This window comes from Zingiber officinale, chromosome 4B (genome assembly GCF_018446385.1).
Source record: "Zingiber officinale cultivar Zhangliang chromosome 4B, Zo_v1.1, whole genome shotgun sequence".
NCBI lineage: Eukaryota > Viridiplantae > Streptophyta > Magnoliopsida > Zingiberales > Zingiberaceae > Zingiber > Zingiber officinale.
In genome coordinates this window covers 108,552,568-108,624,656 of record NC_055993.1, presented here as the reverse complement: position 1 = coordinate 108,624,656, position 72,089 = coordinate 108,552,568, and the positions used below count along the sequence as shown (strand labels likewise).

The window sequence follows — 72,089 nt, the reverse complement described above, 5'->3', positions numbered from 1 at the left end:
ATATGTTAATGGTGATAAAATTATAATCAATTAGGGTTTAATTTGTGTTAGCCGGTAGATTTTTTGCTTACAACATGTCTATGATGCTAAGCTTCATTTTCATATTTTTGTTCTCTAAGTTGAATAATGTCACGGATTTCTCATAAGACCATTGACCATTAGCATATATATATATATATATATATATATATGATTTTTTTTCTTTTGAAATCCTTCTGTTTATATATTTAAAATTTTATATTTAGGAATTATATTATATATATATGTTTGTTGAATTCTTTGAAATTTTATCTATGAAGTTTCTTTAATTTTGATAAATCTTGCTTCAATGTGTAAACTTTTATAAATTATTGAACAACATCAAATTATGCAGAAGCAATGGATGGCTGCACCACATGACAGTCTTGAGTATCGGGTGAGATTCCTATATTTTTTACATTATGCATTTGGTGATGCGACTCCAGAAGTCACGAGACCATGTCCTTGTTGCAAATGCATAAACTCATTGAGTCATGATCGTGAGACAATACACGAACATCTGATGATAAATGGTATCTTACAAGATTATCGCATCTGGAATTTTCATGGAGAAAAACTAATTGTACAAGATCATGATACAAAGAACTTCATGATTCGGTGCAACAAGTTTCTGAGGTAACTAGCATGAACCCATGGTACAAGAAATATTACATGATGCATTTAGAATGTATGAAGGATCTACAAGTAATGAAAATTACATTGGAGCATCAACGAGTCATACACCGATGGAATCTAATGTGAAAGATTTCTATCGACTAATAGAGGAAGGGAAACAACATCTATATATCGGATGCACAGAGTTTTCTAAACTGTCATTCCTTGTTGAGTTATTTCAATTGAAAGTGAATGGAAAATAGAGTGAAAGATCATTTACAGCATTGTGGACTTCCTTCGTCAAGTCCTTCCATCTGAAGCTCAAGTGCCTAAGTCATTTTATGAAGCAAAGAAATTAATTTCTAGTTTAGGACTTCATTATGAAAAAATACACGTTTATTCAAATAATTGCATGATTTATTGGGGGAAAAATGAAAATGAACAGGTTTTAGAGTGTGTAAACCTTCCAAGATGAAAAAATTTGTAGAAATCATGATGGAGATCATATAAAGGTGGAAAAAATGTCTCGAGGTTAAAATTCCAGCCAAAGTCTTTTGGTATTTTTCGTTAAAACCAGGATTGCAACGGTTATTCATGTCATCCAAGACGTCTAAAAATATGAAGTGGTAGATTAGCTTCTCCCTCAATCTCTATTCCTACCTGATTTTCTGATCCAACCCTTCAACTGATTCTGACTCTGAAATATAAGTTGGAAAGGTGCATAAGGCAGTATTAGAACTTTCATGAGCTGAAATTGTTGCCCCTTTGTCTCCATCTGCTGGTGTATTAACTTGCAATGGGGTATCTGGCCTTAAGGCAGGCGGGATATCAGACACAACAGTGGACAAAACTGAGCTTGAAATCAATGGAACAAGAACTGTCTCTGAAACTGAATTTGGTGCAGCTGTGATAGATTAAGCTTGGTTTCTTCACTCTCCCGAATTATCTTGAGATTGTGCTTGTGTAGCTAACTGATCAGCAGCTTCCAGCTGTTTATCTCAGACATTTCCTTGTATTGGTATTGAAACTGATACAACTCCAGAAGTTGTTGAAATCGTACCAACTCGTGGTATCTCGTGAGAATTGAGCCTCTCCGGCTATTTTCTTCGTAATGTGTTTTAGTCTAATGATCAAGGGTATATATTTTCTTAAGTTTCAGAATATGCATGTTTATTGTAACTGATGTTTTCTACTAATACACAACAATATTTGTCACATAGCAATATTTGAAGTTGTTTCTAAGCATAATTGGAATTCAACTTCCAATTATCTCAATGCTATAATTGGAATTCAACTTCCAATTATCTAAATGCTAAATGAGAGTTATTGACTAGTTGACATCTTTATAATTCAAGTTGAAAAATGTTATTGTTATTAATAAGTTCAATTTTTTATTGTTATTTTTTTTATTTAATTTTCTTTTTTTTAAAAAAAAAATAGTATTTAATATTAAAATTTATAGTTTATAATATTAATATTTTTTATATTTATAAAAAAAAAATAAATTAAAATTGGTTAAATAATATTTTAATAGAATCCACATCCAATTTTATAACTTAACACTTTTCTCCATATTTCAAAATTTTAATCAAAATTTTCATTACCTTAACATAATTTGCATTCCCAATTTTTTAAAAATTATTTTATTAGATTAAAATTAAATAAATAATAACATTAATAATACAAATGAGTATTAATATTAATTTCCCTTCCTCACACGCCACCCAAAATTTCACATTCCCGCTATTCATCTCCCTCCCCTCCACTCCCCGCTATTTCTCGATTCTGCGATGAAGTGCGAGCAAGTGTTGTATCGTCGCTTCCGACTTTCGACCTCCACCTCCTTCCAGTTACACAGCCAGGAGAACGTCCGTCCCCTCCCAAGTACGCAACTAGCATAACCTTCTCCTCCTCCTCCTCCTTCAAGCTATTTGACCTAGTTATTGTCGTCGATTCCTTCCTCCGACCTCCACCTTTGACCTTTGACCTTCGCCTCCTTCCAGTTACACGGCCAGGAGAACCTCCGTCCCCTCCCAGATACGCAGCTAGTATAACCTCCTCATCCTTCAAGCTATTTTACCTAGCTATCGTCGCCAATTCCTTCCGTCACTATTTCCAAATTTTTATTTATTTTGTTGTTTATTGATTTTGGAAGTTTTCTACGGAGGATTTGACTTATTTCCAATTCCAATCTGCCGTTAAGAGCATCTACAATTGCAATCCTGACAAGCTCCAAGTGGTACTTGTGGCATTTTATCATAACTAAGTTATTTTTGTAACTAATTCATATTTGTAGTCAAATCCATGCTTGTGCGTGTACTTTAAACCTCGTGCATCATGTTAAAATTTCAAATTCTTGATCTTTTGTAGATTGTTGCATTTTTAGGCTTTAGTTATATTGTTTTTGCTCATTTATGGAAAATTTTGGTTCTTCAATTTTTATTTTCTTGAGTTTTGTAATTCCATTGAAGCAAGGCATTGTTTGGTAGAGTAATTCTATCATGACCTACTTAGCTGAAAGAATTGATCCATAAATAACGGTCACTTTTACCATTCAATAAGCACTCTACAGAATATCTACCTATCTCTCTAATTGTTATTATAACATGGATCTTCTTGCCTATAAACATGTATTCATTCTAATTAAATCTATAAAGTTTAATTATTGTTCAACTGGGTGAATGCTTAGGAATGAGTCACAAACAACCCCTTCATCATTTCACCGAGAATTATTGTTCAAGTTAGTGTATTAGGAAATAATTATTATAAGTAAATAGTTATTTATTTTCTAAATATTAGGGAATAATCATTATTAGAAAATAGTTATTTATTTTCTAGTTATTAGAGAATAATTATTATTAGGAAATACTTATTGTTTCCTAATTTATGTATTTTTTTATTTTCACTCGTAATAGTATTTATATATATCATATGCTATTATTAATAATACGTGTGAATTCTATAGTCAATATGGCATCAAAGCGATAAGCTTAACAACAATCTTTTTTTCTTTTTTTTTTTTCCTTTCTTTTTCTCCTCTCTTCCATGTTTCCTTTTCTCACGGATTTGCCGCTATCGCGTCTTTTCTACTGTTCACTTGTTGTTGCGGCAAGAGGAGACGTCGTCATCCAAAGGTAGCCCACCATCGGCCTTATCGCTGTCCAAAAAAAAGTTCTTGTTGTCCCTCCTTCGCCGACGTCCTTGTATCACCAACCCCGTTCTCTGTAAATTTAGCGACTCCAACGCTTCCTTTGCTTTCTCCTTCACAGGTTCAAGTCAATCCTGTGACACCTCCTTCATCGGTGTCGCCTTTTCTCGGGCTTTCTGTTCGGCTGCTTCTATGATCTCTTTAGCTTTCTTAGAATCTTCTTTCTCCCCTATTTTCCTTTCTTATGTTTTTTTTGTCCTAAAAAAATTCTCTTTTCTAACTTCCTCTTTTCCACCGTATAATAATTTTGTTTTCTTCTTTTAAAAGGTCCATTAATACCGAGGTTCAATTCCTCCTCTTTTTTCTTTCTCTTCTTGTTTTTTCTCATAGCAAGAGCAATATTATTATCTTTTTTCTTAAATTTAAAGACATCAAATTTCATCATTCTCTTCCTCCTCTCCTTTGTTTGTTTGTTTTTTTAAAGCAGTAGTCGCATTATAACGATCTTTCCTTCATGAGTATTGTTTTAGCCATCTTCTGATAGACCAAATAGCAAGTTTTTTTTTTCTAAGTTTTGTTCAATAGCAGATTTTCTATATCTACTCCAGCATATGCAGCCACCAAAATGCAGCCTTCTCTCTTGTTGCTCTTATTTCGATGACAAGTCCGATTCCATCCTTCAAACAACAACACCTCGTCTCCTTCTAGTTATTGTCTTCTTTCATCAAAGGCAAAGTTCAACAAATCGTCGTTTCATTGATCGCACTTGTGGATTTTTCTCTAAAAGAATATCCATCGGTCGTCTTCTACAATGGTTGTCGCTGACAACATCACTCGCCGGCTCTCCCTCACAAATATTCTTGATTCATCTTCCAAATAATGCACGGTTGCGTGCTCTTCGACTGAGGCTGAATATCGCATCATTGCCTCTGCGACATCTGAGATCCAATGAATTAAGTCGCTTTTGACATATCTACTTCTTCCGATTACCACGCTTGCTGTGCTTTTCACTGATAATTTGGGCCTCCGAACTACGAGTTACTCATATTTCTGCTGAGGATCAATTGGATGATGCACTTACCAAGTCGCTTTCTCGACCTCGGCTGTTTGCTATTTGTAACAAAATTGGTATCATTTCTCGGACATCATCTTGAGAGGACGTATTAGGAAATAATTATTATAAGTAAATAGTTATTTATTTCCTATTTATTAGGGAATAATTATTATTAGAAAATAGTTATTTGTTTTCTAATTATTAGAGAATAATTATTATTAGGAAATTCTTATTGTTTTTCTAATTTATGTATTTTTCTATTTTCATTTGTAATAATATTTATATATACCATATGTTATTATTAATAATATGTGTAAATTATATTGCCAATATGGTGTACGTCTTCTTGGTGGGTTAATGACACTAGGCTATAGCATTGCAGCTATTTTAAAAAGAAACAGCCATGTATTCTTTAATGATCAAGTAGTTGTAAAGCTTGATTGGTTAGAACCATTAAATCATTGCTATATACAGATAACTCTATTTCTTATTTCATGAAATCATCATTTCCACTATTACATCATACATTGCCTTGGATTTATTGGAAGATGCATTTGTTATGTACGTATGTATCTTTAGATAAATATTCTAATTGGCAACTTTAGTTAAGATGAGATTCATGTTAAAAAATTTTATTCTTATTTGTTTTTTTTAAGCAAAAAGTGATGGATAAAATGTGATTATTATGCTTATACATTCTATAACAGTTTTAGATTTTCCACTTCAAAGTTCATTCATATTTCTATATTATATTTTGTAGGTAATTTTCGAAAATGACAAATAAAAAAATACGAAAGCTAATCCAAAGTAATCAAAGATGATCTAAGAGAGAAGAATCAACAAACAAAGGAGTTGATGATGAAAATGAATCACAATATACAAAATCTCATTCACCATTGGAGATACAAAATGAGGACGTTAATGAGCAAGGTGAAAAATATTTTTGGATATGAACAGTAAATTATTTTTGTAACACTAAGTGCAAATTACTTTTTTTTTAGTTGAAAATGAGGTCATGTCTTCATCCCAAAGTCAGCAAAAAAAACATGACAAGACTATTATGAGAAATATTCATGCATTACATCTCGATCATGTGCTCGTAATGGAATTCAATGAAAGGGGATAATCTTACGGTGATCTACAACCGACGCTTACAAATTTTATTGGCACTATTGCACAGAATGGACTTGTGTTGCCCCTACACTTTTTAGATTAGAGAAAAATGCCCACAAATAGCTTGAATGATGCATGGAAACTTGTTACCGTAAGTTTACAAGTGTTTAGCTTCCATTTTAAATTTAAAGCGTGAACATATTTCATTTTATGGATACAGGCATGTTTTTATATCCCCAATCACCATAGAAAAGTTATAATGTAAATGATGGGGACCGCATGGAGACGGTGAAGGACTGAAGTGAAAGCTATATCTTATAATTCAAATACTCCACTAGAAGAGTTTGTTGCAATAAAACTCATTCCTCATGGATTGACACCTCAAACTTGGGAAATTTTATGTAACTATTGGAAGTCTACTGAGGTATAACTATTATGAATTATTTTTAACATATATTTATAAATGTTATAATTTCATTATAAATTTTTGTGTGAGAGAACTTCAAAAATCAATAGAGAAAATGCAAACAAAAGGAAAGAGACTCATGCGTAGGGATGCACTAATACTCTGTCATTGGAATATAAATTTGTAAGAGTCAAAATTATTTCTTTTCTTCCTTATAGTTAGTTTCTCACTGTTTATTTATTGTTTTACACTTTAATGCTCTTATCCTTGAAGTTCCAAGGTTTTATGAGATTCTAAATATTGATTACAAGCAATGTAATGTATATTAGTTAGCTTTTGATGGAATGTTCAAATTAGTAATATAAATTGTTGTACATATAGAATAATTTATATTATTAATATTTGATGTTAAATGTGGATTTCTTATCTTGTTAGTCTCAAGAGAATGGTAGAAAATCAAGTCGTATTGAAATACAACAATTGAGTCAGAGAAGTAGAAAGAAAGGAGGTGCTGCTATTGACGATGAGGTAATACGAATTAAGGTAATAATATTTTACTTTTTAAGTTAACTTTTAAATATTTTTTTATTATATTAACAATTTATTTCCTTATTAGAATTTACTTAAAGTGGCTGTAGATCGTCTCCTCCAAGATAAACATGAAGGAACACAACCACTGGAAGTCCATGAGGAGGAACACCTTTTGTCGCTTGAAGCAAATGTCTTTTGTCCCTTGAAGCAAATGTCTTTTGTCATTTGGAGCACATGCCTTTTGTCATTTGAAGCATATGTCTTTTGATACTTTTTTTGTGGAGAAAACTTATTATTAAAAACTTGTGTATATTTTGGAGATTGAAAAAAGTATTGTGTTAATATTATAGCATGGAGTTAATGTTATGTGTTATGAATATTTTGAAATGAATTATAAATATTATGTGTTGATTTTGTAATCCAATTTATATTTATGTATTATGAAAATAAATTAGATTTGTGAAATGAAATATAAATATTGTCAATTGATTTAATTTGAGCATTTGATTTGAAATTCTACATGTACAATAGGAAATAAGATCTTTTTTAAAATTAATAATTCAATAATAGGAGCGGTTTAAACCGCTCCTATAACTAGACTTTTAGAAGCGGTTAAAACCGCTTCTAAAGATCAATTTTTTGAGTTGGAAAAATCTATAGAGCCGGTCATGACTGCTTCTAAAAAGTATCCATTTGCATCGGTTATTAACCGCTTCTATAGGTATATATTAGAATCGATTAATAACCACTTCTATAGGTATCCATTAGAATCAGCTCTAAGTCATGAACCACCGGTTAGCTTTACTGCTTCGGTTGGCTTTAGCGTCACCAACATCTGCAACAGTTTTTATCTGGTGCAATAAGTATAGCAGCAGGTGAAAACCGTTGCTATAGGTATCTTTAAATCGCTTCTAAACCCCCTTTTTTTTGTAGTGAGTCTGCGTTGCAAAGCGGCAAATTGGCTGAGCAGCAGGTCTGCATTGTAGAGTGGCAGAGCAGCATGTCTGGATTGCAAAGTTGCAGTGCGGTAGATTGGCTAAGCAACAAGTCTGCGTTGCAGAGCAGTTGATTGGCTGAGCAGCAGGTCTGCGTTGCAGACTGGCAGATCGATCGAGACCTGCGAGAGTCGCAGTTTCCTTGAAACATATTTGCCTCACATCCGGTTGTGTTTCGAGGCTTACTAGGGTCGTCTGTTTCCCAGGATACAACGGTTGACCGTGATTCCCACCAAGCACTGGTGGTCACGGCAAAATGACTGGCACCTGATTGCTATCACGGGCACTCTGCCGAGTAGGTATGTAAACCTATGATCGCAGCCTCCTAATATAGGAGCTTAGATCTGTAAGACCGTTGAATTCGATAGAGGGGGGGGGGGGGAATATCGATTCGAAAATCTCGAGTTAAAACGCAGCGGAAAAGTAAAGAAGTAAATAGATGAACACTGTTGATTTTTACTTCGTTCGGAGCCTCCTAAGGTCCGTACTCCTTGAGTGCTTGCGTTGGGCAATTCACTAGCAATTCGGATAATTACAATTTACGCAAATATTGCTAATGAAAAGAAAGAACAAAGCTGCACCGAATCGAGTCGTCGGAGCTTTGTGAGCGCCGAGCGAGTGATTGGACTCGAGTTCTCGGCGATATCTTGAAGCTCGCCGGGCTTCTTTCACGCCGATCCCTTCCGCCGCCGCCGTCACAGGATAAAACTTGCCTCGGGCGACCCCTCTTCTCAGAAAGTCCTTCTCCTGCCAGAAGTTTTATAGATTAGCAAAGTATGACTTAGAGTCCGTCTTTCTTCGACGGCCCATTTGCCGACCCTATGGTCGCCACCGTCGACCGTCGACCGTCGGACTTCGACCAGTCGGCCGTCGACACATTCGACTTCTGTCGATCAACAACACACAATCTCCTATTTGTCATTCATCAAACCGGTTAGACCGTTAGTGCCACCCGCACCAACAATCTCCCTTTGATGGAATGACAAACAGATTTGGTGCGGTAGCACTAACGGCCCAACCCGTGTGTTTCATGAATGACAAACAGGTTAAGTTAGTTGTGTTGTTGTCCGACACTTTGATCGAGTGTGAGAAGTCCAGCAGTCGACGGCCGACCGATGTCCGGCACGAAGTCCACCAGGTCGACGGTCGACCGGATAGTCAGAAGTCCAAGCGGTCGACGGGCCGACCGGACGCTGGCAGAAGTCCAACAGGCCGACGGCTGACCGGATAGCCGGCGAGAAGTCCAAGCGGTCGACGGGCCGACCGGACGCTGGCAAGAAGTCCAGACGGCCGACGGGCCGACCGGACGTCCGGCAAGAGGTAAGTCACCGGAGGGGAGTGACCGTGAGGACGCTGCCCCGGAAGGACATTAGGCGCCGATCCGCTTAGATCCATTTCGGATGTCTAAGTCGAGATCGCCGGTCTCGGAAAGACGGAATCTAAGTCATACTTTGCTTATCTATAAAACTGCTAACAATCTGCAGGTACATTTGCCTGACTAACCTTTTCGCAGGAGAAGGACTTCTCGAGAAGAGGGGTCCCGCCCGAGGCAAGTTTTATCCCTGTGACGGCGCTGACACTGGAGCATGCGTCACATTCGTGCGCCTAAGGGATCCAGCGCCCGAGCAAAGATATAAAAGAAGGTGCAGGAGCTTTAAGATATCGCCTTCCGAGAACTCGAGTCCAATCACTGCCGCTCAAGGCCCAACAACGCTCACAAAGGTCCGACGACTCACCCTACTTTTTAATTCATTGTTTGTCGGTTAGCTTTGTTTTCTTTCTTTTTCATTAGCAATATTTGTACGTAAATTGTAATTATCCGAATTGCTAGTGAATTGTCCAACGAAAGTACTCAAGGAGTACGGGCCTTCGAGTAGGAGTCGTCACAGGCTCCGAACGAAGTAAAAATCAACAGTGTTCATCTATTTACTTTTCCGCTGCGTTTTAACTCGAGATTTTCGAATCGATATTCACCACCCCCCTCTATCGAATTCAACGGTCTTACAAGTGGTATCAGAGCAGGTACCGCTCTGATTTGGTGCAACCACCAATCAGACAGGGGGTGAAATAATTTTTTTTATAACAATTCCAAACTGATATTATTATCTTTTTTGGAAGATTTTTTCTCGTTGCATTTAAAATCTAAATTGGTACAACACCAACTTAGAGTTTCTATTTCTCCCGCACTGCTAATCCAAGACGAAGTCTTGGGATTTTTTTCCAGTTAATTTAGTGTGTGCAGGATAAGATGTCTCAACAAGAAGGCTTCAGCACAGTACGTCCTCCCCTATTCAACGGGGATGACTTTTCGGGTAGCACTAACGGTCTAACCCAGGATAAAAAAATTTCACAATTTTAAACAAGTTGTTTTTAAATTTTGATTTTCAAAATTAAGTTTAAAATTTAATTTGAAAAACTAAAGTAGTTTTATTTCTCCTCCTGAATTTGATACTTAACTCTTACCAGCTGTCTAACCAATTTGGTACTAACTAACTATCAGAAGATAGTAGCTTTCACTTGGTTAGTCAGATTAAGTTAATTATGATCAGTCAGTGTTTGACTTGACTGATGAACTTTAATCTGATTAATATCTGAATTGTATTTAATGTCCAGACTTATGTTGATGCACTGAAATAAGCATCTTAAGTCCAGACAGTTGGCCTATGCATCTCACCCCTTTCTATGTTTATCAAACACAAGCAAGGTAAACCTAAGATGTTGGTGAGATGCTCAAGAACTAAACCTATGGGTACATGCTTTCTAAGGATTCAAAACTAGTCTAAGGCCAAAACTGTTTTCGAAAGTCTAAAAAATGGAAAGTTTGAAAACAAACAAGTTTAGCCTATAAGTTGGTGAAATCAATTTTGAAAGTATTTTTGAGATTTCCTAGTCTATTGAGCACATCCCTAATTGTCGTCGTAAGTTGCTAAATTCACTTTCAGGGAGTGGTTTTGTAAAAATGTCAGCTAAATTTGATTTAGACTCAACGTACTTGAGTTCAATATCACCTTTAGTAACATGATCCCTGATGAAGTGGTGCCTAATTTCAATATGTTTGGTTCTTGAATGATGCACAGGATTCTTGGTTAAGTTAATTGAACTTATATTGTCAATTAATACTTTTACATTTGTGATATTTAAGTTGAAATCTTTTAGAGTATGCATCATCCATAATAACTGTGCAACACATTCGCCTATAGCTATGTATTCTGACTCAGTTGTAGATAGTGCAACACAGTGTTGCTTTCTACTAAACCAGCTGACAAGGGATGGACCAAGTAGTTGGCATCCACCACTTGTGCTTTTTCGGTCTAATTTGCATCCGGCATAATCTGAGTCAGAATATCCTATTAATTCAAAGTTGTTGGTTCTAGGATACCAAATTCCTACATTTGTGGTTCCCTTGAGGTATCTAAAGATTCTTTTGACTTGAGTCAAATGAGATTCTTTAGCAGAAGTTTAGTATCGAGCACACATACTAACTGCAAATAAAATGTCGGGTCAATGCAGTTAAGTAAAGTAGGCTACCTATCACGCTCATAATGTTTTAAGTCTACAGATTTCCCATTAGGATCATCATCTAGGATTGTGTTTACGGCCATAGGTGTTTTTATTTCTTTAGTATTTTCCATTCCAAATTTTCTAAGTAACTCCTTAGTATATTTTTGTTGATAAATATAATTTCCTTCATTTGTTTGTTTGACTTGTAACCCTAGAAAATAAGTTAATTTTCCTACCAGACTCATTTCGAATTCGTGTTCCATTAGATTTGTAAATTCGTTTAAAAACTCTGAGTTTGTTGAACCAAAGATGATATCATCTACATAAATTTGAGCTATAAAAATATCTTCTTTTATTGATTTCACAAATAGTGTTGGGTCAACTTGACCTTGGTTGAACCCTTTAGAGATTAAGTAAGAAGTTAGTCTTTCATACCATGCCCTAGGTACCTGTTTAAGTCCATATAATGCCTTTTTTAATTTGTAGACATAATCAGGGTGTTCTAGGCTTTCAAAACCAGGTGGCTGACCTACATAAACTTCTTCTTTTATTAATCCATTAAGAAAGGCAGACTTGACATCCATTTGGTATAGTTTGAATCCTTTATGGGCTGCATAGCTTAGTAACATTCTAATGGACTCTAGTCTAGCTACCGGGGCATAAGTTTCATCATAGTCAAGTCCTTCAACTTGACTGAACCCTTTGGCAACTAACCTGGCCTTGTTTCTAGTAATTTCTCCAGTTTCACTTAACTTGTTTCTAAATACCCATTTGGTTTCTATTATTTTCTTATCGTTAGGTGGAGGTACTAGGTCCCAAACTTCATTGCGCTCAAATTGAGCTAATTCTTCTTGCATAGCTATGACCCAGTCTGGGATTCAGCTACAGTTTTGGGTTCAATATTTGAGATTAACGAGATTTGACTTAGGTTTCTGAAAGATGACTTAGTTTGGACCCTAAGGTCTGGGTCACCAATTATTTGATCAGTAGGATGGTTTGGGTTGACTCTTATGATTCTAGAAGGTTGACTTTCTTGTAGTTGTTCTTCTTCTTCATGATTTTGGGTTTGGTTTGTTCCTTCAGAATTGATAGGTTCATGAACAGGGTCAACTGGTTGAGGTTGGGCTTGTTCTAGGTTTTGATTGGATTCTTTGAATTTTACATTGGTGGTTTCCTCAATTCTTAAGGTAACTTTATTATAAATTCTGTAGCCTCTGCTATTCAGAGAGTACCCTAGAAAAATTCCATTTTCTATTTTGGAAGTGAATTTGCCTAAGTGTTCTCTAGTATTTAGGATAAAGGTTGGGCAACCAAATACCTTAAAGTGTTTTATATTAGGTTGTTTGTTGTAAAATATTTCAAAAAATGTTTTATTGTGTTTTTTGTTTAGTGTTGTTCGGTTTTGTACATAGCAGGCTGTACTAACAGCTTCTGCCCAAAAATATTTAGGTAAGTTGTATTCGTTTAGCATAGTTCTAGATGCTTCAAGTAAAGTTCTATTTTTCCTTTCTACAATTCCATTTTGTTGGGGAGTTTTAGGGCAAGAAAATTCATGATGATAGCCATTTTCAAGGCAAAATTTATCAAAATTATGATTTTTAAATTCTCCTCCATTATCACTTCTGATTCTTTTGATTTTTATGTCTTTTTCATTTTCAATTTGTTTGCAGAAATTTGTAAAAATTTCAAAGGTTTCATCTTTATTTTTTAAGAATTTGACCCAAGTGAACCTAGAATAGTCGTCTATTATAACTAAACAGTATAGACTTCCATTTATTGATTTAACTCCATGGGAGTCAAATAGGTCTAAGTGTAAAAGTTCTAGGACTGAGTTGGTTTGGGATTCATTAATTGGTTTGTGGGTAGATTTTGTTTGTTTGCCTTGTTGACAAGCATTACATATCGTTAAATCTAAGTTAGGTAATTTTGGTAAGCCTCTAACTAGACCATTTAATTTAGTTATGTTTCTGAAATGTGTGTGTGACATTCTTCTATGCCATAACCAGGTTTCTTCTTTTTGTGTTAAATAACACTTGACTGAAGAAGTGGTTAAGTTAATAGCATAAATATTGTCTTTTCTAAAGCCTTTTAGGCTTATAGTTGGATTATCTAGATGTTTGATCAAACATTCTGTAGATAGAAATTTTACCTTATATCTAGTGTCACATAATTGACTTATGCTCAGAAGATTGTATTTAAAATTTTCAGCAAGTAGAACATTTGTAATTATGAAATCTATTTTTAATTCAATATTACCTATACCAATTACCTTGAGTTTACCGTTGTTTCCAAAGGCAACTGTTCCTAGGCTTTTGTAGGTTAATTGAGTGAACTTGGTGTGATCTCCAGTCATATGTTTGGAGCAACCACTGTCCAAAATCCACTTGGTTTCCTACAACAAGTAGGATTTTTATCTTAGTCTTAGTTTATCAATTTTTAATCAATCATTAAAAAAAATCTTAATTTTGAAATTAATTTAAGTTAAAACTAAAATTTTGAAATTAATTTTTAAGTTAAAATTAAAATTTTTGAAATTAATTTTTAAGTTAAAATTAAAATTTTGAAATTAATTTTTAAGTTAAAATTAAAATTTTGAAATTAATTTTTAAGTTAGAATTAAAGTTAAAATTAAAATTTTGAAATTAATTTTTAAGTTAAAATTTTGAAATTAATTTTTAAGTTAAAATTAAAATTTTGAAATTAATTTTTAAGTTAAAATTTTGAAAATAATTTTTAAGTTAAAATTAAAATTTTGAAAATAATTTTTAAGTTAAACTTTTGAAAATAATTTTTAAGTTTAAAATTTTGAAATTTTGAAAATAATTTTTAAGTTAAAATTTTGAAAATAATTCTTAAGTTTAAAATTTTGAAAATTTGAAATTAATTTTTAAGTTAAAATTTTGAAAATAATTTTTAAGTTTAAAATTTTGAAATTAATTTTTAAGTTAAAATTTTGAAAATAATTTTTAAGTTAAAATTTTGAAAATAATTTTTAAGTTTAAAATTAAAATTTTGAAAATAATTTTTAAGTTAAAATTTTGAAAATAATTTTTAAGTTTAAAATTAAAATTTTGAAAATAATTTTTAAGTTTAAAATTAAAATTTTGAAAATAAATTTTAAGTTTAAAATTTTGAAATTTTGAAATTAATTTTTAAGTTAAAATTTTGAAAATAATTTTTAAGTTAAAAAATTAAAATTTTGAAAATAATTTTTAAGTTAAAATTTTGAAACTAATTTTAAAGTTAAAATTTTGAAAATAATTTTTAAGTTTAAAATTAAAATTTTGAAAATAATTTTTAAGTTAAAAAATTAAAATTTTGAAAATAATTTTTAAGTTAAAATTTTGAAACTAATTTTAAAGTTAAAATTTTGAAAATAATTTTTAAGTTTAAAATTAAAATTTTGAAAATAATTTTTAAGTTAAAAAATTAAAATTTTGAAAATAATTTTTAAGTTAAAATTTTGAAACTAATTTTAAAGTTAAAATTTTGAAAATAATTTTTAAGTTTAAAATTAAAATTTTGAAAATAATTTTTAAGTTTAAAATTTTGAAATTTTGAAATTAATTTTTAAGTTAAAATTTTGAAAATAATTTTTAAGTTTAAAATTTTGAAAATAATTTTTAAGTTAAAATTTTGAAATTTTGAAATTTTGAAATTAATTTTTAAGCCTTATTCATCTCACCCGATCTATATTATCAATCAGGGAATCCTATGATTTTGTGAGATGAAATTAGATTTTTAATTATGGAGTTTTGGTTTAACGTGTGTTAGATTCAGATTTAGTTTTGGTTTCCACAAATAGGCATTTTTCGGATAAATTTCTAAGCTTGGTGAGTCACATGGACATCATTAGAAGTAACCAACCTTTCGAAGTTTTCCGAATAGTCCTATCCACGGAACTTAGTACTAAATCTTGGTCTAACTGGTTAGGATTCGTTTAAGGGTAGCTTCGGTCAGTTCCACTTGGCCAAATGCACCAGATCGAAGCCATATCTTTCTAGACATGCGATGCCCAAGCTTCCCTAACGTACTATCATCCAAAAACTTCACCAGTACCATGATTCAAGTTAAACTTGGTCTCTTTTTAACTAATCCTAATTACCCTGCCGAGTTAGTTTATTTTGGAGGTGCCAGCTATTCTGGAGCCTTCCCCTAAATATTGCCCTGAATTATTGGCCATTAATTTAGATTTTGGGTTTGTGTCGATTCTTTTTATAGTTATAATCAACTTGGTGATAATCTAAATTTTGTTGAGTTTTGAATTTTAATTTTAATTTAGATTTATATTTTAGTTTTTGATCTGATTTATTCAAGTTTATATAATGTATTTTATCTTTAGGTATATAGAATTGATTAAGTCCTACTTGCGTGGTTAAGCACGCTTTCGGGACCCAAGCTTGTTTAGTTGCTTTGTGTTGGGTTAATAATGATTTAAAGATTTTGTTTGAGTTTGACTTATATCCAAGTCCGGTTTTATTATAGCATGCCTTTTGGTTATTTAGAATTAAATCTAAATTTTTAGATCTTGTTGTGAATTTTTCCAACAATTCTTTTAACTTATCAATTTCATTTTTTAATGATAAATTCTCTTCTTCAAGTGTTCGATCTTGAGTTGGATTCGAATTTTTTAATTGTTCCTTGAGGTTTTGATTTTCCTCAAGAAGCGATTTATTTTTATTTTCCAATTTAACTAATTTTTTATTTAAACACGAGATAATTCTAAAGAATTTACGATTTAAGTTTAGGTATACCTCTTCGGAACCTTCGGAAACGAGTGCGGGCTCGATTCGGGTTCGGACCCGTCTTCCGATTCCTCTGATTCGTCTTCCGTTTCAGCTTCGCGAGCCATCAGCGCGAGGTGACTTTGGTGCTTTTGCCTTTCTCCCTCCGATTCGTCTGAGGAGGAATCGTCCCATGTTGCTTTGAGGGCTTTCTTCTTTGTTGACTTTGGTTTGTCAAGTTTCAATCTTGGGCATTCGTTCTTGTAGTGCCCCTTTTTGTTACATCCGAAACATGTGACATTTCTTGAGTCGGCTGGCGAACTGATCTTCTGAAGATCCTGTTTGCTGAAGCTTCTCTTTTTCCTGGTGAACATTTTCCTTACCAGGTTCACTAGGTGTTCTTCGTCTTCAGAGTCTTGATCGGAATCTTCTTCAGATTCGGGCTTGTTCTTCTTTTCTTTAGAGCAACCTGCAAATAAGGCTACACCTTTCTCGACCCCGGCGTTAGTTTGCTCATGAAGTTCTAATTCACAAAAGAGTTCATCCAATTTTAATTTAGATAAATTTTTTGAAATTTTGTAGGCATCTACGATTGATGCCCACAAATTGTTTCGCGGAAAAGCATTTAACGCGTACCTGATTAAGTCTCGGTTCTCCATTTGGTGGCCTATCGCGTGGAGACCGTTGAGGATATTTTTGACCCTCGCGTGGAGCTGACTTGCCGTTTCTCCTTCCTGCATTTTTATATTAAAAATTTTATTTAACAGCAAATCTCTTTTTGTTACCTTCGCGTCGCTTGTTCCTTCGTGCAGCTCGATTAGTTTATCCCAAAGTTCCTTAGCGTTTTGATGCGGTCGACCCGGTTCAGTTCTTCTCGTGTTAGTCCGCAGTGTAGAGTATTGATGGCTTTGTTTTCAATTGATGCCTTTTTCTTTATATCATTTGTCCAGTCTTCAGGGTCTACTATGTTCCCGGAGTTGTCTACTGGAATTTTGTAAGCCCTTGTGACGCTCATCCATTGGTCGTAGTCTGTCTTCATGTAGACCTCCATTCTCCTCTTCCAGTACGAAAAGTCATCCCCGTTGAATAGGGGAGGACGTACTGTGCTGAAGCCTTCTTGTTGAGACATCTTATCCTGCACACACTAAATTAACTGGAAAAAAATCCCAAGACTTCGTCTTGGATTAGCAGTGCGGGAGAAATAGAAACTCTAAGTTGGTGTTGTACCAATTTAGATTTTAAATGCAACGAGAAAAAAATCTTCCAAAAAGATAATAATATCAGTTTGGAATTGTTAAAAAAAAATGATTTCACCCCCTGTCTGATTGGTGGTTGCACCAAATCAGAGCGGTACCACTTGTAAGACCGTTGAATTCGATAGAGGGGTGGTGAATATCGAAAATCTCGAGTTAAAACGCAGCGGAAAAGTAAAGAAGTAAATAGATGAACACTGTTGATTTTTACTTCGTTCGGAGCCTGTGACGACTCCTACTCGAAGGCCCGTACTCCTTGAGTACTTTCGTTGGGCAATTCACTAGCAATTCGGATAATTACAATTTACGTACAAATATTGCTAATGAAAAAGAAAGAAAACAAAGCTAACCGACAAACAATGAATTAAAAAGAGAGCCGGAGTGAGTCGTCGGAGCTTTGTGAACGTTGTTGGAGCGCAGAGCAGCAGAGTGATTGGACTCAGAGTTCTCAGAAGACTTGTATATTGAAGCTCCTGCCTGGGGCTTCTTTTATATGCTGCTCCGGGCGCCTGGATCCCTTCCGGGCGCCTGGAATGTGATGAAACCTGCCTTCCAGGCGCCCGGATCCCCTCCGGGCGCCCGGACCCCTCTTCTCCAGAAAGTCCTTCTCCTGCAAGAAAAGGTTAGTCCGAGGCAAATGTACCCTGCAGCAAAGATTGTTAGCACAGTTTTATAGATAAGCAAAGTATGACTTAGATTCCGTCTTTCCGAGACCGGAATCTAGTCACGATCTCGACTTAGACATCCGAAATGGATCTAAGCCGGATCGACGCCTAATGTCCCCTTCCCGGGAACGCGTCCTCACAGTCACTCCCCTCCAGTGACTTACCTCACTTACCTGCCAGACGTCCGGTCAGCCCGTCGACCCGCTTGGACTTCTCGCCAGCTATCCGGTCAGCCCGTCGACCTAGCTGGACTTCTCGCCAAGCGTCCGGTCAGCCCGTCGACCCGCTTGGACTTCTCGCCAGCTATCCGGTCAGCCCGTCGACCTAGCTGGACTTCGTGCCAGACATCTGGTCAGCCCGTCGACCTGTCTGGACTTCTCCTGCACACTCGATCAAAGTGTCAGACAACAACACAACTAACTTAACCTATTTGTCATTCATCAAAATTTGGGTTAGACCGTTAGTGCTACCCGCACCAACAAGATCAACGACAGCGTTAATGGTCGATTAATGACCATTACTCACCGAGCAGTGAAACGCCCATCGTTTCACTCGTTATCAATCGATTATTTCGATTCTACATAAATCTCGAATTTAATACATCCGTCCGTTACACAGCAGCAAAATGTTTATGTGGCAAAATGTTGGTTGTTCCACTTGGGCAAATTTTGTCTCGATCGGTCGGCATTCGACGCGCATAGGACATGCCCGCACACAAGTAAACATGGTTCAGTGCAATCCGAGCCCTGCATTTACACCCCCCCTGTGCACCCACGCGTGAGAGAGAGTCTCTTCCTATGCATTTGTTCATATCATTAATGCATGTAAATCAATATAAACCAACTAATATACCAAGAAACTCCCAATGTGAGACTAAAATCTCATTCACAATAGAGCTTCTATCCTCTTCCACCTCTTCTCCATTCACACATATTCAACAATCCCCCACATAAATGGAGATAGGGTATGTGATAGCATTCAGCAGTTGAGTCAAGTATAGGATAGATATGTTTTACCCTTTGAACATTCCCTTGTGAAAATTTGGTTGCTTACTGACTGATAGTAGGCACGATGTCCTTGAACCTGTCGTCTGTGTAAGTAGTAACAAATCTCACCCAAAACTCTCCCTGATACAACTTAGTTCTTATGAGTGTATTCATTCTTGGACATGAACACGCCTAGTTCTATGAGAAACTCTAAGAATTGTGTCTCTAATTCTCTTCGAAGCGACCTCACTTCTTTCTCACATAGGTGATCCCTCAAGAATTGTCATATACTCTTCTTGATCATTAAAAGCTCATCAGTTTACCCTGGTCTAGTCACTGTTTCATTGGGCTATCTCCCATAGTGTGTCTAGTCAGTACAGATTAATTGTCCCTTTAAACCTAATTCTTGAGATCTCCAGTCAGCATAGGTTGGGTATCCTCTGCACTGATTGCTGACAACGGCATCAAGCTCATTCCTTTGACTTCACATAGTCAATTGTGATAACTCCCGTTAAGAGTAGTTGTCTAATGGTATTATGTCTACGACGTATATGCCTAGACTTACCATTATACAGATGACTCTGTGCCCGACTGATTGCAGATAGACTATCACAATATATGCAAATTGCCGACACCAGTTTTGGCTATCTCGGAACATCTTCTAAGAATTGCCGTAGTCATTCAACCTCTTCACCAAATTTGTTAAGAGCTACAAACTCAGACTCCATCGTGGATCTAATTATTATGATTTGCTTAGAAGATTTTCAGGAAATGACTGCACCTTCTAGAGTGAATACATATCCACTCGTAGATTTAGAATCTGTTATATCAGATATCCAACTCGCATCGCTGTATCCTTCGATCACAGCAGAATATCTCGTATAGTGCAGTTCATATTCACGAGTATACTTTAAGTACCTTAGTACTCTTATTATCCCTCTAGTACTCAACACTGGGATTGCTCATGGATTTACTCAGCTTACTTACTGTGTATGTCAAGTCTGGCTGTGTATAACTCATCAAATATATCAGACTTCCAATCACTTGAGAGTACTCTATCTGAGAGATACTTTCACCTCGATTTTTCGATAGATGTTGGCTCATATCTATCGGTGTTTGTGCTAACACAGCATCACCCTTGGTGGATTTCTCAAGAATCTTGTCCACGTAATGAGACTAACTAAGAATAAGTACTTCTGTTGTTCTAAGAATTTTGATTCTTAGAATCACATCAGCTAGGCTCATGTCTTTCATGTCAAATCTTGAGTTCAACATATCCTTAATAGATTTGATTATCTTATCATTACTCCTAATGATAAGTATGTCATCTATATATAGGCACAAGATGACATAGTCATTCTCTATGATTTTCATATAGACATATTTATTACATTCATTAATCTTGAATCCACATTCCTTCATAACATTATCAAATTTTTCATGTCATTGCTTTGGTGCTTGTTTCAAGTTATCTAATGACTTTACCAATCTACATACCTTATTTTTCTGTCCTGACACTGAAAACCCCTCAGGTTGCTCCATGTAGATTTCCTCTTCTAAACCCCCGTTTAGAAAGACAGTCTTTACATCTATCTGATGTATTTCAAGATTCCATAGAGCGGCAATAGCCAACAATACACTAATGAAAGTTATTCTTGACATCAGAGAGTATGTATCAAAGTAATCGAGACATTCTCGTTGTCGGTATCCTTTGATTATCAATCTGGCCTTATACTTATCAATCTTGCCATCTGACTTCATTTTCTTCTTGAAGATCCACTTGCAACCTAGTGGTTTACTTCCAGGAGAAAGATCCACAAGTTCCCAAGTGTGATTTTGCAAGATAGAGTGTATCTCAGATGCAATTGTCTCTCTTCAGTGAAGTCCATCAGGCGAGCTTACTGCTTCTGAGTAACTCCAAGGCTCACTTTCCAACATGAAAGTGATAAAATCCGATCCGTAGGTTTTTTCTACTTGAGCTCTTTTGCTCCATCTAAGCTCAACCTCCACTGGTTCCTCATCATCATCTTCACCTTGTGTTTCATATGCCCGCTTTGAGAAGCTAACATCCTCTCAGGTCTTATACGGAAACACATGCTCGAAGAACGAGATATTTCTCGATTCTATTATCGAGTTCTTATATATTTTCAGTATTTGTGATTCATACACAACAAATTGATACACACTGCTGTTCTGTGCATATCTAATAAATATGCAATCAACAGTCTTTGGTCCTATCTTAATCATTTTCAGATTAGGCACCAAAACTTTGACAAGACACCCACACATTTGTAAATATTTGTAGGGTGGTTGTCTTCTATTCCACAACTCATAAGGGTTCTTATCTATTTTTTTCCAAGGCACATCATTTAAAAGATAATTAATTGTTAACACAGCTTCCCCCCACATGAATTCTGACAATCCAGAGTTCAATAGAAGAGCATTTATCATCTCTTTTAGAGTTCGATTCTTTTGCTCAACAACTCCATTTTGCTGAGGAGTATAAGGAGCAGTTGTTTCATGTCTGATCTCATGTTCAGTACACAACTCAACAAACGGTGATACATATTCACCGCCTCGGTCACTTCGAACCACCTTAATCTTTCTATTAAGCTGGTTTTTAACCTCATTCTTATAGAGAGCAAATTTCTCTATAGCTTTATCCTTACTTTTGAGAAAATACATATAATAGTATTTTATGTTATCATCTACAAAAGTGATGAAATATTTAGTTACCACAACGTGTTGGCGTACATTTTAGGTCGCACACATCAGTGTGGATTAGGTCAAGTGGTTCGTTACTTCTTTCAATATGTTGAAATGATGACCTTGTCATTTTCGCTTCAACACAAATCTCACACTTGTGTTTTGAGTCAATGTGAAATGTATGTATACTTTGTATATTTATTAATTTACACAACACGTTGTAGTTAACATGTCCTAGTCTACCATGCCACAAACACAGAGACTCAAGCATATAAGTGGAAGAGCTTTCATTTTTATTTATCTTGGGTCTAATAACTATTACATTAAGCTTAAATAGTCCATCAGATACATAACCCCTTCTTACAGACATTCCATTCTTGTACAATACAACTCTGTCCGACTCAAAAACAATGTGAAAGTCATGCTTGCTTAACAGTGATCCGGACACTATATTCTTCCGAATTTTCGGAATATACAATACATTGTTCAGAGTATGGTCCTTGCCCGAGGTCATATTCAGCACCACCTTTCCTTGGCCTATGATGTCCGAGGTTGATGAGTTCCTCATGAATAGTTTGTCTCCAGCGACTTCTTCGAAGTTGTGGAGCAACTCCTTGTTGCAGCACACATGTCTGGTGGCTCAAGTATCGATTCATCATTGTCGCGGGTTTGAACCGACCATATTCAATTCTGAGACCACTGCATAGAAGTTGTCCATTTCTGGTCTCTCGTTCAAGTTGACCTCTTGCTTCTTCTTTGGCTTCCTGCACTCCTAAGATTTGTGATCCACTTTGTCACAGTTGAAGCACTTCCCAGAGAACTTCTTCTTGATGATGTCTCCTCTGGGTCCCATCTTGGAAGATTTGAGGTTCTTCTGTTTCGATCTTTGATCGTGCTCGACCACGTTGGCTTTCACAGTAGCCTGAGAGAACAACTTTCTCTCTGAACTCTTATTGTCTTCTTCGATGCGAAGTCGAACTATAAGTTCCTTCACATTCATCTCCTTTCGCTTGTGCTTCAGGTAGTTCTTGAAGTCCTTCTAGTAGGGGGGCAGCTTCTTAATAATAGCAACCACCTAGAAGGTTTTACTCAGAACCATCCCTTCTGAGTGGATCTCGTGCAAGATCACTTGAAGCTCTTGGACTTGGCTAATCACCGTCTTGGAGTCAACCATCTTGTAGTCTAGGAATCGACCCACTATGAACCTGAGTGGATCTCCTGTTGGGACCTTGACGTCCGCTAGAGGGGGGTGAATAGCGTCTCACCCAAAATATCGCTTCCTACAATGGTTAGTACACACAGTGGAATACAAAAACAAATATTAAAAATAGAAAGCTAACCTAACACGTTGATTTAACATGGTTTAGAGATAAAGCTCCTACTCCACAGTTGCCCGTAAGGTGGACGATCTCAATCCATCGGTGGATGATTCCCCGGAGAACTTCCAATTAGCTCACGTAGCTCCTTGTGGGTGGAGAAATCTCGTCACAACCTCGTACAAGCATGCTAGATCACTTGGACACTTAAAGACTCTAATTGGGGTTAACCACCACTAATTTCATCAAACTTAACCAAGCTTCCAATGCTTGATTATGTAGGCCACGAGTTGGAAAACCCCGTCTACCAATCGACTGCCAAAACCATCAGTCGACTGCCCTCTATGGAGATTCGACCGTTACAACCCAACGATTCAATACCAGTCGACTGATACTTACTAACCGAATGAATAGAAGCATTCTGTTCGCTCCCAGTCGGTTGCCCAGTCGACCGCACCCGTCGACTGCTAAAGAAACGTTACAGTACTGCTACTGTAACGCTACAGTAAAACCTTAATCCTAGGATTTAACCGCCGAGTACATTCACTCATTACTCGTCCTCGCCTGACCAACCTAGACCTAGCCTTTAACCTCCTCCATCAGCTTTGCGTCCCTCGGATGTCTCCTCATCCTTCACGTCTTGCCTTCTGGAGCTTCCATCGGCCTTGTCATTGTTGTCGGATCTTCCTTTACCAAGAGGTCACGCCTCCGGGAGTTCATCCATTGCTACACTTGGACTTACGTTGTCAAGACTACATGCTTGGACTTACACCACCAAGACTCATCCTTGGACTTTCCTCCTTTGTCATCCTTGGACTTTCCGTGTTGTACCTGTATCCTGCACACTCACAATGCATATCAAATACAACAATAAATTTAACTTAAACCTTTGCCCAAACATCAAAACCTAGGGTACCCAGATTGCTCCAACACTTCTTGGCCCCTGCATCCTTCGTCTTATACTTCTTGTCCAGAGACTTCCACAACTCTTTAGTCGTTCTCTTCATGTTATACACAACGTACAACAAGTCGGCAAGGCAGTTGAGGATGCAGTTTCGACAAAGGAACTCAGAATGAGTCAATGCCTCCACTGCACTAATGGTCTGCACATCAGTATCCTCAGCACACTTGGGAGGGTCCTCAATCAAGAACCGAGTCAGGCTGAGTGTGGTCAAGTAGAAGAGCATCTTTTGCTGCCACCTCTTGAAGTTCAGTCCACTGAACTTCTCTAGCTTTTCCCCATGATTGATTGGCACAGTTCCAATCGGGGTGGAAGGGGCATGCACATGTTGAGGCTGTTGCACCTCAACATTCTGTTCTGTGGCTATCTCAGCAGAATTGAGTCTGTTTCAAGATTATTGGATGAAATAATCTGTTGCCGGAGATTTACGGGGTATTAGTTGAATTTAAATTATACTGAATTAAATTAAACTTACAGTCGAAATGACCTGAGCGGATAATCTCAGGCTGCCAGCAGGGGCTGATTTCTGCTACGTGCCAAAGAGCAGGCTGAGTCACCGAGCGAGCAGATCAGCAGAGCATCAGGTCTGTGTTACAGAGCGACAGATTGGCTAAGCAGCAGGTCTGCATTATAGAGCGACAGATTGGTTGAGCAGCAGGTCTGCATTACAGAGTGACAAATCGGTCGAGGCCAACGAGAGTTTCAGCTTCCTTGAAACAGATTCACCCCACCTCCGACTGTGCTTCGAGGCTTACTAGGGTCGTTTGTTTCCCAGGATACAGCGGTTGACCATGATTTCCACCAAACAATGGCACTCAATTGCTATCACGGGCACTCTGCCGAGCAAGAGTTGCACAATAGAGGAGGAGGGGAATGAAGGCGGAGAGCTTCTATTTATTTTTTCAGTGTGTGTAAACCTATGATCGCAGCTTCCTTATATAGGAGCTCAGATCAACGATAGCGCTAATGGTCAATTAATGATCATTACTCGCCAAGCAGTGAAACGCCCATCATTTCACTTGTTATCAATTGACCATTTTGGTTGTTCCACTTGGGTAAATTACTCGTTATCAATCGACCGTTTTGGTTGTTCCATTTGGATAAATTTTACCCCGATCGGTATGGCATGCAACGCGCGCAGGACGTGTCTGCACACGAGTTAATATGGTTAAGTGCAATTCGAGCCCTGGATTTGTACCCCCTGCGCACTCACGCGTGAGAGAGAACCTCTCCCTATGTATTTATTCACATCCTCAATACATGTGAATCAATATGAACCAACCAATATATCAAAAAACTCCTAATATGAGACTAAAATCTCATTTACAATAGAACTTCTATCCTCTTTCATTTCTTTTTCATTCACACATATTCCACAATATGCAGGTCTTATTGAGCATTGTGGCAAAAGGCGAATACGTTCGCCCCCAGCGCCCCCGCCAATCCATCACAGGGTCAACACGACGGAAGTAAATCACGGGTGGCTACTAGCCTTTGGAATAATGACTAACACATAAGAGAGGTATTTATCTCGACTTTGTTAAGATTCGAACCTTAAATCTCATTGTGACAACACCTCATACACTAGTTGTTAGATCCATCCGAAGGGACGGAGGTCTTATTGAGCATGCAGGTTTGGAATGTGGTGCGGCAAATGTCCAATAATGTCGATGCTGAGCCAAACGAATGACCGATGTGCAACTATCACTTGACCTACATCCATATCACTATTGCCACAATAGTGATACTATAGTCGAAGAAAAGGTGCTCGGAGGACTCATCCAACCATCGGCAAAGTGGGCAGGTCTTGCATGTTAACAAATAGCAGTTTGTCCCCCTGTGCGAACCCCACTGTTCGCGAGCAGTCAAAGCAGTTTGGCATGATGAACGACTTTCGTACCACGAATGACCACTCCTTGCTGCTCTAGGACTTAAGAATTGTAAACTGCCACTATCCCGCACCACGGTTCCTACTCGTAAGGGTAAATATTTGATTAATTCTATACATATGTTAATGAAATTAACTAAAAATTAATTTAATATTAACTACTTTAATCATTTGTTAAAATTAAATTAACCAAATTAAATTAAAATAGATTGTATGAATTAACTAAAATTATTTAAAAAATAATATAAAATAATATTAAATTAACTAAAGTAACCTACTCCAACTAGGAGTCCAGCGTGACGGCATCCTGCTGTGCCGCCTGCTTGGATTTCCTATTGAATCTGGCCCAACCGCTTGATGAGCGGTGAGTTTGCTGACTTTGCTCGCCACCTCCAGAAATCTGTGCTGTGCATGAATAAACTAACATACCTCTTACCGCTGTGTCGTGCAGGGGAGGGAAGCAATGAGGTGTTGTAGTAAAAAGATAATTACATTCATCCCAAACGTCTCTCCTAATCCATCCATCCCTAAATTGTGTGAAGAAAGCTAAAATTATAACATCAACTTATAACCGACCACCAAGTTGATTAGAGGATGAAAAAAAAAAATTTCTCTAAGAATATGTATTCATCAAGAATTGGTCTCATATCCCATTACAATAAATTTACCATCCTCTAACTAACTGAAAATCTCGTGGGGACAACAATGAGATGTTGCAAGAGGAACAATAAAAAACCTTTATAAAGGAATAAAAAGAAGCCTCTATAGCTACGAAGGGACTTGAAGACAAAGGGTTAGAGGATGCGGTCGTGACTGAGGAAAATGTCTTTGGAAGGAAACAAGTGCTTTTGTGAGTATGAGGCCAATGAGCATGAGAATATATATGTGCATGATGAAGGAAAACAAGTCGACTTCAAATAGAAGTCACCTCAATATTATGTATCAAGCATCAATACCCATTTTTTGTTACTCTCAGCACAAGGTACTAAAATCAAAGGCTGTAATAGTTGCTTCCACCACTATAACACTACCCTTGTATAGATCAGTATGGCAAGTGTCCAAGGAATAGCACCCATGCTGGAAACGTTTGAGAAAATTGGTTGTCAAATTTGATATGGGGAAAAGTAAATAACCCTTCAAGCGATAACAGCCATGGTGGAAAATCAGAGGCAACAGAATACTAAATGGTTGTGAAAGAATTACTAACAAGCAAATTTTACAATCACTAACAATGAGGTTTGTGGTATATTGATGACCAAACCTAGTTATTAAGAGAGTGAAAAGAATGTGGCAAATAAATAATGGAGAAGTTTATGTACAAGTGTTCTATTTACAATCTTGTTGACAAAAATGACATGGACTAACCTAGTGCTGTACAATGATTACCATGTTATTGCAGAGCATGAAGAATCTCCCTAGATGAGCTGTACACCTGCATCAGCAAAGTATGAGTTTTATTGTCAGATCAGAGAATGGTGGATCCGAATTTCAGGATGCTTACCTTCAATTTACATTCTACACAGGCAATGAGAACAGCACCAAAAATGATTCTTTTACTAGTAATCTGTGGGTATTCAGCCAAGTGTAGACAAGTTTGCGGTAAATGACCCAACAGATCTACTGAGTAAAGAAATGCATGTGCAGTCACTTCCATGAGGAAGATTGAGAAGTTCCCATGTATTTCTCAATAGACTCCTTCTTGTGCTCAGGATCCATGCTGCAATGGGAAAAAAGATAATCATTCACATTATATATCAAGACGGACTGCTTGGCATCTGGCCATAAAGATCTATGAAATTTAGTTCAATGCATCCTTCAGCACGACAACTCTTATTTTTTACAATAACTTAAACATTCTGATACTTGTTATTGAACACAAACCTCATAGCCGGTCAACTACGTCTAATAAGAAGTGTAATCACTAATTTCCAAATCAATATGACGCAGTGGGTCAAACTACCAAGTCAGGAGATGATCAACTTTTGAATCTTCATGCCCAATAAATTCAGGCCTTCCACAAATGAGAACTCTTGGTCACATCTATATAGCAATTGATTGCTCCAAGCATAGAGACTGAATACTTCTATTGCTTGGTGAACATTCATAGTAATGTCATGATGTGTTTAAATTGTAAATTAACTAATCATCTATTAAAATTTTGGAAGAAGAAAGATTGATTAGCACGAGCATGTATGTTGGTGCCCAGTTTGGTTCAAAAAAAAAAAAAGAGGACAAAACTGAGTGCCCTCATAAGATGAAATTAGTATTCACAGAATTTATTGATTGTGAAACTAAGTTTAATGTTTAATTTGTTTCCATTATCTCAAACAATTGGACCATATGCAGATAAAAGGGTAGTCCGGTGCATAAAACTCCTGTCAATACGGGATTTTGCTTTGAAAGAGGTTGTTTCCAAGATTCAAACCCGTGACCTCTAGGTCACACAGTAGCAACTCTACTATTACGCTAAGGCTCCTCTTCAATATTGCAGATAGCAATATGATTATTTAAATTTAATTGTACACATATACCCTTTCTATTTGATTGCTTAAGAAAGTTCAATTTTACAAGCAAGGTTATCATTACATGATACAATTTTAGTCTTCAACTAGAATGAAAAGTTATTTTGGTACCATGTGCTGATACATGGTACATTTTGACACAATTCTATAATTCCATCCACTTAGCTTGCTTAGACCCAAATATATGTGTGCAATAATTATAAAAATATAACAATGATTATATCTTGTAATACTTTAACAAGGGTCATGCTTCAGAGGAGAACATTAATTCTTGTAGCATCCCATTGCTCTTAATTTCATAATTTTCGAAGGTCTATATTAAAAAGGCTCCTAGGGAAACTAGTATTGGGATTTATTGCTCAGTATTTCCATATCAGAGTTGGACTTTGCACAATTGAAGTTGAAACAGATATACTTACAAAATATGGATACATCACAGGGTTTTGTTCTCTAGCATGGCTCCTCTTTTCTACTATTGGTAATCCAATTGGTGCATCTCCTTTTCCCCTTCACTCTCTACTAGTGTTTCATCTCCTCCCATGAATGAAAACACAATGAAAGATAAATTATGGAAGCAAATCTTCCGGTCTCAGTCAGTGCTGATCATTGATGCTTCTCTTTCCCTTCCCTCTCTTTTTAGTGTTTCACCTCCTCCCATGATTGAAAGAGGGAATCAAAGGATAAGTCTGGGAAGAGAATCTCAGTTAGCTTTGGCCAGGACAGACCAACATAGGTCTTGGCTGCATCTGTACTACCAAGGCTGTGATGGCACAGGCAACATAATGACATTCACTCGTGCCAACATAGTATTGGTACTATTCAGTAACTAGAACAGTGTGTTCGGACACTCCAATTGGAACTATGTGATGTTTCAAATTCTGTAATATGTTTCAACATACACCTTCAAGTTTTTTGTTCACAGATAAAAGCATGGTGGTTATTGATTCTAAGCAGTCTCTTGACAGGTAGTGAAAAGCATTTGAAGCTTTTGCATAAATTCAGATAGATATCCATTTGTTATGCGGACAAACTAGTTCAACACAGTTTATGCAAGAAAATAATACCTATTTTTCAAACCAAGCAGTGTGCAGTGAACAGCATGAGCAGAAGCAGAAAAAGGAGCTATAGCAGCAGCAGGAGCTCCTCGAATAGCTGTTGCAACAGCTGATCCTGCACCATCACCACGCTGATAAGCTTTTAGAGGAGTCCCCAGTAATGCTGATGTGGTTCTACTAAATCCATCACTCAGACTATCATAAGCCTGCAGATGAGAATGAAAGATGTCATTGATATGGGGATAAATAGTTCTTGGTAATATCCTTTAGCCATTCCCTCCTCGATGGACAAAAATGGAGTGTGCTATGATTGGCAAAAGTTCGGTATCATTACTTCAAGTATTGCAGATAGCAGGGTCTTAGTTGTAGTTGAACATCAAAAGGTCATCCTTGATGTATTTATAGCTTTTACTGTTAGAAATTTCCAGATAAGTGCATTCAGTATTTACTTCAGAGATCATGTCTAGCAGTAAGAGAATTAGTGTGTGCCAAAAATACTTCTAACGTGCTGGGAAGAAGAGGATATGGGATTATCTTTTTTAACTTTGGGTCATTGCAGCTAGTCCAGCCTTTATCATTGTAAAACAAGTTTTCCAATTAACTGCATTCAATATTACTTGAAAAGATGTCCAGTAGGCAGACTGTTAAAGCACAGTGTGCTTGTTCGTTGTTATTACTCAGTAGGAGCGTGTTACATGGGGCATCAGAGTAGATACGAATGTGCTTTTGACTTTGTAAAGACCAACTCAGTTGTCATTAATGAACCTCATTATGCCTGAATCAAAGAATGAGCATACCTGCTGGATAGCTTCCTGTACATTTTCTGGCTGATCAGATCTTATGCTCGCTTTATTTCTCTTTATGTCCGACAATGGTCGGTATGCAGGGACACTTGTAAGGATGTATTCAGTCTGAAGCAAGATATCATGGGCTCCAGCTGCCAAATGGACCCCCAATCCAACAGCTTCAATTGATACGCTCTTCACAAAGGCCATTGCACCTGTAAAACAATGTGGATCATTTAGCACATTAATATTTTTGTAACCTGCATGACAAGAGGAGATGAATCTTGGATTGAAGAAGCATATCATGAGAAGAGGACAGCCATCTCCACAAAGAAAACAAAAGACAAACGCTTACCTCTCTGCATTCCCTTCAACAATTTTTTATCTTTTTTATAGCTTTTTACTGGCAAAGAAACCAACTTTTTAGTGCCAGAACTGACAGCAAACATCGACTTAATCGGTGGAAGCCCTTTCAACAACTCACGAACCTAAAAAATCATTCTAATTAGCATGAATATCTAATATATTAGAAGCATAATTGTTCTATAGCAGAGTTGGTAAAAAGAAAAAGAACCTGATTATGAGCAATATCTTCCAACCACTCCCCAATGACAGTCTCACAAACATTCTTCCACCCATAAACCCCATGGGCACAAACGTTTTTAAGCTGCAAATCAATTCCCTGCAAATAAAGCTGAAAAGATTGGTACCATAGAGACAAAGTCTGTATTCTTTTTATTTCAATTTTTCCTAGCATAATTATGCAGAAAGATCTTTATCATTCAGTATCTGAAAAGCCAAAAAAGAAGACATGGAATTAATTAAGTGTTGGACAAGGAGTTCTTGAATAGACAATACTTGCTTTTATTGCACAAGCTATCTCAAATTACAAGTTCAAATCCTTAAAAATGATCTTCTAGAAAGAAGTCAAATAAGTTCATAACTGTCACTTAGCAATATTTTTCGAAAGGAAATTGGGTTAGTTATACATTCCTTTTAAGTCCTCATAGCGTAAACAATGAAAAATAGTAATTTATAAATTAACAAGATACCTTCCACGGAACTAAATTGAGAAGTTCAGCATAGTTTCCTCTTCTTAATGCCGCTAGATCAAAGTGACAGGGGATATAGTTAACACGTACAACCAGGGGCTTAATGACACATTTCTACAAGAGATAATAGAAAAGAATCAGACATGATGCACAATGTCACCATCCTCAAGTATACCATAGCATATCAATTGTATTTTGACATCACAATTCCCAACAATAGGAGCAAGAGAAAAATATACTACTCAAGCAGTTTAAGCATCAGACAGCAAACTGTTAGCTTGTTAGTGTTACTGAACCCACTGACACTAGACAGATAGCCATGCAGTAAAGAACTACTCTTATTATTTATATAGAATACTCCTCGAGCATGTCATTGCACATAATTGCACTTTGCTATCACAATTCCCAAGGGTAGAGCATGTGAAAAAGAAAAATGCTAAAGCAGTTTGAGGATCAGAAGCAAACTGTTAGTTCATAGACAACTGCTAGTCTAAATGAACCTACCGGCAGAAGAAAAGATAGCTATAGTAAAGAACTGTTCTTATTGTATATAGAAGTATACTCTTTCTTGCAACTGCTTGCTGTAGGAATTCAAGTAATTATCAGTGGAGATCAGAAAATATGAAATTCTGGATTATCCAACACTGATCTATAAGTTTTATCCAAATTCTACGTACAATTTAACAAATCAAATCATAAACAGATTGAATCAAAGCAAATATGTATCTTTGACAACCTATTGGCCAAAATATCATGTAAATAATCAGATTGCTAGCTTCCAAAACCCATTCAATCATGGCATAAAATGATAAATCACAGGGCATCTCAGCCTTGTGGCTAGCAATAAAGCATTTTAATGATACCATGAGGTACATGACCGGATATCATAGTCAAAGGTAGCACTTCTACAATAAAGAAAAAATGGGTGGATCTTTTTTTCCTTTATTTCTCATGTAATCTCATACTGACAAAAGCAAATATATGCTTCACATTTGAATGGTTACCTGATGCTCATTCGTGTTAGAATTATCATTATCGGACTTATATAGTTGTCAAAATTAGGGATCTGGATTAGACTGTGCAAGAATTCAAACATTTAATTACATTGGATCAGTAGGATCGTTGAAATTAATATGAAAAATTAAATATACATAAATAATAAACTTATTCCACAAATGACATTACAACAGATATTCTAAAATCTTCAAAAGAATTCCATCATATGTCATTTCCTAGAGTTATTAATATTGCAATGTACACATGATGTTAGATTTAGTAATATAAAATTAAGAAATAACAGAAATAGGTTATAAATGAAAAAAAAAAAAATCACATGTTTAGTATAGATTATTCAATAACACTAGAATTTTTATATTTTTATGTAATTTTACTTAACATTAATGTTATAGGGCATTGTTGGATCCCTAATTGTATTCAAATTAGTTTCTAGTTGAAGGTAACTTTCAGATCGTTGAGATTACTGTGTTCCTCTCAATTCACAATAACCTTTCTGACTGCCCAATAACCTTCACTGTTTTGTGTTTATTACTAGTTTTTCCTCCCGAATTAAGATCAATCATTCAGATAGATGTGGTTAAACTAATGAGCTCAGATATTAAATGATGAAAAGATAATGTAGCTATGAATGTGAATTAAAATGGAAGTCATAGTTCAAAATTTCGTTCCGTGCCGGGTGAAACCTATCGTTTCGCCCGCACACCGAAACTGGCACCAAAATAGTGAAGATCTTGTCGCGTCCGCGCACTCGTCGTCGCGCAACAACATGGGTAGCGTTGCCAGACGCTTCTAGTGCCGCCAGAAGCGTCGCGGGCACCGGAGGTGTCGCAATGTGACGTTTCTGGTGGCGCCAAAAGCATCACAGGATGCTTCCGGCGCCGCCGGAAGTGTCGCGGGACGCCTCTGGCTCAATCGAAGGCGTCCGCGGAGAGTCAGAGACGTCGCGGGCAAGTTGCGGGTGTCGGCGTCGGGCATGGGATTGAATGTGCAAAATTAATATTACCATTTAAATAAATCAAACAATTTCCACTCTCACTTAATTGTGATATTTTAAATGTGATATTTTAAAGAGGTTTTCATAAATCCTAATTAAATTATCCCAATAAAATATCAAAATATATATTTAAAATTTTTTTTAAAATAATAAATTTTATTAAATAATATTCTGAAATTGTTTTTACTATTTTAAAAATTCTAAAAAAAATTAAAAATTTTATAAAAATTATAATAAATCAAATTTATATTCTTATATATATTTTTTAATTATTTTATATTTTTTTTACTATTTTAAATATATATTATTTAAATTATTAATTAATTAAATAAATAAAAAGTTAATTTATATGATTATTATATATAAAATAGTATTTTGCATTAATTTATATAATTATGATTATTTAATCTGGACATTGGAGAACAATAAAGGTTATCTAAGTAAAATATTACAAGAACCATTGCTTCCATTTGATTCACGTCACTTTTTTTTATAAAGTAATATATTATAATATTATGATGTATCAATTTTAATTCGAGTTATTTTTACATCAATTATTTTTTTTAAAGAAAACTATATTTAATTATTTTTTATAATAATATTAAGTTGTTTAATAATGGAGAACTTATATAAAATCAATATATAACTTATTTTTAAATTATACACAATAAATATATTTATCTAATAATTACTATATATAAATAAAAAAATATCAAAACTATATCGGCATGGCACAATATGATACCAAAACTGTATCGTTCCGATTTAGGATCGAAACTTTGGCACGGGTCGAAATTTTAAACTTTGATGGAAGTATACAATAAAAACAGAGGAATGTATTGGCTGAAAGGTATTTCTTAATAAGTTATAGATGAATTGCCAATGGAGGGGAAATGGTTTGAAACACTAGCCTGAAAAAAGGGAAGTAGAGCCTCTTCAGCCATTGTTTGACTTCCAAATCTGCTGATAATTGTTGCTGGCATATTAGACCCGTCCAAATTATTAAATGAAACAGCAGAAGGATCATCAAATGAATCCATCCCAAAGAAAGTGGTGACAAAATTAAGCTGAGTTTGATCTAGATGCAACCGAAGAGGCAGAAGCTCAAGATGTAACCTGTAAAGCACTCAAAACATGGACACTGAAATTCTACTAGCATGGATATATAAATGAATCTGCAGGAAATTATTAGGTTGTTACTGCTTACTGAACATAAATACTTCACAAGATTTATTTGTTTATCCATCTTTTTTATCAGAACATATGTAGGTACATTTATGGATAAGTAACTATGAATATGACTTCAACAGAAAACAATATCTGTAATTTGGCATGAACAGTACAAATCCTCCACTCCTTGTCAAGATTATATCTATAACTTTCTGAAGCAATTTCAGCGCACAATTAATAATAGTAGACAGAAATGCTAGTATAATTAAGGACTTAAACTGCCACAGAATCTAACTTTAAAACTGAAACAATCTTACAAAGTCAAAGAAAGAACCTGTAGTCCTCTAGAGGTGTTATTGGATTGGGCCTTACAGTTTCCAAATCCAACTTGAATGCTCTAGCATACGACTCTCTTGGATGATCTTTCGAATGATAGTTTCCTAATACCTTAAACATTAAAGTAGAATATACTTCAGAATATAGTCAATATTTTACATTAGTATTTTCTAGTATGAAGGGCTAATTCAGTCAATATACTTTGAAACAAATGTGAAACTATGATAAACATGCATATCAAACGAGGAAAAGGGAGACCAAAAAAGACTTGGTTAGCAACAATAAAACAAGATAAAATTTATTTAAATATAGATGATGATATAATAGGAGATAGAGCTCAATGGCGTAAAAGGATTCATACAGCCGACCCCACCTAGTGGGAAAAGGCTTAGTTGTTGTTGTTGTTGTTGTTATACTTCAGAATATAGTCAATATTTTACATTAGTATTTTCTAGTATGAAGGGCTAATTCAGTCAATATACTTCAGAAACCCAAAGACAAATTCCTACCATCTTCCAAGGTGCATTGCTGCTTCTATCATAAAGATAAAAATCTTGGATAGAAAGGGAAAGCTTCGACACATTAGTTTCCTCTTCAGGATATAGGTCATATTGAAGTGAAAGCCCTACTAAACTGAGCTCCAGCACAGTGTTCTTATCTCTTCCATTCGGAGTTGCAGTGTACGTGAGAACTCCCTTTGATCTAGCCCAGTCAAATCCACCATATATTCGCCATCTTGCTTCCATATTTTTAAGAATTACTCTCCCCTTAGGAAGACCACAGTCAGTGGTAGAGCGAATTTCCAATCCAAATTCGCCTTGTGGCAGATAATTTCCATCTGGCTGATTACTACTTGTTGAAATATGATCTTCAACTATCATCAATCCCTCAGCAGTATACCATCCACCTTGTCCATATTCAACGTCTCTATGAGTTGATATATCCATTGTGCATTTGCCACTTTCAGTTGGATAATGATTAGCGATGCATGTGGGAGATGATGGAAACATGTCAGATACACAGTAGCTCTCGATTAGCTGAGGCATGATAGGTTTGTCAGCAGCAGCTGCTGAGGCTTTAACATTTAGCTTGAACTTATCAGGCAAACCATGAGCAGATGTGCAGCGAAGATCAGATGTTGGATTGCATTCTAAAGCATTATCAATGATGTCATCCAAGAGTCCTGAAGTTTGATGTGCTTCACTAGTAGATGAACATAAAGAATTGCTTGAGACATCATTCATGCCACTTTTATTTTCATCATTAGCTTCCTGATGAGTAGTATTCCATCTAGACTGCAAGTGCATTAATGTGTCTTCAATATCAGGTGCATAAAGCTGCTGAAGCTGCGCAATCAAATGGATAAAGGCAGATGTAGTATCTTGACAAGATTCTAAATTGACATGTGATTCTGCAAACTCTAGTTCCCAGGAAATCCCTTTAATTCTTAATATAGCCTGCATGAGAGAAGCCTGAGCAACTTTTGAATATCTAGCCCTTTGAAGAAAGCCTACGGAATAACCATCAACATCCAACGCAGATCCAGTTGATTCACAAATAAGAAAGCCTGCATCTTTTAAATGAATATTGTAATTGGAGGTTAAATCTGGATTAATATGCTTAGAAAGGCTGAAGGATGATGCAGCCAAAAGGCATGCTGTTAGTGCATTGCTTTTTTCTGTGCAAGGTTCAAGAGAATCTCCGGCGCTAAAAGTAAAGAGTGCATTGTAAGGTTCATAACCCAAAGCCACATCTACCAAATCAAGAAAAAACAAGACTTTGTTTTCTGTTCCATCGGCATCTTTGTTCTCTTTCTCACCATCAGATGAACTGAAATATGACCATAAAGAACTAATCCAATCTAACCGACCACCAGGTCCAATAATTGTCCCACATCGAACAACTATTGACGTATAGCTTTGTTGTAATAGTGGATTCCATATATTTGTTATAGCACTACCAGAAGGACCAAAAGTCAATGCATTAGCACCTTCACCATTACCCCGTCTAATTGCAGAATTCGTACAGGTTATCAAACGTAGATCATGTGTAATAGAAGATTTTTCATCCTGCATAGCATTATAAGGTCTTTTGTTATTATTCGAGATGGAGCCCCATAGTTCACTTTCACGGTGGTTGATCCATAAAAAATTTGCATCAGCATATCCACCAATGTTAGAGACAGAAAGCAATTCAAACTTGTCCATTTTCAGTTTAAAGCAGTTCCATGATCCCTGTAGTTCCTTTTGTAATAAGTGACTAACTTCAATTGTTTCATTTAATCTGATACAAGCATCTACAATATCACACTTCACAAGAACAGATGTTTGTAATACATCAGAGGAACTGGATGCCATATTTTTCCTCTTGATATCATTATCTGCATCGGTATTCATCCCCATTGCTGCCTTTGAACATCCATCAATGACATTGTTTAGCAAACAAGTGAGAAGCCTATAATCATGATTCTCAAGATTGACCCATGCACGATGAAACTGAATGTGCAAAAAAAATGCAGAACTAAGAATCAACTCGTTTTGGATGTTATTGTGCATCTCCTCAAGGCCTTCCACATTAGTTACAGAAGAGAACTCTGATCCTTTTCCAATTATATTAATGTTTTGGTCATGTGACGCAGCCAAGCTCCAAGTACGATCTACCATCCAACTACCAGTCACAGGACCCTGCTGCCAAACCATGGTAACCCCAGAACACGAGTCCTTTTTTATCCCACAAATAGAGATAATCTTCGAAGAAGAAAAAACTAATCTATCTGGAGTACTAATTTCACCATCTGAGTCATTTTCCTTGGAAGATTTCACCAAGTAGACATCAAGGTTTTGTGTACTCAAGTGGATTGAAGTGGAAGACATGGAAGATTGATCCCTAGCTGGATTTACCTTTGAAGGGGTATTTAAAGGTGTAAAATGTTCAAGCACAATGAGTTTATCTAAAAGGTTACCAGTGCTAAAATCTCCATAATACTCGGATGGGAAACATATTATTATCCTTGCCTGTGGAAGAATTATATTTCCTTGAAGAAATACTCTTGGAGATGCACTGGTTATAACAGAAGACATGCCATGCCCAGCAACTTCAGGAGTTGAGATTGTATTCTTTTGACATAGTTGAACATCTTCAGTTAGGCTGCTTACCTTTGAGCAACTTAATTGTTTAAAGAGATCCAGCAGTGTGTCAACTAGATTATAGTGAAACCAAAAAATGAAAGGTGGTAAGTGGATTACAAATGATGTGGAAGCCATCAACAATCCATTTGAGTCCTTTGAGTTGACATTCAACTTACAGCTGCAATTACCAAATGATTCCAACAATCTAACCTGATCCAAGCTGTCCAAAGCGCATTCCTCCACAGTCAAATCTGAATCACAAGTTGATATGCGGAAAGGAAATGGAGGGAGGGCATCTTGGATTTTTTGCTTTAAACATTGGCTTAGAAACATTTGTTCATTTGAGGCATTACAATAACCACCTGTGGGGAATTCTGTTGCATAACTTGAAGCATTATAGTATGCATCAACTATGATATGCTCAACCGATGCACCAAATTTGGTGTTTTGAGAATAAGTCTGTTCACTTCGTCAAATGTATCAAGTTAGTCCACACAAATTGATGCAAAACAGAATCTTCTAATGATTAAAGGAAAGCATATCAAATGGTACCTCCAATTCTAGAACTACATTCTGACACTTTACTTTAATGTGATGCATCTTTTTAACAACAGGATTAACATCATTCAAACTCGTAAAAGCAAAATTTGATGTTGATTGGTAACTCGCGCACCCAGAAATTAACTCATTTAGTAATGGCTCAAGGATATTGTGCGAGCCACATGAATAATGCTGATAATCATCCCCAAGGAAAACAATAACAGAGACACCAGCAATAGCAGCCCGTAAACAAGTCTTCACAGGTTTTTCTGTATCAAAGGAGATACCAATAGATATTTGACCCGTTATTATACAACTTGGATGTTATAAAATAAGATAGAAAAACCATCAAATTAGGATACTTTCTGTATTTGCAATGTCCCAAACTGATAAATATGCTTTGATGCCACAAAAACTAAATAAATAGATAAATGAACTAATAGGTCAATTTAATTATCCTAGTTCACTTTACATCTAGTACAAACCTAGACAGAGGAGATGTAGTTTGATAGTTTAAAGGAATAAATAGGAGAAGTGAGGTTCGAACATGGAATTTGTTTGAATATCATGGTCAGGGAGGGGAAAATCTACCGTGCATCATGATCCTTTAGGTATCTATATTTCTATCCTTGAGCTAGTTTTTGAGACACTGCAAATGAAAAGCCAACTGGATGAGCATATCTAGTGTCGGGGAAACCTACCTAAGATGCATTTATCTTAGACAACCAATAGTCTAGATTCAATACATCTGGAATGATGATAAAACTAACAATAATACCTCCAAATTTCCTAGATATATCAAAATCAGTAAATCATTCACAAGAAATTACTTAAATAGAAGGAAGGATACTGAAAGGGTCAAGTAATAAATGTAAAGAAAAAACCTTTATTAATACTAGAAAAAACACAAATCATCAGAATAGATTTGCAAATGACTAACAGAAATCACCTTTGGGAACATCTCCCATCCCAGAAGCAAGATTAGATGCAACAGATATTGCATTGAAAACAGAATATGTCCAGTTCCACATACTTCCTGTACCTGAGTACACTTCGGTCTTCCTTATTTCATCAAAACATTCAAAGAATTGATCGATGCTGCAGGAAATATCCATAATTAACTTACAGATATTTCAAAATGACAATTACAACCAAAGATCATGCATGACATGAGCAATCATCACATTAGGCAATGAATTCCGGAATTCAAAAGTACAAGCAAAAATGGAAACTAATAAGAAGGTTCTAAGAAAGTAAGAGCGCCAATGAAAAAATTGAGAAAGTTTAAATGTCTGTATATCCACATGCATGGTTTAAAGTGCCATGCCAAAATGGTCGAACGGGTGAAACGTCTCGTTCCGCTCGGCGACCGGCACCGACACGACCTCGGCACCAGATCCACAAGTGTGACGTGTTACGCGACCATGGCTGGTTGCGTAACCCTGCAACAGCACCGAAGTCGTGCGAGCTCGCGAGTGGTGTCAGTTGTCAGATTTTTTTTTAATTAATCTTAGGTTAATTTTTTTAATCAACTCCTAATTATAGTGGAGATAATCTAAAGAGACTTTATTAATTAATATATTTTATATTTAAAAAATACCGAAACTATATCGGCATGACACGATACGATACCGAAACCGAAACCGTATCGTTCCAGTCCAGGACCGAAACCTCGGCATGGGTCGAAATTTTAAACCTTGTCCACATGTACAAGTCTATGAGACAAACTTATATCCCAGAAACAAATTATGTGAAAAATGAACGCTACGCTAAGATACATGAATTGATGACAAATATAAGCAACATATTGGGTATCCATCAACAGACTCTTACATAATTTTTTTCTAGTTATGCTCAACTTATAGCTAAAAACAAAGAAGATTAGAAGAACTCACTTTCTCAAGTTAACAAATGCATTAGAGGATATGGCAATAAGATGTTGTATATTTCATGAAGCAAGAAAAGGCACCATGATTTTAAACAGTGGATGATCTCCATGGACACTGTGACAAAACAATTGTTTAATGTATGTAAAGTAGTGAAATAAGACTGATCATCTAACCAAATTGCTAAAAGGGTCAAGGTCAAGGTTAAGGTTTGGCATAGCCTCCTCAATTTAAGTTACAGAGATTCCTCATTTAGGCTTTATGATATAACATTTCCTCTACAGTGCATGTCTTTTCCATTCATTACTCTTTCTTCTGCCAATTAACTTTCCTAATTTGATTAGCAAACTGGTTGATTTTAATCAGTTCAACAAGTTTTTAAAAGTTTTGCTCAAAAGTATTGGTAAGCGTAAAATCAGGTTTTTGTAGTAACTGGACAAGACATTTGACTGGTTCCCAATTTGAAAGGTTGAACCAGTTGATCCAATCATATTTTAAAGCAGTTATATTTCAACTTTACTATTTAGAGAAACTCACATTGTTAAGGTGATGCCTAAGGAGATGGGTTGCAAACTCAAATAGAAGATATTATGTTGTTAGATGATGCAGCAATCATACAAATTAAGACACGAACCTTACACCAAGGTCTTGGACCATATTACTTGAATAATCTTGATGAACATACTGCGGAACCCAATCATGAATAAAGTTTGCCCTCATAAGCAAAGCATCAGGGACTGTCTCTGGAGCAATTGCAGAAAGAAAACTACTTGGTTCACTAGCCTCCATTAGTGTGTCAGCATCAGCATCTAAATAGATTGTGCTTGTCATAGCTGCATGATGATGGCTTCTAGAAGTGAAATTAAATGAATCTGCAGCTTTAGGATAGTGTGCACGTTCAGATGCGCTAATGTTCTTGAGAGAATACCATGTGTCTATCACCCATTTAATACTGCTGGGCTGCAACATTAATTTAATTGGATCTATGGAAACATCTGCATCAACCATACTTGTATCTAAAAACCCATTCTTCCATGGAATGCTTAAGTTTAATGTCCCTGAGAACCCACCATTTGCTCCAGTCAAAACTGATGTGGCACCATGACTACCAAACCTTTCATTTAGACTTTTCCCTGTAACACCATCAAGCTCAAGGCCCTCCTCTATATCATCCATTTGAAGAAACTCAACATTAGCTTCTTGAAACTTCACAAAGTTTGTTAACTTAGCCATAGAATCATCAGAAACACAAGTACCAAACTCGGTTTCTTTGATCCTAAGAACTAGAAGTTCATAGGTTCTGTCTCTTCCTCCATCCAGCTGCGAATGAGGATCAAATGCAATGATAACCCCATTTAATCTGACATGAAAGCTAGTAAGGAACCACTTCACAACCTTGGCAATTGTCTTGACTCCTTCATGAACATCTAGAGGGATTGAACCATGGTGGTCCTGAGCGGTCCCGCGCTCAATTTTGTCAGGATTGGCAGTCACAAATTGTTGATGATCATAAGACTTTGAGCTAACAACATCAGATTGGGCAATACTGCCCCCTTTAAATGGTTCAAGCACAAACTCAACTTCATCAATTTCTATCTCACAATTTCTTAGCTTCCAAGGGATTTTAATAGATAAAGATTTTATAGATCCTTCTTTGACCACAACGGGTGCACCAATAATCTGAAAAGAGAACAATTTAATTTGAAAATAAAGGGGGAAAAAGATGAGAAACATTAAAAGGCTGATAATAGGATCTGCAAGATGGGAAGTAGATGCAGTAATCACCTTAAAGTTCATAGGTTCTGTCTCTTCCTCCATCCAGCTGCGAATGAGGATCAAATGCAATGATAACCCCATTTAATCTGACATGAAAGCTAGTAAGGAACCACTTCACAACCTTGGCAATTGTCTTGACTCCTTCATGAACATCTAGAGGGATTGAACCATGGTGGTCCTGAGCGGTCCCGCGCTCAATTTTGTCAGGATTGGCAGTCACAAATTGTTGATGATCATAAGACTTTGAGCTAACAACATCAGATTGGGCAATACTGCCCCCTTTAAATGGTTCAAGCACAAACTCAACTTCATCAATTTCTATCTCACAATTTCTTAGCTTCCAAGGGATTTTAATAGATAAAGATTTTATAGATCCTTCTTTGACCACAACGGGTGCACCAATAATCTGAAAAGAGAACAATTTAATTTGAAAATAAAGGGGGAAAAAGATGAGAAACATTAAAAGGCTGATAATAGGATCTGCAAGATGGGAAGTAGATGCAGTAATCACCTTAAATTTTTTTTTCAAAAATATACAAAAAAAACGATGGGTTTCCTAAGAAAAATTGCTTCATTAAGATGAATAATGAAGAATGATGAAATAGTTAAATAATCCTTGCTTACCAAGACAGATTCTACATAGCAATATGACAATATCACCATTGTTAATGCATAAAACAACCATAGAGCAATTAAATCATTTGTTTCAAGTGGAGGAGAACAAAATTTCACAGGGGTTCTCTAAAAAATTCGCAGAACTTTCAACCTATGAGTTCAATTCCATCAGCTTACCAACTTTTTTTCAGCTGATCAGCCAACAAAAGACTTTTTACACGAACAATCACTATGTCAGTGAATCTGAACTACAGCTTACCAACTTTTTTTCAGCTGATCAGCCAACAAAAGACTTTTTACACGAACAATCACTATGTCAGTGAATCTGAACTACAAGCATTCAATGTTTAGGAAGAGGATTTATATGTAGAATAACCCTCAAGTTTTAATTGGAGTAGAGAAACCCACAACCCAGAACAACACTGTCTTATACTATCGGGGACTAAAATGATGGCCTCACTTTAGATTACGACTCAACAAGTACAACAACCTGAGACTATAATTAGCATGGTAGATGGACTAGCATTTGCCAATCCTACGATAATCAGACAATCCCAAAAAATAAAAATAAAAGATAAAAATAATTGTGAACTATGCAATAATCTCAATCGCCCAAATCAACGATCTATATAGATCCAATATTAAATTTCAGTCTTTAATTATCAATAACGTAATAAACTCAGGAAAATAACTATATACGGAGAAACAAACAGCGTCAAGTTCCATCCCAATTGCAACCAGCAGAAAAAAATAATAATAATAAGAGGAAGCCGCTGAGCAGCAGAGATAAGAATCATCGACAAGATCACCTTTTGGTTAAGGAAATCGACGTTGAGAGCTAGGTCAGAGAGGTGGATCGTTCCGGTGCTGAGCTGGACATCGAGCTGATCGAGGTCGATGTCGCCCAAAATCACCTCGCCGAGCTTCTTCTTCAAAAGAAACTTGCAAACGCGCTTGATCACGCTCGATCGCGAAAACATTGGAATAGCTCCTCTCCTCGCTGCGCCTAGGGTTTGCCCATCCAATCACGCGAAGGTGAAGAAGACGAGGGAAGGAGACGAGCGTGTGGTACCACGCAATCCTTCAACCAGCCTATATATGAGCCGCATCCGACTTGGAAACTCGCAGCATCGGATGGCGATCACGTTCCGTATGGACAAGATACGCTGCAGCAGGAGACAGGCGGAGATTATTAAATTCTTAGGTTGGCCGCATTGAGACATATATAGAGAGCGACTTAGTTTACGACTTGCGGTACGATAGACGGCGCCCTCTCAAAGTACACGTGGCTTTGCATTTGGCCGCTATCTAACGCGATCATTTCGTGATTTGCTTAGTTTTTTTTTTATAATTCAGTTATCGATCCAGCTGACTAGCTCCCCACAAGTTTTTGCATCGGCCACCCAACAAAAATCTAGATGTACAGATGACGGTCCATATAATAGTCCAATGATCCCAATAATCAGAACGTCAATTTAAATTTAACTGGTCGAGTTAGTTGACTGTTAAATAATTTAAATAGATTAAATTAAAATTTTATTAATTTATTTTAAAATAAATATAAGAGGACCGACCCGTCTGACTCGTGACCCGTACAAGTTGGTATGTGGTGGACTTAATTGACTCATAGATTGATAAAACAAATCTCCAAATTTAAAATTAAAGTGAATAATTCATTAAGTTCATGAATTTGATCCCTCTAATCTGTAATCTAAATTTAAACTTAAAACTCTAAATCTGTCTAACTCATCTTAGATTGAGTTAGAGATTTTTTAATCTGTCGAGACAATGAATCGACCTGCACCATCCTATCAAATGGTCGGCTCACTACGAATCGGCTCAATCCACTATTGGTCGATTTGTGCTTACCTATGTGATGATTTTCCGATGTGAATATGATTTAAGGTTAAGGTTATAATTTAATGGGCAAAATTATAAAAGGTATTTTTTTAACTATAGTGTTTTTTAAATAATAAATAAATAAATATATTAAAAAAATATTTTTATCAATATTTTATAAAAAAAATTATCTTTCTAAACCAAATAATTGATTAGATGATATATTCTCATTGTATTTGTTAAAAAAATAAAATAAAAATTCTAAATCTTAACTATTAGATTTAATAATTTAAGAATTAAGGTTCGATTGTACGTTATAACTTATAGGTTCATATTTTGTAGGGCACATGCAACTATATGTGTTGGGTCGGCAATATAAATTAAATTTTTTATTGGTGTTTTACAAAGGAAAAAAATGTTTGAAAATTATAACTTTATAAATTATGTGTTCAATAAACAGTAAAATAAAATCAAAAAATATATTGAAAATCTAATTAAGAGCAACCAGGTATTTTTTTTTTCACCTCATAACTCAGAAGATAATGAATCTTAGTTTTTAGAAACAACATAATTTAGTTTTCTAAATAAAGAAGTGTGTTTTATGAGTTTTTATCTGGCCTTTTCTTTTTTGGCATCTATCCAAAATGCGCACTTAGTTTTTATTTAATTTTTTTATAAATTAATTAATATATATCTATATAAATCTAATGAAGGATTAGAGTCAATTAGGACCAAATTCTAATTAGAATCCGACTACAATTAAAAAGGGGGCCAGAAAAAAAGGGAAAAAGGGTCGCTCCAAAACTGACTTCTGTTTTTTCATTTAAGTAAACAACATAATTTTTAAAATAAAGAAGACCTTAGACATGAAAAAGTAATTTCCCAAACAATTTGGGTGAAAATGCAACTGCTCAAATTATTTCGGTTTCTTCGGGTGCGCAAGCAAACAGCAAACTCAACACCAAACTGCTACAGTGGCGTCTTTCTCCTACTCCATCAAAAGCACGAACCCTAATTCCCTGGCATCCCCATCGCCCCGCGGCTATTCTAAGGAGGCTGGAAGAACTTGTAGGAGGATCCGCGATGCCCCCGTCTTCCTCGTCTTCGTTCACGAGGCCGTCGCGGCAATCGGATTACGCGCGCTTCTCTCCGACCACCCCCATTGTGATTGACAACGGTGGCTCCACCTTCCGAATCGGGTTACGTGCTGCACTCTCACCTTGGTTTAATTAGATGGCTCGTTGATGCCGTCATATCTTGTTTGCTCTTGCCCTCGCCAACGTTTTGCTTTTTTACAGGTGGGCTGGGGAGTCGGATCCACGGATCACCTTCCGCAACGTCGTTCAGAGGCCTCGTCACAAGGCCACCGGTCAGGATTTAGAATCCTCTCTCATTTTTATCTATGTGAAAACGAAGGCTTTTAAGGATAGCATTGTACTAATCTAGTTAAGCAACACCTGAATTATTCGTTTATAATGATATGATTCTCGGTCCGACTTTACTTACATTTCAATATCTTAGATTTCTTAATTTTTGACACTTCAATACAAACATATTTTTTCTTCTTAAAAAAATTGAAGATTTTTTTTTTTGACCTATTGGAAACATTCTATTATCTATCCTAGGCGAAAAAAACACTAAAGGAAATGACTTTGTGACACAAAGGTGTTACTACTATTGTTGACCACAACCACATAACAGGATCAGCTCTTCTCTTTTTGTGATTTTGTATACTTTCTTTCTCATACAAAGGAAAAGAAGTGTTCATCTAAATGACTATCGTTCCCTTTAAATATTATACTCCTTAGTTACTCATACCATGAGGTAAATGAGTTGCCTTTATATACAACTTACTGGAATTTCACATGATTTCTTCCTGGTCTATTATCATTTATGTCTGCACTGAGTAAAAAAAAAATCATATTGTTCAATTTAAATTTTATTTATTTATTTATTCCACTTTAAAGGTTACCTTTGAATGCAACTTTGTGATACGACCTATATTCAGGTTTATTTCAAGATTGTCCAAGAATTTAATTGCTGATATTTCGATATTTGTAATTTAACACCTTTTCTGAAATACAGGTGATGCGGTCACGTTAGTTGGTGATCAAGATCCTGCTTTGATGAAGTACTTTGATTGCACAAGGACATCATACCGTTCACCATTTGATTGCAATGTGGTTTATCAGTTTGAAATCATGGAATACGTGAGCTCCTGTTCTGGTTTTAGGTCATGTTAGTCTATGCACCTCCAATTATGCAGGCATACACTTCACTTCATTTTTTCTATATCTGTTATGCTCACTTGATTAATATACACATCAGGTGCTGGAAACTTAAGTGATATAATAAATCAGTGTCGTACATTTACAAAGCAGTACTTTACTTGCATGTATTGGATTGGCTGACTATTAGCATTGCATACTTATTGTGTGAAGAATCAAAATACTAAGGAACCCATGTCACATTATTAGTATTTGTCTTGTGTGGATAATCAAAAATACATAATGTCTTATCACAATATTAGCAATGATACATTATTATCATTATCAAGTTATTATCATTTTGTTATTATTTGATAAAATTATATGAAAGCACTTTCAGGTAAATAAATATGAACTGTATCATTAATAAATCATGACTCATATTTATTAAAATGGAAACAATAAATAACATAGTTGTATTATAATAAATAACAAAATCTAAATTTATTACAATAAATGTTGAAATCATATTCTTATAAAGTTATGGAACAATATATTGTTAATTATATGCGATAAAATTAGTCATTATTAATTATTTTATGTTATAGGGTTTGGTTGGGTTTTTTTATCGATTGACAACAATTTCTCTCGATTGGCTCTTAGAGGTACAAATAGGACACTTGGTCTACATAGTGGCAATTTATGAGTAGTAGTGGGGTTGAACTATTGATCCGTGACAATCTAGAATGGTTAAGTTAGAATTCAAGAGTTCTGAGTAGGCTCTCTCACTCTCTTGTGCATTTGCTAGACTTAAAGGTGGGATCAAAAGAAAAACTTCTAAATCCTTGAGTTTGCTAAACCAATTTAGTTCGGCCAATTTTCAATTGCTTCATTCATTTTCACAATCATCTTGATTACGTTTCAATCTATTTTCTAGTGGAATCTAACTTGTTTCTCACTTCTAGATACTTTCTTAATCTCAAGTTTTTAAAACTTATCTAAGGATATTTCTAAGATGACTGATTTTCTGGAAAAGATTGATTGACCTTTGCCAACGCCTATCTAACTTGGGTGATCAGTAACTGTATTAATTGATCCTGACAAAGATGGTGCAGCTGATGCTAATGTTTATTACAAAATGCGGACCACATATGCACCTGAATATGTGGATGTATACTGCAAATGGTTTACGTAATGCTTGACCACATTCCACCTGTATAGTTTCTTTAGAATCTTGAATATGAGTGCTACGGTTCATTGAGCTAATGTAGAAAAACTAAAGGGATATTTTATGGTTTGTTTGAAGAGACAAATTCCATTTGAAATACTTTGTGGTTTGGGTGATGATGAGTCATAAGACAGGAAAGCAAATATTTCACTAAAACTATGCTACCTTTCATTGAGAAGAAGTAAGACGAATCAAAATTTTAATTTCCCTGAAAATGCATTATTAATCAACTTAGGAAGATGAAATTAGCTCGACATATCATTTTAACAAGAAAGCAACTAATAGGAATGTCAGGACTAATGCCCATCAATGTATGACAAACTTCAATGCGGACTATTGTTAGAATATGTTCTCAATGTCTAAATAGAGAATTTACTTGACGTGTCCGAGTATCTATTTTGCTAAAAAGCAACTGAAAGTATGTACCTAGTAGTCCATATACTCCCTAATTATCCTCTTCAAAGTTCAAGAACATCACCATCCAAGTTCCCTAATGCTTGGCTTTTGCCACTTTTTTTATGTCAAATCTATATATACAGTTTCTGTTTTCTCTTAAGAAACTTTCTATAAGCAATTTTTTTATTAAACTTTTGTATCTATGTTGTTGTGCTTTTCTGATACGTTCAATAATTTTTTGCAGGTACTTGACTATGGGTTTGAGTGCTTAGGTGCTAATTCAGAGGTTATCGATACTACCTTGAACTAATTAATTTATTCTCATTGTCATTATTGGTATTTTAGTCTAGCAGTTTTAACGAGCATGCTAATGTATAACCAATAGTCATCTTCATATATGAATTTATAATGATGCATTATTTATGCAAAGTCTTGAACTTTGTTTCATACTACTAGGGATCTATCTTCCTTGTTTGTTTTATCTGAAATTTAACTTTTTGACCTCATTTTACTGTTGAGATTCTCTTTATGTACTAAGCTTCTTAATTGGGTCAATCTAACAGACATAACTGAAAAAATTAATAGTTTTGATAAATATGATTAAGATATATACAATAAAGGCATATGCAGGTGGTAAGTGGTTGATCCACTACATTTTGTATATGCAACATACATGAGCATATACGTTAAGTATTATCAATACTTCCATTTCATAGTTCAATTTGGGAAAAATTTTCAATCATATAATATCTACAATGTAGAATAGAATATAAATGATATACGAGTGATATGCATATACAAGCTTCCTAGTGATAATATTTCGTAGCTTTAAGGTTCTAAGTCAATTTGGTTCAATCTAATCAGTTCAAGTGACCCAAATAGAACCTTTTTTTTTCCAATTGCGTATGTGTTTGGATATGCCAAATGAGGCCGCTATGCATCATATTTGTGGCCCAAGTGTTGCTTTCTAAGACCATGGACTTCATCGTACACTCATCATTTGACATTCTTATGGGCATAATAATGCCAAGAGTATCTGGGCTTGTTTGTTTGGGCTTCTGTATTCTATTTCAACTTTTCATATTCGAATAGAAATTGAAAGTAAAAAAACAGTATTTGACAGGATGACATTTTATTTTAAAATAATATTTGGAACATGACAAGATGAAAAAGTGTAGGGAGAACATCTAAGTTGTTCCTGCTATATCACCACCTGTTCTAAAAGAGAGTAATGAATAGCAGCAAATTTGAAAATGGATCACAACAATAGAATTTAGAAAATATCATATAAAATATATTTATTTAATAATAATAGTATCAATATTATTGGCCGAAATCAAAAGGGAGCCTTTGTTTCTCCAAATCATCAAAGGGGCGCCTCACTTTGAATTTTTATGAAAAGGGTGCCCCATCCCACTGTTCAACCGTGTACAATTACCCAACTGTCCTCCGGTCCTCTTACTTGAATAGTATTGATTATATTATTATCTCCCGCCTAAATCTTGAATAGTACTGTTACTTGAATAGTGCTGCTGCAATGTGGATTCAACCTTGCTCACCTACCATTTATGTTATAGCAACTACGAAATCGTAACTGTTACAATGCGGATTCGACCTGCTCACCTAACATTCACATTGCAGCAGCTTCAAAACCATAGCTTCAACATGTGTAGCAACTATACTTTCGTAGTTGCTACAATATGTCCAACTGTTTCAGAATTTAGGCGGGAGATAAGATGGTAAAAATAGAACAGTAGTTTGCGTACAACATTCTATAACTGAAATTGGGAGACATTGGATGAATCATCTTGAAGTAGTATGGGAAGGATCAGATTGAGAATTCTGTAATTGAATGACTCCAAGTTGGAAAGCTTGTAGAGATCAGTAGGTAGGGTAGACAGCCTATGGAGAAGAAGGAAACTTTTGAGAGGTGCAATGGGCAATTGGGAGAAGGCTGCATGAGGAAAGGTCTTCAGGTAGTGCCATTTTGCTTGTGATGTTTTGTGGTTGTTCATTGGTTGTCTGCGTCATTGTTGCTTTCGGATCAATGCAGGAAGACAAAATAGTGAAGACTAGGTTAGGTGCATGAACCAAGTGTAAACATAGTTTATGACAAATTATCATAAATTCATATCGCGAACATTAATTGAAATTAAAATTAAATCAAAAGTAGTCATCTTAATTTGAAATAGGATTGATATCAAATTGTTATTAATCAGATTATTATTAAGTTACTAATATTTTATTAGCATCATTTGTTTTCAATGGGGGTGCAAAAAACGAGCTTAGGTGGAGCACAACACCAATGATCAACATAATTAATAATCTGATTGAGATATATAGTGTGGAGTCATGTCTCATTCTTTTTCTTTGGTGTGGCTGTCCCAATCATGCACATAATCTTATAAGCTTAGCGCTTTTACTATCTCTTGCTCCTGGACTTGAATATATGATGCTAAACTTCAGTTTCTCCTTGCACACATTGAATTCTTATATTCCTTGAAACAATATTACGTTAGGAACATTTAGAAGAAAGGCTAAGTTATGTTTTAAATACTTCAATTTTGTGGTTCGAACTGCTCTGATCTTATATTTTCCATTTTATTTTGCCTTGAATAGGTCAATCATCCTATTTTAATGACAGAATGTATATGTAATCCACTATCCTCACGCAGTAAAATGGCTGAACTTCTCTTTGAGACTTATGGTGCACCATCCATAGGTAAATTTCCCTCTTGCTATTCTATTGTAATTTTCTTGTTCTAGAAAGAATGTACTATGTTTGAGTTATTTGTATTGGCTTGGAGTGATAGTGTGGGCTTTTCTGTTTCTATTTTCTCTAATGCTTTGAGCATGACATCTAGCCTTTGGAGTTGATGCTATCTTTAGTTACAAGTTGAACCAACAGTATGGAAGATGCTATGAAGATGGTCTCACTGTTTGCTCTGGATTTTCAACAAGTCATGTGATACCAGTAAGTGATTTTGGCATGTACAAAGTTATGTACTACATGTAAATCATCATTGCAAAGTACAGACCTGAATATGCACATATTGTGGAACCCAACATATTTCAGCCAATTTTTAACTTAGACAACACATCCATACAATGTGTTGTTAAGACAACCTCATCAGTATTAATTTAATCATTGTAGTGTGTTTATTTGGACATGACGTGTCTACTTTTGTTCTTTTCCTCTTATGTTGTCAATTTTAACTCTGGATCTTTTTATCTATACATTTTGATTAACTGTGGTCATGTAGATTGTGCAAGGGGAACCTGTTACTAAAGCATGCTGCAGAACAAACATTGGTGGATTTCATATTACTGATTATCTGAAGCAGCTTCTTTCCCTCAAACACCCACAACACATGTATGTTGCAGCATGAAATGTCACTCAACTCTATGTTTCATGTACTATCTATTGTTTTTGTATTTCATTCTCAATTTTCCTTCAATAGATCAAACATTACATGGGAGAAGGCTGAGGAGCTTAAGATGGAACATTGTTATGTAGCACAAGATTTTACTTCTGAATTGCAGCAGTTTCAGGTGGGATACCTATTATTCTTGACCTAATGCTTTGTTGTACTGGACAATCAGATATTAGGCATATGGATGATGGGCTTCTAGAACTGGGTCACTGTTTATAGGAAACTCTAGAGCATCTCGATCATTTAAAATCCTTTACCTTTGCATTTGTTTGTTTTTGGATACTATGAATCATGTTTTCCTAACTCTGTATCTTCATTTGATTGCAGAAAGGAAATGAAGATGCTAAAGAAAAAACTAGGTGCTGGCAATTGCCATGGGTTGCACCTACTCAAGGAGAGGTACCTTCTGAAGAAGAACTTACACGGAGAGCTGCTTTAAAGGAGAAACAAGGACAACGATTGCGAGATATGGCTGCTGCTCGTAGGTCTTTGAGGATAACTGAACTGGAAAATGAACTGAATGGTCTGGAAAATTTGTCGCAACAACTTGATGAGGTGGATGAACATGATGTGTCATCTATCTTAGCTGGAACAAAGTTCTACTCAAGGCAAGAAATTGAGTCCAACATTATTAGGTTGACACAATCTTTGCGGAAGGCTAAAGGTGAGCCTATTGAGGTTGAGGAGAAAAATGATGCTTCATTGTTGGAGAAATATCCACTTGCCAGTGTACCCGATGAGATGCTAACCCCTGAACAGGTATCTTATATATAAAGAATATCATATATATATATATATGGATTGGACTCTTGATTGATTTGGCACATTGATAAAATGTAATAGAATCTCATCCAACTTGCTATCTGGGCAAAATAGTTATAGCTTGCTTGAAAAGTGTGAATGACTTCTTATTTGACACTTCAGCTTCTGCTTAACAGTTGAAAGAAAAGAAGAAGCAGATATTTCTAAAGACCACCTCAGAGGGCCGTTTACTTGCCAAACAAAAGCGTCTTGAAGAGGAATCAATACGGGAGAGACAGAATCAACTAGATGAAGAGAAGCGTTTGTATGTGTTTTCCCAATACACATAAACCATCTTTTACTTATTGACAAAATTTTTATACTGAAGCACAGTTTGACTGTGTTATTTGTAAATGTTGCATTTGGTTCCTTATGAATCCATGACTTTTTGATAGAGAAGAAAGGAGTATGTTTGAATGGTAACATATGATTTAAAATGAGCATCTTTGGATGGTAATCTTGTGCCAAAGTATTTTGCAATTTAAATTTCGTGCAGAAGGATGCTTGCATTTATTGATGGTAATCTTCTCACAAATTGTTGTAGGGAGAATGGTTATCATGGAAGATAAAGAAGCTCAGCAAGGATAGATGGAAGAATGTTATTATTTTTTATGAGTTAAAAGAAACTATAGTTATTAATTTTGATCAAATGACTTTTAATTTGATCTTGATTTTGTATCAATCTTGTAACTAGCTTTGTATATCAAATTGCTAAAGGCGTTGTTCTTGTTTGTTAATCATTTAGTAGAATTTGTGTGATGCTATCTATTATTATGGAAATTTTCTTAAACTTTGCCTTGCAGAAAAAATGAGTGAACTGTTCTCTGCTTCAATTGCAGGGAGAATCCAGAGTTGTACCTTGAACAAATGCATGCTCGATACAGAGAATTGTGCGAGAGAGTTGAGCAAAGGAAAAAGCCAAAAACAAATGGCAATCATAACTTATTAGGAGGTGTAGGGCGTGGCGAACGCTTGACTGCTGCTCAAAAGGAAAGGATGCGCCTCTTAACATCTGCTGCATTTGACCGAGGAAAAGGTGAAGACACCTTTGGAGCTAGAGATGAAGACTGGCAGCTCTACAAACTGATGAGTAAGGACAATGATGATGATGACAATAGCCTGGATGAGGAGGAAGCAGAACTAGCTCGTGTCACATGCAGGCTCCAGGTTTGTTTGTGCTACTTCCCATTTAGATTTTTTTTTTTTGTGCGTGTTATTTTGTGTGTTTAGTACTTTAATCATTCTTGCTTTTGTGACCATAGTTGGTCACTTATTGAACATATGATCACTAAGGTATTACCATATTAGTTATAATAAAAATTAAAACTCATTGAATCATGCAGATGATAAATATAAAATAAGACAATGAGCAATGTTGAACTTTGACTAAATTTGTTACGTGCACTGTTTTAAAAAGCATATCATGCTGCATCATATGTATCTCCTCATGCATTATTTTCAGTTGTCTTATCTATACTGTTTATTGTTTTGAACTCACATAGCATTCTTCAAGTTACACCAAGTTGCAACAAAGGAGGTCACATGACTATGCTGATGCAGTAGACAGGAGGAATTATTTTTTCCTAGTAGAAAGAGAGTTTTTTGCACGTGCTATATCTTTCAAATAGGGATAGGTGTTAGAAACTTAGATATAGTCTTTGTGTGGTAAATCTGAATTATTTTTTATCAACTCTTTTTTGATTGATTCTTTGTAGAAATATCTTAGTTAGAGTTTTAAGTCTACAACTATTTTTCAGCAATTTATCTTGATAAGGACAACATATGCCTTACACTTCTACATAGCCTGTAGGCATTTGGCAGTGATCTGACTGCCTACTTCCAGCATAAGCTGTTAAAATGGTTATTTGATAATAAGAAAAGAAATGAATTATCAATTGAATGTATATAAGATCTTTACTAGTAAGGGTTTTATAAATCTTTCATTTGTTATTCTAAATGAATAAATTAACCAAGATATCATAAATAGGAGATTGATCGATTAAGATACAGAGGGACACCTAGAGTTTTTGACCATATTGTTCCCTTGGGCTGAAATGAAATTTTTATAAGATTTTGGTATAATCAGCGACGATCCATTTTTCTGGAAGTCAAGAAGAATTGCTTATAAACAAATTAGTTTAGCTGCTACATGCCCATGATGGTATAGTCAGCCCCATGGTTTCGTTTTTGTTTCATATCTAGAATATACAACAATAACAATCAAGCTTTATCCCGCTAAGTGGGGTCGGCTAGTTTCATATCTAGAATATGCGTTTAATTAATAGTTGTAACCTTTGTTTTCCCTACAAGCATCTATATTCTCAATTCTTAATAATTATAGGATGGTAAAATCTTGCTTAAGAAGGATTATCATTATCATTCTTAATAAATCATGTGTATTCTCTACTTGAGCTGAAATAAGGAATCATGGAAATGTTTATAAATCACGTGCCTTCGATAAATCCACATTTTTTTAAAAAAAGTCTTGGCGTGGATAGAACTATTTCTCTATGACTCACAAACGTGAAAAAAATATCTACGTACATGTGTTCCTAGCCATATTGTTGGTAGTTTGCTTGACCCTGGAGTAATGCTTTTAAATTGTACGGCTTCAATCACGCCGTTCTCAAGTTTCTATGCATTTCTTTGCTCTGTTATTAGTTTTTTTTTAACTTCATGTTTCATACAAATTGCAGCATCTGTTTGCCAAGTTATCTAGTGAATTCTCAGTTTGATGTGTATGCACCCACTACCACAGTTCTTCATTATGTTTGTACAATGTTCAATCCACTTCAGAATCATGTTCATCTTAATCAATGACTACATTCTATAGGCTAATGATCTTTCCCCACTTCCACAGGACATAGATCCAAATTTTGTTCCTAGATCAGATTTAGTCCCAATCCCAGGAGGAACCACTGAATTTCAGAAGTTCCGTCCCCAAACTGCAGAGGATTTCCAGATCATTCTCGATGTGGAGCGTTTTAAATGTCCTGAAGTTCTATTTCAGCCCAACATGATTGGTATTGATCAAGCTGGGCTTGATGAGATGGCAGGAATCTCACTCCGGAGGCTTCCCAGTGTAGACGATTCGCTGAAGGCTGAAATGTCAAAATCTGTACTTGTTACTGGAGGCTGTGCTCTTCTTCCTGGATTGTTGCCTCGCCTGGAAGCTGGAATCAGGCAACTCCGCCCTTACCTCTCTCCTCTAAAAGTGGTCAGAGCATCTGATCCAGTGTTGGATGCATGGAGGGGTGCATCAAGATATGCAAATTCTCCACATTTTACTTTGCAGACCATTAGCATACAAGATTATTACGAGAAAGGGGAAAGCTTGCTGCGGCAGTACCAAATGAAGTATACGATTTGACTTGTTCATGCACCAACATGGTTGCCTGTAGAATAGAATGTAGTTTTAGTTTTAGTCTTTGTCATCTTGATAGCTCCAACTTTTGTGAGCCTGTAGCTATTCATCCATGAGAATTGGCTGTGTTTCCTTGGACACGTAATTGTGAAGCTTAAAAGTGAAGAAGCATGCAGTTTTCAAGGAATCCGGTTAAACTAAAGCACCAAGATGGAACAGTTCAAAGTATGCACAGAAACTGGCGGTACTCAAAATCTTGTATCAGTTTTTTGGTTGCTAAGAAGTACAATCTGTGCGTTTTGGCTCAACATTCTTTGTCACATTAATTTTTAATTGTATTTTAAATAATAATAATAATAATAATATTATTATTATTATTATTATTTTTATTTTTATAATTATTATTATTATTTTAAGTGTGACTGAAAATAACCCTAGCAATTAAAGCACCTTACTCTTTAAAGTTGCAACGAAAAGTTTCTTAACCCTAGGAATTAAATTCTATAACAGAAAATAACAAAGTGTAACAAAGCAATGAGAAACCTCACTTCTCTCCCTAGAAAATATCAATGAACACAAGGGAGAAAGCAAAGTCACCACCCTTACTTTTAATCCACCATTTAAAAAAATAAATAAATAAATATATATATATATATATATATATATATGAAATCACTCACAATTTAAATTAATGGCATTTTTCTTTATCATAATTTTTTATTAAAAAATAGATTATCCATATAATTCAACTTGAATTCAAATAATAGCATATTTTAAATAAATAATAATTATAGCAATCACAAATAGATTGTAAATAATATCAATACAGATTCAAGAAAATAATAATAAATACATATGTCTTCTAAGAAAATTTTAGATAACATATATGCATACGCTATTTAAATTCATATAAGATTCCTATTATATATTTTTGAATCAAATGTATGACCAAACTAAATTTAGTTTTAAAAACTTTATTTCTCAATGACTTAACATGAGATGATATTTTTACCACGGGTAAGAAAATAAATTATTATACTTAGGGTAGTAAATAAATTGAATGCTTGTGAATAAATTTAGTGTTCAATTTGGTAAAAAATTATTTATGTTCGTTCAATACAGATAAGATCAATTAAATGAATAAATTTGAACAATTCATTAAACTAAACGAACAACATTGAACACATATATGTTCAGCTCGATAATGGTCATGAATAATGTTCATAAATAACATGCCCGAAAATTGACTTAATTATACTTGTATGTGGTGTTGCTATAATAGGTCATAAGGTCAATTCCTAATGTGTGTGGAATGCATCGTGGGTCATTTGACCTCCATGCAAAGGACCATTGTGTTGGACGAAGTCTCTTGTAATTTACCCCACTTCCAGATCGCATGAGACAGTCCTGAAGGGGCTCTCTGGTGAGGATTATCACTTTTTATTATAATAAATAATATACGTGAATAATGTTCATGAATAACATTCATAAATAATATTCATGAATCATTTTCATTAATAAAACTTTTATTATATATGCTAAATAAACGAAGAAGCTTTTCAAAGAAGTAAATAAGTTTATATTATCAAACTTAATAGCCAACTAAAAAACTTATAATCTAAATGCTTCAAACAATCAAAGAATTGAGGCCTCAATAATATCTAAATGAATTAAGCTCATAAAATTAAATAATTATTTCAATGGTTTGATTTATTTTACATTTGACTTAATTTTAATTAATTACCTTATTAAATAATCTTGAACTCTATAAAATGTAGTTCGGCTCATTTATAATCTTAATTATATTATTTAAAAATGTCAACTTTATCAGAGTTATGAGATAGAATGAGTACCTTATATTAAATTATCAAGAACTATTTAAATCCATAAAACTATAGAAAATAAAGATTTAGCCTTCCATATCTAAAAGAAACTGCTCATGATTAGAATGAGAACCTCAACTTATTTATATACAATATTTTATTTTATTTAACCTTATTTTTATTAATTTTTTTAACAATTCAAATGTCAGAACTCCACCTGATTAGTTTTAGAGGTAGATAATGTATAATTTAATTGATATAGGTAGGCAAACTTTATTCAATTTTTTCCAAATAGTATGAACTTTCCTTGGCTATTGAATAAGTCTTAAATTTTATGTGATATTTTTCTCTCTTAATCTGATGATTTATCTGATGGTAAATAGTTGACAGCTACTGTAATTAATGTGATGTGTCTGATTCCGCCATTTGACGACGTAAAATGCCTCATGACGGCTTCGTACCATTGCCACGGAGTTGATCAGGAATCTAAATTGATATGTATGCATGATCAAGATCAGTAGAAATAATAAAATCTCCTATTAAATTTTGATCCCGAGCGTTACAGTCTCAGTATCCCTTGTATTTAGCAATTGAGCCAACCCTGTGCTGCCATTTCACGTGAGAGCTCCCTCAAAGGATGGAGCGTGTAACACATCAGATGGCGCCAAAAATTATGTAATAGAAAAAAATTTAATAAATTTAGTTAGCCTCATTGATTAATTTTGAGATGACCGATTCAGTTCTATAAAATTTTTTCACAAGCTACTAAAATAAATTGGAAAACGTTCGTGGTAGACACAAAATTATGTAATAGAGCCCCATTTAGGAAAAATAAAATGTAAAATAATAATAAAAATAAAAATAAAATAACAACACCAACTAAGTCTTATCCCACTAGGTACAGTCGACTATATAGATCATTTTATGTCATTGAATTCTATCTCATACTATATCATCATCTATACTTAAATAAATTTTATCTTATTTTATTATTACTAACTAAGTCTTTTTTGATCTTCTACTTCCTCATTTGATATGTGTGTTTGTCATATTTTCACATATCTTAACTAGAACATTTATTAGTCGTCTAAGTATAGGATCAATGCACGTAAGAGAGGCGGGTGAATCATATGATTTTAGAAAACTATCTTTTTTTATTTTGAAATCGAGTATGCAACGGAAATATAATTAGAAAAGGAGATAAAATAGAAACGTGAACATAAGGGTTTTTATTTGGTTCAGAGCCTTCGATGACTCCTACTCTAAGACTCAGGTCCCTCGGACTTATCGATAGACAATCCACTAAATTCTTTTTTGGATTTGCCGGAAGAGTAATCCAAATACAAAAGACGAAAAAAGTGTAACAACCTTACACTTTTATTTTGCAAGTATATAAACGAAAATGCATAATAAATGAAATTATTATCAACACTTAGAAGAATTGACTTTGGCTAAGCTCGTGTATTGGAGTCAGTTTGCTGGTAATGGTTGGGCACAGTAGAGTCACAACAGATAGAGAATGTAGCGGGAGAATGATCGAAATTGATTATCTGAAGTTCTATTTTCTGAGCTCCGAACGCCCCCTTTTAAAGTCAACTCAAACATGATCCAATCCACTAATCTTAGGATCACTTTTCGAGACTTGACTTTTATCGGTCGACCATTCCTCGTTGTTCAGTTGACCGAACCTTCAATCCACCCTCGGCTTATTCGGTCCAAACTGCTGGTTGGTTATCCATCGTTCGATCGACCGATTCTTTCAGTCGAAATCCAATCCTGAGCTGAATTTTGATTTGATCTTCTAGGGTTCGGTCGACTAATCTCTGACATTCGGTCAACCGATCAAATTAATTTTCTAATTAACCTACAAAATGTTAGTCTTCCTGCAACACAGAGTTAGAAAAACATTATAAAAGCATGAACGTAGTATGACTTAGACCTAATCAAGGTCTAGTTAGATCTCATGCTTAGACTCCTAGGTTGGAGCTGGGATGGATCAGTGCCTAAGTCCCAAAGGGGATCGTCCTCACTGGATCACTCTCCTCCAGTGACTTATCTCACTTATAGGTTGTAATCACTTGACTTGCCTCTTGACCCACTAGATTTTCTTGCAGTTGTTAGGTTCGCAGACTCAACTAGACTTCAGCCGGCTGCCAGGTCCCACAGACCCAGCTGAACTTCCTGCCAGATATCAAGTCATATCTTGACTTATTTTGATTTTATGTCAGTTATCAAATCCTCAGACCTAATTTAGCTTCAGCCTGGTGTTAGGTCTTTTAGACCCGCCAATTCTTGTACACTCAATAAAGAAGTTAGACAAATATAACACATAACTTTAATTTATTTGTCATTCATCAAAACTTGAGTTTGACCATCAGTGCCAACTGCAGCAACGTAAGTGTAAGTATCTCGGGTTAGTTTTGATGTGATCAACCAAGTTAAGTTAGACTATACATATTTGATGTTTTGTGTCTAAGTGTGTAGGGACTTAGGAACATAGGAAGTCAAGCGAAAGACACAGTGAGCTAAAAGATGACACGAGAAGCGAGTCTACAAGCTCCGTGCATCCGAGGGACAAAGGGCTACGGAAGAATACACTAGCGGACGAGAAGGGTGATAACTAGCATTTGGACCTATTATTTTAGTGTAATTTATTGGTGTTTTCCTCCTCTTATGTATCCAAATATATGCTTTTAGTGTGTTTAATGAATATGGATTTTTGTTGGTCTTCATTTTAATTTCGGTATATTTTATGGAGATTTTTGGTTATTATTTAATTATGTTTTATTTTACAGGAATTGAGAGAGACGACAATTAAGGAGGACACTGGCTTAGTCATATTATGATTTGGTTCAATTGCCAAATGTCTAGAGGGGAATAATTGAAGAAAAAGCCCAAATTTAAAGCCTCATTCAAAGCCCAACTCATCCAATTTGAAGCCCAATTTGAACCCTAATCTTTACCCTTAATGAATCCGAATCTAAGCTTTAATGGATCCCCTCCTCAAACCCGGATCCGAACTAGCTTTAATCGGCACAGTTCTCCCACAGGTGAAGTGGCTAGGGCTTTCATGTTTCTTCTCCCCTGACGCCCCTTTCCTTTACTCCCAATCAAAGATGACGAGTTTGTCGATGGCGACTTCAGCGGAGTTGCATCAACGACAATCCTCGGGCGACTCTGAAGTGGTCTCTCCGACGAGATCTTCATTCCTCTCGCAGCCAACAGCGGGTCTACCTTCCGACGCAGTTCACGTAGGTGGTGACACCCCAGTGGTGGTGAGATTTTGGTTCTTCTCTGACATCCTTCCATTTCCTCATTCTCGTACCAGCATCGGAGCTTTGAGTTACTCTGCCGGATACGGTGAAGAAGGCAGCAACTGTTGGGACTGATGTGCCCGCTAGAAGGGGGGGTGAATACTGTTTCGTCGCGCTCCTTGTTGTTGATGATATGCGTCGTTTGCTTCGTCTTGATGATGATATGCAGCGAAAATACAATACAAGACTCACACAACGCTAACAAGTAGATTTACTTGGTATCCACCTCAAGATGAGGTGACTAATCCAATGATCCACATACGACACGCTATCTCCACTATGAACAACTCCTTCTCAATCGCAGCCGGAGGCAAAGAAGCCTCGTACAAACTCACACACAACACAAACACAAATACAAGAAGAAACCTTAAGAATACAAGTGAATATCCTTTCTTCTTGCCATTTTTTGTTGTCTCTTGAACCTTAAAGATACTCCTCAAGTGCCTTCAAAAACTGGCATGAGTGTTAAAGAAATCGCCTTGAGAATCACTGTAAGCTCGCTGAAAAAGATCGCAAAGATCTACAGAGAAAACGCTTCGCAACGGTTATATCCTGTGCTCCCAATCGATTGAAATCAACCCCAATCGATTGCCACGTCAGCTCTGCACAATCCCAGCCGTCCATCACCTGCATCCCGCGCAATGGTCGAATCTCAATCGATTAGTCAATCGATTGGGATAGTCTGAATAGATCGGTGGATCGATTCAGAAGCTTTCTGTGTTCTCGCGATCGCGCAAGAACTCCCAGCTCCAATCGATCGACCGATCGATTGGAGATTCCCAATCGATTGCCCGATCGATTGGGAAGGCCTCTGTGCTCGCGACTTATGTTCCCAATCGATCGACCAATCGATTGGGTCATTCCTTCCTTCACAGCACACTCTAATCGATCAAGTGATCGATTGGACCCTGGTTCAATCGATTCCCCAATCGATTGACCGACCTGGACTTGACTCAATCTCAAGTCCAAAGTCTCCAACCCAACTCCTGGTCAACCGTGACCTGTTGGATCTCCATGCCTAGCATTTGGCCACACCCAACCAACCTCGAACTAGCCTTCTTGCCTCCTCCATCAGCCTTGCGTCCCTCAGATATCTCTCCATCCTTCACGTCTTGCCTTCAGGAGCTTCCTTCTGCCTCATCCTAGTTGTCGGATTCTCCTTGCCAAGTTACACTAGGACTTATCTTGCCAAGACCACACGCTTGGACTTACACCCTTTTCCAAAATCACACTTGGACTTTCCAATTGCCTGACTCCTCACCAGGACTTCTCCTTTACCAAGATCACACTTGGACTTTCCAACTGCCTGGCTCCTCACCAGGACTTTCCACTTGCCTGGCTCCTCACCAGGACTTTTCAAATGCCTAACATCCAGTTAGGACTTTCCCAGTCAAGTCTCCTGTCAACCTTGACCTACTTGACTTGTATTCTCATCAACCTGGTCAACCTTTTGACCATCTCCATAACCGGACGATTGCTCCAGCAATCTCCTTATATTGTCAAACATCAAAACTCAAATCCTGACTTAAACTTGACTCAACTCAAGCTTAGTCAAACTGGTCAAACTTGACATAGGAAAATTGCCCCAATAGCAACCACTCAAAGGTTCAGACAGACCATTTTTCCTTCACCGGAGGGTTCCATACGACGCTCTTCCAAGCTCCGGCATTGCACAACCTTCTCTATCCAACACGGTAAAGAGGGCAGATCTAGGCTGACGGTTCTTGGTAGATCTCCTTCGCATCCAGGAGATTTTGTCGGAGTGGTATCTTTAGACAAAATTGCGCTTCCACTGCCGTTGATTACATCTCTGAACAACAGCGTCATCGTCCACCGGATTCAGGGGATTTTCAAGTGATAGTGGTCTCCTTCCTCGATGGTTCTATTAGTGACAGACAGAGCACTTCTCGTGTTTGGTTGTGGAGAATTGGATTAGTTAACTAGGATTTATTTGTTTCTTGTTTGATTTTATAGTTTAGTTTACTTTCATGTTTAATGTTCATGTTTAGTTGTTAGTTTACTTTGTGTTTAATCTTTTGTTATTTTCTTATGATGCATGTTAATTAGTTTCAGTACTTTGTTTAGTTCATTATGCATGATTGTTGATCTTGTATGGTAACAATGTGGTACAAGTTTAGCTTTTAAACATCATTAGGTTATGTTTAATTATTGTTAAGTTGTTTAGTTTAATTGCTTTTGTTTAATTGTTACTTTCGTTATGCATGTTTGAGTTCTTTGTTATGTTTCATGTTATGTCTATTGATAAATATTCTTGTATCGTAGCGTGACAATGCGGTGTAGGAAAATTTTTAATGATTAGATAAGATAGCTGGTTAATTTCTTTACGCATGTTTCTTTTGTAAAAAGGATCCTTATAGTGTAGAGTGACACTGCGCTCTAAGCTCATTTTTGTTGGTTAGTTAGGATTTCCTTTATTGTTTAGGTGTAGAAAACCCCAAAACAAAACCCCGGTTTGATTTTGTCTGAAAACGAACATCCTGCCATTAGTTCCATGTGAGAGACGACCTAGTCCTCTACTATACTACCTAGTGTAGGTTAAGGGGTTTGGTTGAGTATGAATAAATTAATTTGATGTGAACGAGTGACAGTCACTTTTATCACACATCAAATTTTGGCGTCGTTGTTAGAGAACGAACTCGGGTCACCTGCGTGACAGGTGGGAATACTCACTTTTGAGGGACGAGAAGGGCGCGTGCATTACTTCCGATGGACGAGAAGCCAGGAAAGAAGTCTGCTCGAGAAGAAGGCCAAAGTTGAGTTTGAGTGAGTTCAACTTTGGATGGTCGAAGAATCACCCAAGTGACCGGAGCAGTAACTAGACAAGTCAACGTAAAGTTGACTTGTCCAAGTGCCTGGACTAGTTCGGGAGCTTAGACCAGCTTGGGCCAGCAAAGGCACCCTTTTGGAGACGTTGCAACGAGGATAGAATTTGGGTCTATGTCATTTTTCCTTGACTTTCTCTTCTACTTTCTCATTCTACCGCTAAGATTCCTTACTTAGTGGTGCATGTGCCTTTGACTCACCGAGTACACTCTTAGCTACTATTTTCAACTTTGATATCATTTTATCCCATGTCGTATTAGAGTCACCATATATTTTACTTAATACTTATACTCCTACCTTTTCCTTAAATATATTTTGCTTCGCATCCTTTAACTTCCACCACTTAATTATAAGAGTCGTATATATTTTCTTTCCATTGATACTATATTTGAGTCGTATATCCAACACTACTAACCTATGTTGGATAATTAGGCTTTCTCTAGGAAAAATTTTACAATCTTTACAAATCTTTCTATCTTTTTTTAACCATAAAAAAGTCAATTTGTAATTTATTATTTTCACTTTTGAATATGACTAAGTGATATTCTCTTTTCTTTAAAAAAATATATTAGCTAATATAAGGTCACATGTTATCGCAAAATCTAACATAATTTTCCCTTCCTAATTTCACATTTCAAACTCATAACCCTCATGTATCCTCTCATATTCCTCATTTTTTATTCTGACATGCTCATTTAGATCACCTTCTATTAAAAGTATTTCATTTGATAGAATGATTTATAATATTTCATTTAAGTTGTCCCTAAACATTAATTTGACAGCTTCATCTAACCCTACTAACTACTCCTATAATTTCATCCTTTAACGAATTATCTGTTGGTGCAGGTTATACTAATAATCAAACTCAAATTTTGATGTATGACAAAAGTTAGAGTTAGATTATGCTGTAATCTAATCTTTTACCAAGTGTGCAGGATATGAACTTGATGAGTCTAGAGGACTGAAACACCAAGCTGAAGTCCAACTAGATTGATAGCTGACATGAAGTCTAAATTGATTGAGATTTGGCATGAGGAAGATCAGTTGAGTTGACAACTAGCTGAAGTCCAGATTAGTTGTGATCTGGTAGGAAGTTCTGGTGGGTTAGGGGACCTGACATCAAGGAAGTCTGCGATTAGTAAGTGAAGGTAAGCAATTAGAGGAGAGATTCAGTGAAGATGTATTTTCGATTGAGAGAACAGTAGATGTCAGTTTGACTTAGAGTTTTAGTAAACTCAAAGTCAGGACTCGACAGTCTAGAGACTGTCAAATATTTAATTACTACTCTTCTTTCCATATTATTATTTGTTGTGCTAACTTTATGATGCAAGAAAATCATGTGGCTAAAAAAGGGAGCTCCAGGTTCCCATACATAGTCCAGGGGCCCGAAGGTTCGAGCGCCCGGAGGTGGTCCAAGCGCCCGGGCAACGAGGCGAAGCAACGGGGTGACTGGTTAAAGTGGTGCACACTCGTTGGCAGGCACACGTCAAGTCTAGGTGCTCGGACTGGTCCGAGCGCTCAGAGATGGATGAAATATCAAAGATTGAGTTTCACTAAGGTGCAACCATGTCATCAGCATTCTAGGGGCCCAAGGGTGGTCTGGGAGCCCGAAAATGGCCTATAAAAGGGCCTTTGACCAGAAGCTTCAAGAGAACATTCACTCTGACTTTTGTACTCGCGCTACTTCGAGAAGACTCTGATGACACCGAAAGACTACTCCAACAATCGACACTTAATTGCTCCTCTACTTCTTTTTTGTTGTTGGTAGCATTTACTTTGTAGTTCTTGTACTCAAATTTTATAAATCTTTGCGAACTGATAGTGATTGTCCAACGAAAGCACTCATCGAGTGCGAGCTTTGGAGTAGAAGTTGTCGAAGACTCCGAACCAAGTAAAAATTACTTGTGTTAGTGCTTGATTCTTTCTTTCTTTCTTTGGTTGCATATTATCGTGATTTAAAAAAAAAAAGCTACGAACGCTATTCGCCCCCCTCAGTATCTTTTTGATCCCACACTATCTACAACAATATCCATTCTATTTTTTGATTTACTCTTTCTTGTGTACCATAACTTAAAACCCGAGTTCTCCATCATTTTTACCTTCTTTCCTACCCATTTTGTCTTTTGTACCCACAAAATACTAATTCTTCTCATAATCATCGTATCTACTACCTCTATTGATTTATCAGTGAGAGTTCCTATGTTTTATGTTCCAAATATTAGATTATTAGTTTTCATATCATATTTATTCTTATCCAACCTATAGTGTGAGAGCTCATGCTTATTTAACACTACACTCATGTTTTCATGGAGATATAGCGGATCTTGTAATGCGAACTCTTACATATTTAGTACTACATCCGAGTTCAAAAGATATAACAGTCCTTGTTGAAACGTTACAGTTAGACCCTGTAACACGTTCCTTCTGAGGATAACCTAGCATTAGCACAATAGTTTAATGAATTCATTTATTGAATATTTGTTATAGTTCTAACGATGGCTGTCGGCCTAACACAACCCTCCTCCTTTATCAGGCTTAGGAGCTACATGTATCTCGTGTGATGCAATTTTATCATCCGAATACCAACTGCAAGTACTCTCATGTGGACGATGCCACCACCACTTTTTCTTCCTCCTTCACCAACGGTTAGGAGGTCGGATCCTCTGGACCATTTTTGCGGTCTAGAGGATGGTCCCTTTACATGTATTGGTGGGGATGAATGGTCCCCACCTATTTTACAAGTGGGGGTCATCCATCCCACCAATGCATGCAAAGGGACAATCCTCTGGACCATAAAAAGCGGTCCAGAAGATCTCCTCTAAATGGTCGGCGACCACTTCTGCTCATTCACCGCCATCGACCAACCTTTCCTCACCTCATCTCATCCATCAACCATCATGTGGGCCTACCTTCATCGCATCTTCTCCTAACTCCATTTCTGCCCGACACTGCTTCTCCGCCATTCAGCACTTCCGCCACCGCCGGAGATCCTCTCTTCTTTGGGTTCGAAGAAGAGAGACCTCGACCTTCTCAGTCTAGCCAGAGACTCCGATAACCTTCCAACCATTTCTCCATTCGGCCGACCATCTCTTCTTCGGTTTAGAAGAAGAGATCTGGCCGCCCTTTCCTAGCAGCGGTCCTCTTCTGGCGAGCTCACAGCCACCTCTCCTCTTCGGGTTAGAAGAGGAGAGCTATTCACTTCATCCGCAACACCTACTTCCCATAGACATTTCCGGCCTTCATCATATTCTGAACAACAAACTTCGTCTCCAATTGTTGATGTGTCCATTTGCTTGTGTTGATGTTTTTTATTCAATGCTCATATGAAACTTGATCTTCTTGAATTAGATTGCACAACACTTGGTCTGAATTGTTTCATGCAGACAACTTGTTTGATGAAATGCTCCAACCGTAGTTAGGTTCATACAATAGTTAGGTTCAATTTGATGCATTTTAATTTGCTTAACTCTTGCTTTATACAATCTCTCTTTCAATTGCTCAGTGTTATGTCTTCATTTAAATACAATTAGGTTAGTTAGATTAGATTTTTTAATTTAATGCTTTAGGTTTAATTAAATACTTTACTTTATGCTATTTTTTTTTCTACCAGTGTAGTTAGGTTATACTTGACTCTCATTATTTGCATTGTCTTTTGTTCATTAGATTTTGTTTCATATTTATTTTACTATTTCATTTCTTAGTTTTAGAATTCAAAATCCAAATCCCCCAATTTAATATCAAAAATCCTAAGTAATAACAAATCAATCCTAAATTTATCATCATATCGTTACATTCCTTGTCAGAGGCGACCGAGTCATTTCTTTACTACCTTCGTGTAGAGGGGTTCGATAACTTTAATTGTAATGTGATACACTTATAATACGGCATACGGGTCACTCGTATCAGTGGTCGCTATGCACATGTCTTGTATCAGCTTTACTCGAAGTGGAATCGAATTCAGAAGAATATCATAGTAGTCATTGGTTCTACTGGGCTTCCATGTATTTCACTCATTGTTATGGATTTCCACATACGATGCTAAAATATTCCTGTCCAAGACCAAAGGTGGGTCAAATCCTCTGGAACATCGGCGATTGTTAACTTTTGTTGAGTCTGTCAGCTTCTTCAACTTTGGGTGAGTTTTATCTTTGTGACATGGTCAACTCTTGCATAGAATAACATGCATCGTAGGGTTCGCCGGGAGTTATTCCGGTGAGGTCGATCCAATGACTAGTAAAGTAAACGAGATCGTGGAGAGAATAGCAGAGTATATGAGATAACAAAATAGAACTTGATTGCTCGCCCTCTTACCTTTACAGGAGAAGCCCCATAGACTCATCATTAAAGGGCATTAAAAGTACCAAAGAGTCATTAAAAGTAGTCATTAAAAAGTTATTAAAGCGTTATTAAAAGTCATTAAAAGTAGTCATTAAAAAGTCATTAAAAATCATTAAAGGGTGATTAAAGAGTCATTAAAAAATCATTAAACAGTGAAGCCATTGTGTAATGGTCGTGTCCCTTTGTATGCCGGGAGATCAAAAACTTGATGAGTCGACGGATCGGGAGGTTAGCAGCTTGGCGAGTCAATAGGTCGGCGGTTCAGACCTGCTCGGCAAGTCGTATCAACTCGGCAGCCACGTGGTTCTTTACTCACCTCCCTATCAATGTATGAACATTTGTCTATAAATAAGGTCCAAATTGTCACGCAATTATTTGTATAGAGATCTCTTATGGCACCGGAATCCTTCACCGGAGATGAGAAGCCCACTTATTTCCACTTCTACATGCACGACGACTACGGCGGCTCGAACCCGAGCTCCGCCAAAGTCGTGTCGGGGCCTCCGGCGATGGCGGGCGCGGGGCCGCGGTTCTTCGGCGACATCGTGGTGCTGAACAACGCACTGACGGAGGGGCCGGAGGCGACGTCGCGGGCGGTGGGGAGGGCGCAGGGGTTCGCGGCGCGAGTGTCCAGGGACGGGACGGTGTCGGAGCTGGTGATGACGGTGGTGTTCGAGGAGGAGGGTCCGCACAAGGGCAGCACCATCACGGTGCTCGGCCTAGTGGATCTCAGCCTGCCGGTGAGGGAGCTCCCTATCGTCGGCGGCACGGGGGTGTTCCGTCTGGTGCGGGGGCATGCCTTCACCAAGAGTCACGACTACAACCTCGACACCGGAGGGGCGGTGGAGATGGAGTTCCACCTCATACACAATTAATAATTATCAGATAAAACTACCGTGAAGGGGCCATCATACCCAATCACGTGATTTAATAATAAGATCCTGCGTGCTGTAATCTAATCTCAGTCAACGACTATGAGTTGACCAAAAATCAAGCCCACTGGAGCTCACAGTGACGGTGGTTGGCGGTCAAATATTATGTGATTTATATTACGTGAGTGTGAGTGTGAGTGTTTGAGTGTGAGTGTGAGTTTACTTTCAGTATGAATTGTTATTTTATTATGTGATTGTGTGTTTATTTTTAGTCGTGTGAGTTTATTATATTATGTGGTTATGTTTAATATTCAGTTGTGTAGGCTGTTGAATATGTTATTATATTATTTGTGTATGTATATTAGTCCCAATTGTCATCGGTACAGGGAAGATGTTGCCGGATTTTTGTCTGGAAGAGACTCCTCTGGGGCGTGATAATTTTTGGTATCAGAGCAAAGTTTGCGATGACTATTTTTCGTGTTCCAGATTTTCAAGTTAAGCTGATACCAATTTTTGGTATCAGAGCAGGTTTGTGATGTCTGTTTTGTGTGTTCTGGATTTTTGAGTTAATCTGATACCAATTTAGTGGTATCAGAGCCACAGGTTTACGAAGTCTGTTATCGTGCTTTGTATCTCATGATTTGGTTTTTCGACATGACTTTTCCGATTTTGGGACCAGGCAGCGACAGGAATCTCCAAGCTATAGGAGGTATATGGTATACCGTAATCATACATTTCTGTTATTACTTGACTAGTTTGTTTATACCATGTATGACTTGTGTTGTGTCAGTCAGTAGTTAACTCAACTGGCATTGTTTTCATAAGTATCTCAAAACCTTAACCACATGATCATTTACTAAAGGTCTTGACATTTATATTTTAGATCAAAGTGTTTGACCTTCTTGTCGACAGTTATCGGAGGACATTATACGGGTATGACTATGAGATTGTGGTGATATTCTCTGATGGGTAAACTTTTAGTCTGGAGGTTGAGTGACCATTTGGATTTTGGATTGTAATTTTTGTACTGTGGATACTTGAGTATTTGGAAGGATAAGGATATGATTGGTTTGTCTCACTAGAGATTTATGATAATAAACTTCCCCACTAGATGTTATCTTTGTAGTGGTACGACATGGACATGCAATATTAAACCATGGTGGATATATCTATGTTTGTTGGCAATGGGTGTTGAAGGATGGATGTTTTCCTGTTTACTCTATCATTGTTCAGGTGACGATCAAGTTGATTGATATTGTGGATAGTTTGAGATTGATGGATATTATGAGATCAAATATTGCAATATGTTGATTTATGATAATTTATTAGTGAATATCCTTTTTTACAACATCTAAATGTTATGGTATTTGATGATCTGATACTCTATTAGTGGATGTTTAACTTGGTGATCTATTATTTAGTGCATGACATTGATGGTGATATGAGGAGCAACATGTCTAGGATATTTATGGAGTTGGTGATTTATAGTTGGTGATTAGATTTCAGACTTGTTGTTAGTGATCTTACGGTTGGGAATGTCTACTGTACGGACATTATAAGTTCTTGGTTTTACTATTTAGGTTTACCATGTCTTAGATGTTTTCATGGATTCGATGAATCTGGTATTCTTAGGGAAGTTTGGAATAGTGGTAGTTGTCTTAGTGACAATATTGCGGTATATTCCTGATCCAAGGTGGATCAAGAACAATATTCTCACATACTTCTAGAGATGTTTTGACGAGAACATCTCTATGCGAAGTTAGTAAATGCGTATGTTGGGCTATCTTCTGTGGAAATTTTATGGACACATTGTCTCTAGCAAGAGTATATCAGTGGATCCACAGAAAATAGAAACTGTTACCAGTTGGTAGTAGTCTCGTGCCAGTAGTTAGAATTCCCGTGTAAGGAAAATGAGAGGCCTTATTTCCATTAGAGATTAGGTGTGTTTCTGAGTCACTTCTTATCCGAGAGGAGTTACTGCAGGAAACACATCAATCTGGATTTGTTATATATTCGGATGATATATGTTGTTTAGAGACTTGGAGTGTTCCTATTGGTGGAATGACATGAAGAAAGACATCGCGGATTTTGTAGCTTGATGTCTAGTGTGTTAACAAGTGGAGGATTTGTTGAGATCGAGTGTTATGGACTTCGGAGATAGTTGATTTTATCCACAGTTGGCTAGATAGCAGTGTGAGCGTAGTGAAAGCATAGTGAGCTTATAACCCACACGGTTATCCCTTGCGGTTGGAGATTTAATCTAATACTAGGATGGATTAGTATATGAGTATGTTACTTAGTTGTTACCCTTAGATGAGAATTCCGAAGTTGAGGGATAAATTTGGGGATCAAATTTTTATTAGTGGGGGAGAATGTAATATACCAAAAATGTAAATAAGGATGTAAATACTTGGAATTTGACAATATTGAATTATTATAAGGAAAATAAATATATTGGTCTGGAAAATTTTCTAGATTTTAAATGAGACGTTTTAGATTTTGTAGGAATCAACGGGTAGTGATCCCGTCCGGAAGCTGAGTCGGACGAAGGCCGGTCGCGGTGGACTGGGCGTTGACGGAAAGTCGCGGGCGGTGCAGGCTCCCCACGGGTGGCTGATGCGGCTGCAGGACCCTGCGCACACTCAGACGATCCCCCCCCTCACGTTAGAGACCAAAACCCAGGGAAAAAGTCCCCGGATCAGGCCCTCCGACGCTCAAGTCATGTCCTTTTTTCCCCAGAAAAAAGCAGACAGAAGAAGAAAAGGAAAACAGTTGTGGAAAAAAGTGACGGGGGAGTGTGTGCGCGTACCTGCGTACGAGGGATTTCACCCCTTTTATGCGTCCTCCTGCTAGAACCTGCCCTCCTGTCAGAA

General features: G+C 36.4%; 3 protein-coding genes across 4 annotated transcripts; 2 read left to right on the top strand and 1 right to left on the bottom strand.

Moving 5' to 3' along the window:
* Positions 1–27,148: 27,148 nt before the first annotated feature.
* Positions 27,149–43,930, bottom strand: LOC121975999 (autophagy-related protein 2-like). The gene is made up of 14 exons (XM_042527969.1): positions 43,566–43,930; positions 41,000–42,045; positions 39,429–39,577; positions 38,492–38,748; positions 35,321–38,398; positions 34,810–34,922; positions 34,217–34,421; positions 31,295–31,408; positions 30,817–30,924; positions 30,598–30,730; positions 30,255–30,457; positions 29,467–29,663; positions 27,382–27,597; positions 27,149–27,312 (listed from the first exon to the last, which is right to left on the bottom strand). Exons 1-13 carry the CDS (start codon positions 43,734–43,736, stop codon positions 27,525–27,527), a joined length of 5,847 nt encoding a protein of 1,948 aa, XP_042383903.1. The 5' UTR covers positions 43,737–43,930; the 3' UTR covers positions 27,149–27,312; positions 27,382–27,524.
* A 1,599-nt stretch (positions 43,931–45,529) lies between these two features.
* Positions 45,530–56,345, top strand: LOC121975998 (actin-related protein 5-like). 2 transcript variants are annotated; one of them, XM_042527966.1, is made up of 12 exons: positions 45,530–45,794; positions 45,894–45,964; positions 46,681–46,805; positions 48,671–48,712; positions 51,046–51,148; positions 51,291–51,400; positions 51,690–51,799; positions 51,888–51,978; positions 52,188–52,619; positions 52,799–52,926; positions 53,501–53,828; positions 55,522–56,345. In XM_042527966.1, the coding sequence occupies exons 1-12, from the start codon at positions 45,679–45,681 to the stop codon at positions 56,029–56,031; spliced, it is 2,166 nt and encodes a 721-aa protein (XP_042383900.1). In that variant the 5' UTR covers positions 45,530–45,678; the 3' UTR covers positions 56,032–56,345. The 2 variants fall into 2 exon arrangements, with proteins under 2 accessions (XP_042383900.1, XP_042383901.1); XM_042527967.1 differs by lacking the exons at positions 45,530–45,794; positions 45,894–45,964 and having other exon boundaries at positions 46,753–46,861.
* A 12,387-nt stretch (positions 56,346–68,732) lies between these two features.
* LOC121977819 (dirigent protein 23-like) lies at positions 68,733–69,487 on the top strand. The gene has a single exon (XM_042530243.1). The coding sequence runs from the start codon at positions 68,737–68,739 to the stop codon at positions 69,217–69,219; it is 483 nt and encodes a 160-aa protein (XP_042386177.1). The 5' UTR covers positions 68,733–68,736; the 3' UTR covers positions 69,220–69,487.
* The last annotated feature ends 2,602 nt before the right edge of the window (positions 69,488–72,089 follow it).

Excerpts from the sequence above, each read along its gene's own strand:
- LOC121975998 (XM_042527966.1), top strand. The coding sequence starts at position 45,679 with ATGCCCCCGTCTTCCTCGTCTTCGTTCACGAGGCCGTCGCGGCAATCG. Across the intron at positions 48,713-51,045 it reads GCTTAGGTGCTAATTCAGAG|GTCAATCATCCTATTTTAAT; the intron begins GTTATCGATACT and ends TGCCTTGAATAG. Across the intron at positions 51,149-51,290 it reads TTATGGTGCACCATCCATAG|CCTTTGGAGTTGATGCTATC; the intron begins GTAAATTTCCCT and ends CATGACATCTAG.
- LOC121975999 (XM_042527969.1), bottom strand. The coding sequence starts at position 43,736 with ATGTTTTCGCGATCGAGCGTGATCAAGCGCGTTTGCAAGTTTCTTTTG. Across the intron at positions 34,422-34,809 it reads ACACCTCTAGAGGACTACAG|GTTACATCTTGAGCTTCTGC; the intron begins GTTCTTTCTTTG and ends AGTGCTTTACAG. Across the intron at positions 30,731-30,816 it reads AAGATATTGCTCATAATCAG|GTTCGTGAGTTGTTGAAAGG; the intron begins GTTCTTTTTCTT and ends ATGATTTTTTAG.
- LOC121977819 (XM_042530243.1), top strand. The coding sequence starts at position 68,737 with ATGGCACCGGAATCCTTCACCGGAGATGAGAAGCCCACTTATTTCCAC.